The 58,874-nt window shown below is 53.3% G+C and overlaps 3 protein-coding genes across 11 annotated transcripts; all 3 read right to left on the reverse strand.

Annotated features, from left to right (window-relative positions):
- Positions 1-7,026: 7,026 nt before the first annotated feature.
- C5AR1 (complement C5a receptor 1) lies at positions 7,027-17,456 on the reverse strand. Its single transcript, XM_059666014.1, has 2 exons — positions 17,324-17,456; positions 7,027-8,766 (listed from the first exon to the last, which is right to left on the reverse strand). The coding sequence occupies exons 1-2, from the start codon at positions 17,324-17,326 to the stop codon at positions 7,711-7,713; spliced, it is 1,059 nt and encodes a 352-aa protein (XP_059521997.1). The 5' UTR covers positions 17,327-17,456; the 3' UTR covers positions 7,027-7,710.
- A 21,467-nt stretch (positions 17,457-38,923) lies between these two features.
- INAFM1 (InaF motif containing 1) lies at positions 38,924-40,583 on the reverse strand. The gene has a single exon (XM_059666025.1). It carries the CDS (start codon positions 40,367-40,369, stop codon positions 39,932-39,934), a length of 438 nt encoding a protein of 145 aa, XP_059522008.1. The 5' UTR covers positions 40,370-40,583; the 3' UTR covers positions 38,924-39,931.
- Positions 40,584-40,726: 143 nt separating this feature from the next.
- On the reverse strand, positions 40,727-54,696 carry CCDC9 (coiled-coil domain containing 9). Of its 9 annotated transcripts, XM_059666018.1 has the most exons (15): positions 54,552-54,695; positions 52,836-52,909; positions 52,613-52,717; positions 50,695-50,796; positions 50,247-50,516; positions 48,702-48,785; positions 48,448-48,621; positions 47,137-47,318; positions 44,796-44,842; positions 44,555-44,687; positions 44,050-44,140; positions 43,565-43,964; positions 43,101-43,193; positions 42,093-42,142; positions 40,727-41,559 (listed from the first exon to the last, which is right to left on the reverse strand). In XM_059666018.1, the coding sequence occupies exons 2-15, from the start codon at positions 52,836-52,838 to the stop codon at positions 41,542-41,544; spliced, it is 1,752 nt and encodes a 583-aa protein (XP_059522001.1). In that variant the 5' UTR covers positions 52,839-52,909; positions 54,552-54,695; the 3' UTR covers positions 40,727-41,541. The 9 variants fall into 9 exon arrangements, with proteins under 9 accessions (XP_059522001.1, XP_059522003.1, XP_059521998.1 ...); XM_059666020.1 differs by lacking the exon at positions 43,101-43,193; XM_059666015.1 differs by having other exon boundaries at positions 41,541-42,142; positions 54,552-54,696.
- Positions 54,697-58,874: the final 4,178 nt, after the last annotated feature.

Consider the following 58,874-nt stretch of genomic DNA (forward strand, 5'->3'; position numbering starts at 1 on the left):
AGGGTCAGTCCATTTTTTCAGTAAAGGAACAGAGAGTAAATAGCTTACTATTTCCTGGTCAGGAGATCACGCCTGGTGTCCATCACAACTACCCAATCTTCCCGGTAGAATAAAGCAGCCACAGAGGGCATGGGGCGTGGCTGTGTTCTAATAAAACTTTATTTATAAGAGCAAACAGCTTGCGGGCTGGAGTTTGCTGACCCCTCACCTAGGTTGAGGACTCTGTCTCTGAAGGCTAGGGCGTTAGAATCGCAGACGCTTCGGGCGTTGGAATCCTAGGTCATTGGACCCAAAGGATCCTGCCACGTTAGTCAAAGGCTATTGGGATCAGAGGATTCTAGAACATCACACCAGAACCTCAGCGTCCTAGAGGCATGGGCCTCCAGCTGGTCCATGTCAGAATCTGGAGATGGTCTAAGTTAGACCCTAACCCAGTGGTTCTCAGCCTCGGCTGCACATGAGAATCACCTGGGAATCTTTTTTATTTTTTTTTATTTTTTTTTAAAATATATTTTATTGATTTTTTACAGAGAGGAAGGGAGAGGGATAGAGAGTTAGAAACATCGATGAGAGAGAAACATCGATCAGCTGCCTCCTGCACACCTCCTACTGGGGATGTGCCCGCAACCCAGGTACATGCCTTTACCGGAATCGAACCTGGGACCTTTCAGTCTGCAGGCCGACGCTCTATCCACTGAGCCACACCGGTCAGAGCTGAACTTATTTTATATTGATCCCATATTTAGATGATAATATTTGAGGTATATTTGAGTCAATAAAATGTATCGCCAAAATTAATTTTACCTCGTTTTTTCTGTTCCTCGTTGCTGGTCTCTCGCCTGGCTGTTGGAAAATGGGAAAGCGTGCGTGTGGCTCACGTGACATTCTGCCACACGGAGCTCATCTGGAGTGACGCCCCCCGGAGGTGCCAGGTGTGGCACAGAGGCAGGGAGCGGGCCCTGAGCAGGCCTGGGAACAGCGGGTGTTAGGGTCGCCGCAGGAGGAACACACGGGGCCAAAAGGGGTGAAGAATTACGAATTGATTAGGTATCTGGATACCAGATGGGCTGAGCCCCCATATGGCGCCAGCACCCACAGGCGGGGAGCTGGAGGTTTTTAAAGGGCCCCAGGCGGGCTTTTTCTGGGCGGAGGATTCTCTGTGCAGGTCCGGATCCTGGGAAGCTCCGGAGGGGAGAGAGGAGTGGAATTCGGTGAAAGCAAGTGGAATGTCCGTTGTGGAGTTGCCTGAAGGCCAGTCCCAGGGGAGGGGGAATCGATCTGATGGTTTGATCAGACCTAACAGTGGGCGGGTGGCAGGGGACTTGGTGGAGGAAACAGCTGATTCAGCCAAAACCCTCATCCACTTCCTTCCCCCACCACTTCTTCTTCCGACTGGTTGAGCCAGCAGATTCCTAAACCCCAAGTTTGGCAATTGCCTCTATGTCAAACCACTTCCTCCTGGGCAGGGCTGGGCAGCACCAGGCACGGGCTGACAAGAAGCCACCTAAATCTCACCCATTGACCTCCAAATGTTTCTAGAAAACTGTTATGGGGCACAGCTCCTGGGACAGCAATTCCTTCCCGAATCGGGATGAGGGAAAGACCTCCCTGCCTACAGCTCACTCCCCCAACCGGGAAAGCTGAGGGATGGCCAGGAACAGAGATGGGGCGTGAGAGAGGGGAGGCAGAGGGAGAAGTCAGGGAGGACTTCCCGGAGGAGGCTGCATCCTGAAGGAAGGTAGAATAGGGACCGGGATGGTTTTTTATAAACAGTCCGGGCAGCTGGAAGACCAGGCAGGAGGAGAGGCAGGGACACAAGTGGGAGAGGATGCAAGGGGAGGGGGAGGTTTAGGAGAAGAGGCCAAGTCAGTGTGGGCGAGGTGAGTGGTTGTGGCGTCCACACCCTGAAGAAAGCTGTTCATGGTGAAATCGGAAAGGTGAGAAGCGTGTTGCAGAGACAACTCCAGAAGGCCAACATGTGAGGGCAGAGGGAGAAACGGCAGGGGAAGCAGGGAAGGACCACGCAGAGAGAGAGAGACAGACAGAAGGAGGAGACAGAGAGACAGAGAGAGAAAACTAGCCAGGCCTGGAGCCAGCCTGGGCAGAGGGCAGAGGAGGGATGTTGGCAGTCGAGGTAGAAGGGACACCCAGGATCTTCCTTCCGGGGCCCCCGCCCAGGTGTCTGGGCTCAGGTCTTCCCCTCCACAACCTTGCTGCCCAGCAGCCAACGCTTCCTATCAAAAGCCAGGCAGCCCGGCGGGGCCCTGTCCTCCTAGGGCTCAGACGGCACCTTTACGTAAAGGCTGTCCCCAAGCAGACACGGCTGCGTGGAACCTGCAAAACCCGGGCCAGCGCCGCATGACGACGGGCGTCCCCTGCACTCCACCTCCTCTTGCAAACAGGGAAGGGGAGTCAGGCCTGGGCCATCCAACGGGGTGGCCACCAGTCCTGGGGGCGCCTGGGCACTTGAAACGGGCCAGTCCGCACTGAGACGCGCTGTGAGTGTGACACACATGCACACAGGGTTTTGAAGACTTGGCCCAAAACAAAACAAAACAAAACACAAGTAAGAGATCTCCTTAATGATTGTTCACACCGGTTACATGTTGAAATAAAAATATGTTGGCCCGGCTGGTGTGGCGCAGTGGTTAAGCATCCACACATGAACCGGGAGGTCACGGTTCTATTCCCAGTCTAGGCACACGCCCAGGTTTCAGGCTGGATCCTCAGTAGGGGGCCTGCAGGAGGCAGCTGATCAATGATTCTCTCTCATCATTGATGTTTCTGTCTCTCCCTCTCTCTGAAATCAATAAAAACATATTTTTTTAAAAGTATTTTGGATATTTTGAGTTAAGCAAAATAATTATTGACTATATTATTATTTGATATATTAAATATCATTATATATAGCACTATAATAGAATCATATCATTAATATTACTCTACTGTATCAATACGTATACATTACATACATGCATATAGTATTAACGTTAGATAGTGTCTATCTACACTAATAAAAGAGAAACATGGTAATTGGCGTACGACCGCTACCCTTTTCATTGGCTAATCAGCGAGATATGCAAATTAACTGTCAGCCAAGATGGCGGCCGGCAGCCAGGCAGCTTGAAACTACCATGAGGCTTGCTTGCCTCAGTGACGGAGGAAACCAACGTTCCCCGCCTGCCGCTGCCTCTGAGCGGGCAGTTTAAGAAACTCTGTAACAAATACCTCCGGACTTCAGCCAGCAGATTCGAAACATTGTAAGCAAAGGCCAGAAACCTACTTTCAGCCACGGAGGCCTAAGAGCTGGAGCCAAGCCTCAAGGTAAAGCTGGCCCAGAATAAATTAAAAAAAAAGAAAAAAAGGAGCGGTTGGGAACTTCAGTCACTCCCAGCCTGAAAACAGCCCTCAGCCCCTCACCCAGACTGGCCAGGCACCCCAGTGGGGACCCCCACCCTGACCCAGGACACCCTTCAGGGCAAACCAGCCGGCCCCACCCACGCACCAGGCCTCTACCCTATATAGTAAAAGGGTAATATGCCTCCCAGCACCGGGATCAGCGTGACAGGGGGCAGCGCCCAAACCCCCTGATCGCCCTGCGGCTCTGTGTGTGACAGGGGGCGGGGCCCCAACCCCCTGAGCAGCCCTGCTCTGTGCCTGATAGGGGGGAGCTCCCCAAACCCCCCCCCCACGGGCCCTGCTCTGTGTGTGACAGGGGACGGTGCCCCAACCCCCCAATCGGCCCTACCCTGAGTGTGACTGGGGGTGGCATCGCAACCTCCCAATCTGTCCTGCTCTGTGCATGACAGGGGGCGGCGCCCCAACTCCCCAATCGGCCCTGCTCTGAGCCCGACCAGGGGCTGCACCTAGGGATTGGGCCTGCCCTCTGCCACCCGGGAGCAGGCCTAAGCCAGCAGGTCGTTATCTCCCGAGGGGTCCCAGACTGCGAGAAGGCACAGGCCGGGCTGAGGGACCCCCCCCTCCCCGCCGAGTGCACAAATTTTTGTGCACTGGGCCTCTAGTATTATATAATATAGTTATACATTTTATATTATATAATTATATGTAATTATATTTTATTGTATAATTATAAGTATATTTAATTATTAAACTAATAAATAGCAATGAATATATTTAATATTTAATAAATACAACTGTGTACGATATTGCTGTTCATATAACAGGCAATCATCTAATCTAATAAAAGAGAAACATGGTAATTGGTATACGACCGCTACCCTTCCCATTGGCTAATCAGTGAGATATGCAAATTAACTGCCAGCCAAGATGGCAGCCGGCAGCCAGGCAGCTCGAAGCGAACATGAGGCTTGCTTGCTTCAGTGACGGAGGAAACCAACGTTCCCCGCCTGCCTTGCAGGCCTCTGAGCCTGCAGTTTGAAACATTTTAACAAATATAGAAGCTAAAAAAAACACACCCAGAAACCAGCTTTCAGCGAGCTGGGATCTCAGAGCTGGAGTCAGAGCTGGAGTTATACATTGTTTCGATTACCTACTTTCAGCAGCGGAGGCCTAAGAGCTGGAGCCTCAGAGCTAAAGCTGGCCCAGAATTAAAAAGAAAAAAAGGAGCGGTTGGGAGCTTCTGTCACTCGCCAGCCTGAAAATAGCCCTCAGCCCCTCACCCAGACTGGCCAGGCACCCCAGTGGGGACCCCCACCCTGAAGGGTGTGTGACCAGCTGCAAACAGCCCTCAGCCCCTCACCCAGGCTGGCCAGGCACCCCAGTGGGGACCCCCACCCTGATCCAAGACACCCTTCAGGGCAAACCAGCCAGCCCCACCCATGCACAAGGCCTCTATTCTATATAGTAAAAGGGTAATATGCCTCCCAGCACCGGGATCAGCGGAGCCGAGAGGCCTCCCGGCACCGGGATCAGCGTGACAAGGGGCAGTGCCCAAACCCCCTGATCGCCCTGCGGCTCTGGGTGTGACAGGGGGCGGGGCCACAACCTCCCTATCCGCCCTGCTCTGTTCAGGACAGGGGAAGGCGCCCCAACCCCCTGATCGGCCCTGCTCTGTGCCTGATAGGGAGGAGCTCCCCAACCCCCTGATCGGCCCTACTCTGTGTGTGACGGGGTAGAGCCATAACCTCCCCATCGGCTCTGCCCTGAGTGTGAGAGTGGTGGCATCCCAACCCCCTGATCCACCCTGCTCTGTGTGTGACAGGGGGCGGTGCCCCAACTCCCCTATCAGCCCTACTTTCTGAGTGACAGGGGGGAGCTCCTCAACCCCCTGATAGGCCCTGCTCTGTGCGTGACAGGGGGCAGCGCCCCAACCCCTGGATTGGCCCTGCTCTGTGCGTGACAGGGGGTGGCGCCGCAACCTCCCCATCGACCCTGCCTTGAGTGTGACAGGGTACGGTGCCCCAACCCCCCGATCGGCCCTACCCTGAGTGTGACTGGGGGTGGCATCGCAACCTCCCAATCTGCCCTGCTCTGTGCATGACACGGGGCAGCGCCCCAACTCCCCAATCGGCCCTGCTCTGAGCCTGACCAGGGGCTGCACCTAGGGATTGGGCCTGCCCTCTGCCACCCGGGAGCAGGCCTAAGCCAGCAGGGCGTTATCTCCCGAGGGGTCCCAGACTGCGAGAGGGCACAGGCCGGGCTGAGGGACCGCCCCCCCTGCCCCCCGAGTGCACAAATTTTTGTGCACCGGGCCTCTAGTGTACTACATAATATTTATCCTATGTAATAAAAGCCTAATATGCAAATTGATCGAACAGCAGAATGACCGGTAGCTATGATGCGCACTGACCACCAGGGGGAGGGGGAGGGGAAGGGGGGGAGGTGCAGGTGGAGGGGGAGGTGCAGGTGCAGGTGGAGAGGGAGGTGCAGGTGGAGGGGAAGAGGAAGGGGGAGGGGAGGTGCAGGGGGAGGGGCAGGGGAGGGGGAGGGGGTGGGGGAGTCGGAGGGGGAGGTGCTGGTGCAGGTGCAGGTGCAGTTGCTGGTGGTTGCCAGGGGTTGGGGACAAGGCTGAGGAGAGTGGAGGGAAGTGGGGGTGGCAGGAAAAAGGGGTCACGAGGGAGCCTGGTGACGAAAGTGTCCTCTACCTGCGCGGCGTCAGTGTCAACATCCCGGCAGTGATGTCGCAACTTCGTTTTGCAAGATGTTCCCACTGAGGGAAACAATCAAGGGGGCACAGACCCCCGGGTCTGATCACGGACGACGGCACCGCAGTCTGCAACGTGTCCAAATAAAACGTTTAATTGCAAGTGGACAGTCGTTTACACAATAAAAAGGCAAATTCCTCCGTGAGCACGTGGCCGGGCGGTGCCTGATCAGGGGCTCCCACCCTCCGCCTTCCTTGCGGGGTTCTCTCCATAACCACGCGCCATCTTTTCACTCAAAACTGTTTTAAAGCCCATTTAAGCAACATTTTCACTTCTTTTTTTCTTGAAATCAACTCACTTCCAGAAGCTTAGTCGGTCCGTGTACTTTTTTTTAATATATATTTTTATTAATTTCAGGGATGAAGGGAGAGGGAGAGAGAGAGAGAGAGAAATACATCAACAATGAGAGAGAATCATTGATCGGCTGCCTCCTGCACACCCCCTACTGAGGATTGAGCCTGCAACCCAGGCATGTGCCCTTGACTGGAATCGAACCCAGGACCCTTGAGTCCACAGGTCAATGCCCTATCCACTGAGCCAAACTAGCTAGGGCTTTAATATGTTTTTATTGATTTCAGAGAGAGGAAGAGAGAGGGAGAGAGAGATAGAAACATTAATGATGAGAGAGAATCATCACTTGGCTGCCTCCTGCACGCCCCACCCTGGGGATTGAGCCCACAACCTGGGCATGTGCCCTGACCGGGAATCGAACCGTGACCTCCTGGTTCCTAGGTCGATGCTCAACCACGGAGCCATGCTGGCCGGGCGTAGGTCCGTGTAATTTGCTTTGTCCTAAACAAGGATAACCTTGGAGACACCAGTTACATATGTTTTCCAACTCCCCATAAAATAAATACAGAACCATTTTTGAAAGATTGGAATGTTTCCATGCCTCTGTATTCTATGGTTTTACTGTATTTTCTTTCTTTTAATAAATACATTTTTTACTTGATTTCAGAGGAAGGGAGAGAGAGAAACATAGATCGGTTGCCTCCCTTAGGTGCCCAGACTGGGGATCAAACCCACAACCTGGGTTTGTGCCCTGACCAGGAATCGAACCCACCACCTCTTGGCATATGAGACGCCACTCCCATCCACTGAGTCACCTGGCCAAGGCTTGACTGTATTTTCTTTGCACCCTCTCTCCTGGTGCAAACAAGTGCCTGGTATATATATATATATATATATATTATTGATTTCTGAGAGGAAGGGAAAGGGAGAGAGAGATAGAAACATCAATGATGGGAGAGAATCATTGATTGACTGCCTCCTGCACACCCCCTACTGAGGATCGGGCAGGTGCCCTGACTGGGAATCGAACCTGGGACCCTTCAGTCCGCAGGCCGACGCTCTGTCCACTGAGCCAAGCCGACCAGGGCAACTCCTGGCATATCGGTGTCTGTGTTTCTACGTCCTTAGGTGAAGAGAAAGGTTGTGTGGCCCCAGCAGGCAGTCTTCGTGGGTCGTGGAAATGAGGACGGACGGAGGAGAGCTCAGTGAAACACCACCAGCTCACCCAGAGCTGAGCTGAAAGAAGCAGAAGAGAATGGAGCGGAAGGAAGGCAGAGTGGCGGGCGGGCGTCCCCTACACCGCCTGGCTCTTCTGGGCTGAGCTGTCCAGCGTGGAGAGCGTGAAGGACTTGGACGTGAAGGACTTGGACTCCCTGAGCGCGGACTCCTCGGCCAGCACGTTCCGCAGCCTGGCAGGGAGGGACTTGAGGAGCCGGGCGTGGAAGCCCTGGGCGGCGACCACGTAGATGACGGGGTTGATGCAGCTGTTGACGTAGGCGATGGACACGCACAGGGCGTCGAACCGGGACGCGGCTTTGAAGTGGTGGTGTTCCCTGGGAAAGAACGCCAGCAGCATGCCGGACACCTGGTAGGGCAGCCAGAGGACGAAGAAGCTGGCCACCACCGCCACCACCACCTTGAGCGTCTTGGTGGAGCGCGTGGCGCTGCGGCTCCAGGCCCGGATCAGGAGGAAGGTGTAGCAGACGGTGAGGATCACCAGCGGACACAGAAAGCCCACCGACAGCCGGAGGGTGGCCACGGCCCTCTCCTGGGTACTGTTGCGGCCGTAGCTAACCACACACTCCGTCTTGGGGGGGAAGTCTTCTTTGTACACCTTCCGGAACATGAAGGTGGGGATGGTCAGCAGCAGGGCCAGGCCCCAGGCCACGGCACAGGCCACCCAGGCCAGCGTTGCCCCTCGGTAGTTCTGACACCAGATGGGGTTGGACACCAGCAGGAAGCGGTCGGCGCTGATGGCGGCCAGGAGCAAGATGCTGGCGTACAGGTTGAGCAGGAGGAGGGCAGGGAGGATGTGGCAGGCGGCGCCCCCGAAATACCAGTGATTGTGATGCAGGACCGTCACGAACATGATGGGCAGCGCCAGACAGGAGAGCAGGTCCGCCACGGCCAGGTTGAGGAACCAGATGGCATTGATGGCTCGGCGGACCTCGATCCCCGTCACCCAGAGCACCATGACGTTGCCGGGCACTCCCACCAGGAAGACCACCGCAAAGATCACCAGGGCGAGTATGTCCGGGGTGCTCAGCCTCACGGTGTAGGAAGAGTTATCCACTGACGTGTTGGGGTCCCAGGTGTAAGGGTAGTCATAGTCGTCGTTTTCCAGGGAGTCCTGGGTGGAAGCAGAGAGGCAGGGAGAAGGTGAGTCTGCAGACAGGTGCCAGGGGGTCCACCAGAGCCACGTGGCTTTGAGCCCACCACCCCAGGTTTCTCTAGGAAATGGGGGCCTGCTGAGAGTCAGCAGGGGTGTCGCATCACTTATTAAAATACTAGAGGCCCGATGCACAAAATTCATGCAAGAGTAGGCCTTCCTTCCCCAGGCGGCCAGCACTGGCTTCCCTCCCGCCGCCGGCAGGCACCTGGGACCCGGGCTTCCCTTGCAGCCCCAGCTTTGTCCAGAAGGTCATCCTGAAGGATGTCCGGTCTGATTAGCATATTACGCTTTTATTATTATAGACTACAGGCCCGATGCACGAAGATTTGTGGAAGAATGGGCCTTCCTTCCCCTGGCTGCCAGCACCGCCTTCACTCCAGCCGGAGCCGCCTTTCCGCCTTCCCACAGTCGCCAGAGGTCCAGAGCCGCTGGGGCGGTGTGGAATGCCTGCATCATCACCATGGCGACAACACAAGCATCTTGCCCCACCCACGACCGCTGGGCTCCTGCATATGCAAATTAACCCACCATCTTGGTTGGGTTAATTTGCATAGTCGCTCCTGGTTGGCTGGTGGGCGTTGCGAAGGTACGGCCAATTTGCATCTTTCTCTTTTATTAGTGTAGATGGAAAATTCTTCCTTGCTGATTGGGCTCTCGGGCCCCTGCCTCCCCACCACCTCCCCGTGAAGTCCCTGGAGGTCCCCACAATTCAGCAATCAAATGATTAACGCCTAGGCTTGCTGCAAGCTGTGGTCACAACCCATGACACGCTGCTTGTCAGACATGCTTAATATCACCCACACACTGCGATGCTGTAACTATAACCAGGGTCCCGGTTACCCCTCACCACCACATCACCCCCTTTTGCTGCCTGGCACCCACGGGGGCAGCTCTGTGTTCTGTCTGGAGATGGCATCCTGGAGCAGTCAGCTGTTCCCCAAGGCCCCACAAACTCAGGCACAACCTTTAAGGCAGCGGGGAGAGGCGGTCACCGAAAGATCGAGTCACCAAGACAAATAATATCGTAATGTAATATTTTAGAGAATCAAAAGCACTTATTGCACTAGATGTACGTGCCCCTATGTTCATGTACAATAGCCAGAATGTGGAAAGAACACGTGCCACCCTAACCGGTTTGGCTCAGTGGATAGAGCATCGGCATGCAGACCAAAAGGTCCCGGGTTCGACTGCGGTCAAGCACACGTGCCTTGGTTGCAGGCTCCTCCCCTGCCCAGTCCTGGCCAGGACTCCTGCAGGAGGCAACCAATTGATGTGTTTCTCTCACAGCGATGTTTCTCTCTCTTTCCCTCTCTCTTCCACTCTCCCTAAAAATCAGTGGAAAAATATCCTTGGGTGAGGATTAACCAAAAAAAAAAATCAGTTTTAAAAAAGAACAAAGATTATCGTCTCTAATTACCATTTGCCATTCAAACAAGCCAGGACTCCTTGGAGAAGGGTTGATTCCTGTTCTGGGACAGGAAATAGATATGATGACCCCAGAACCTCTCAGAAAGTAAGGAAATTTTTAACGGGGACATGTCAAAGGGATACAAAAGACAGTCTGAAAAGGCTCCCACTAGTCAAAGATGGGAAAATTTGGATACCTGATAATAAGAGGAACTGTGAGGGAATGACACATATCCTATATAATAATCCTATATAATAAGAGCCTAATATGCTAAGTGTCTGACCGTTCAACCAGTCGCTATGATGCGCACTGACCACCAGGGGGCAGATGCTCTGACAGGTAGGTTAGCTTGCTGCTGGGGTCCAGCCAATCAGGACTGGGCGAGACAGCTGGACACACCCTGGAGCCCTCCCGCGGCCCCTCCCAGGCCCCAGTCGTGCACCGGTGGGGTCCCTCGGCCTGGCCTGCAGGGATCAGGACAAAACTGACTCTGACATCCCCTGAGAGGCCCTGAATTGCTAGAGGACGCAGGCCAGGCCGAGGGCCCCCACCGGTGCATGTATCCAGGCACCGGGCCTCTAGTTTATATATAAAGATCTGAGTTCACATCGATACTAAAAACAAGCAAACCCACTAGTCACCTTCACGTTCTGGAACGGGAAGGAATCGAGCATTTATCCTTCCATTTGTGTGTAGAGTAAGAGTCAGGGTGGGAAAGGGGCGCTTAATTTTTGTTAGTTTGTCAGTCCTCACCTGCGGATATTTTCTCGTTGATTTTTATTTATTTTTTATTTTTTAATTTTTTTTTATTGATTTTTTACAGAGAGGAAGGGAGAGAGATAGAGAGTTAGAAACATCGATGAGAGAGAAACATCGACCAGCTGCCTCCTGCACATCTCCCACTGGGGATGCGCCCGCAACCCAGGCACATGCCCTTGACCGGAATCGAACCCGGGACCCTTCAGTCCGCAGGCCGACGCTCTATCCACTGAGCCAAACCGGTTTCGGCTATTTTTTAATTTTTTTAATATATTTTTGTTGATTTCAGAGAGGAAGGGAGAGGGAGAGAGAGAGAGAGAAGCATCAATGATGAAAGAGAATCATTGGTTGGCTGCCTCCTGCTCGCGCCCTACTGGGGATGGAGCCCACAACCCAGGCATGTGCCCTTGACTGGAATCGAACGTGGGACCCTTCAGTCCACAGGCTCTATCCACTGAGCCAAACCAGCTAGGGCTTCATTGATTTTTAGAGAGAGTGGAAGGGAGGAGAAGAGAGAGAGAGAGAGAGAAACATTGGTGTGAGAGAGACACATAGGCTGGTTGCCTCTTGCACAGGCTCTGAACAGCACTGGGGATAGAGCCTGCGATAGCGGTGTGTGCCCTTGGCCAGAATCGAACCCGGGATCCTTCAGTCCGCGGGCCTACAGTTTACGCACTGAGCCAAACCAGCCAGGGCGGAAAGTGGTTCCTTAGAGGAGAATCAAAGAATAACAGCTATGGGAGGAATGATGGAATTAAGGAAATAACGGATCTGGGTGGTGATCATTGACATCTGATTAAAACCACCAGGTGCAAGATTGACAGGAACTTGACCGTCGATAAGGTAGGGCTGGCACCCCGAGCCCAGCAATCAGCCCAGCACCCCAAGAAGAACGAGACTTCCTGTACTCTCTGGCGTGAGGCAATAGAAGGGACCCGGCACCACCTATGAAGTAATTTTTGCCAAAAAAAATAAAAAATAAAAATTAACATGAATCTAATCAAGGTTCTAAATCTAAAGCTAGGAGTTTACAGGAAAGGCAGGGCCGAGAGGAACACGATAAATAATACCACAGGGACGAAACCAACCCGATCAGACAGTAGGAGACTCTACAGGACAAATGGTCGGGTTTCTCCCCCTCATAAATAGCATTTTTTTAAAAAAAGAAAGAAAGAAAGGAAGGGAAGTGTCATGGATTAAAAGTGATTTAGGAGGCATATCAACCAAAGGCAACATGGAGACCTCGTTTGGATCCTGGTTGGAGTAATCGACTGGGAAACAAGACAGTTTGAGACACTGTGGGAAATTTAAAAGTGCCCTGGCTAGCCCGGCCGGCGTGGCTCAGGGGTTGAGCATCGACCTCTGAACCAGGAGGTCACGGTTCGACTCCCGGTCGGGGCACATGGGCACGTGCCCGGGGTGCGGGCTCGATCCTCAGTGTGAGGCGCACAGGAGGCAGCCTCTCTCATCATGGATGTCTCTCTCTCTCTCTCTCCCTCTCCCTTTCTCTCTGAAAACAATAAAAAAATTTTTTTCAAGTGGATATTTGACAATAAGAAGGAATCGATGCTACTTTTAGTGAGGGTAACAAGTATTGTGTTTATGCTTTTACTATGTTTCTCTCTCTCTCTCTCTCTCTCTCTCTCTCTCTCTCTCTCTCTCAAAATCTATTTTTTTAAACTAAAAATTAGCCTGGCTGGTGTGGCTCAGTGATTGAGCATCAACCCCATGAACCAAGAGTTCACTGGTTCTATTCCCGGTCAGGGCACATGCCTCATCTTTGATGTTTCTGTCTCTCTCCCTCTCCCTTCCTCTTTGAAATCAGGGAAGGAGGGAGGAGGAAGGAAGGGGGAGGGCAGAGGGAGGAGGGGGAAAGGGGGAGGAAGAGGGGGGAGGGGAAGGGGGAGAGGGAGGGAGGGGGAAGGGGAGGAAGAGGGGGGAGGGGAAGGGAGGAGAGGGAGGGAGGGGGGATGGGGGAGGGAGGAGGGAGAGGGGGAGGGGAGAGGGAGGGGGAGGAGGGAGGGGGAGGGGGAGGGGAGGGAGGAGGGGGGAGCGGGGAGGGAGGAGCAAGGCTCTGGATGACTGAGAATGGCAAAGTGTTGGTAACTGCCCCCACCCGCAGGCCCCAGGCCAGCCAAGGCGGGTGCCAGCAGGGGGCCCCCAATTGGCCCACCGGTTGCCCCACAGATGGGCCCTGATCGCCGGCCAGGCCCAGGGACCCTACCCATGCCCGAATTTCGTGCAGCGGGCCTCTAGTTTTTCTATATAAAGTGTGAAAATATTTCAAAGTAGAAAGCTAAAATCATCGCCATGTTTCCACTGGTGAACAGACCTGCCCTGAGCTCTCCCCACCCTGACCTGCCTTCCCCTTTTGCTTCTCTGGGTCCCTCCCCTTCCCGGCCCCCAGGCTCCAGTCAAGAAAGGTTAATGCCAGGCACTGCAGGAGGCCCCATTCCCTGGCTTTTTGGGGGGGAGGGGGGCGTGTGCAGGTTGTTAAATATTGTGAATGTCCCCCCCTCAGTCTACCCCTTCCCCTGCTGATTGCACAAGCGATCTGCCTTTCTTGGCTGCAGAATGAGTCAGACCCCAAAAAGGGAGCATCCCCTCCCCCCCCCCTCGTGCCCACAGCGTCATCCCTCCTCTCATCAGCTGACAGAGCTCCCTGGGCTCTGACCTCTCAGGATGATGCGGACAAAAGACGCTGATTCAAACGCTGCGGTTTCCAGCCGGGGCCTTGCAAACGGCTCCCCGCCGATCGGACATAACCGTGGTGCCCAGCCGCAGGGGGCCCGGCCCGTCCGGGCAGCAGAATACTATGCAACCACCAAAAAGGAGGAAGTGAGGCCCTGATGGGGAAAGAGCTCCAAGATCGAGGTGAAAGAACAAAGCACGGACCCAGGAGTGCGTAAGGCTACCAACGAAAGAGGACAGAACTGTCCCCCCCTCTCTCTCTCCCTGCCTCTCCCCTCCCACTCTGTCATTCTCTCCTACTGTGTGTGTGTGTGTATGTGTGTATGTGTGTATATGTGTGTGTGTGTGTGTGTGCGCGCGCGCCCGCGCTCGCGTGAGGCACGCGCCTGTGTTCAGTCTGGTTCCAGAAGCAGAAAGAGGCCCTAGCTGGTGTGGCTCAGTGGATAGGGCATCAGCTTGCAGACTGAAGGGTCCAGGGTTTGATTCCGGTCAAGGGCACATGCCCGGGCTGCAGGCTTGATCCCCAGTAGGAGGCGGCGTGCAGGAGGCAGCCGATCCATGATTCTCTCTCATCATTGATGTTTCCCTCTCTCTCTCTCTCCCTGTCCCTTCCTGTCTGAAATCAATAAAAATATATTGAAAAAGAAAAGAAAGGAGCAGACAGAGGGCCCCTGGCAGGGTGGTGCCCAGGCGAGGGCAGTGGGCGGGCGGACGCAGGCCCCTAGCAGTGAGTGCACGCCCACCCCGCACTGCCGGTCTTAGGGAGAATCTGGGCCTTTCAGAAAGGCCTTAAGGGTACCTCTTCCTCGCACGCACAGTCACCGGCCGGAGGAAAACTTCCCTGGCAGGAAGTCAGGGTCTGGGAGGAGAGAGGAACTGAGCCGGGAGTGTGCAGAAGGGAGGCCGTCCCGGAGAAGTAAAACCACAGCACCATCCGCAGGGCTTTCTGCGCCAGGGAAACGCTCTCACGGGCTCCGTCCAAGGTGGTCCTGACCGTGGAGGCCGTGAACTGTGGCCGCTGCATCCGAGAAACTGACCTGGTGGTGTGTCATGTGAACTGAATTCCAGCGGCCGCACATGGCCACGGGGGGCCAAGGCATTCCTACCCGCCCCCGGCACTGTTCTAAGCACTTGCCAGGTGTCCGGCCATTCATTCGCTAATGACCGCCTTTATGTCACAGCCACCAGGAGGGCAAGGTGCTACCATTGTCCCTGAGTTCCCAGGCCCGTGGCAAGAGCCCTAGTCTGCTGCATGGACAAAGGGCTCCAGAACAGAAGCCGGAAGGAGAGGAGATTGGAACCGTCCCGTGAGGTGAGGGACAGCGGTGGCTGGCACTAGGGTGGCGGCACTGAGGTGACATGAATGAATGGACCGGAGGACAGGGTGAAGGAGGAGACACGGCACTTCTTATAAAATAGAAATCATAATCACCAAGCTCTGTTCTCAGCCCTTTTTCGTGTATTATCTCATCTAATCCACAGAACAACCCTATGGGGGTTGCTGCTCTCGCAACACCCATTTCCCAGATGAGAAAACTGAGGCGGCCGGGAATGTCAGAGACCTGAGTCCTCACGGTTAGCAGGTGGCAGAGAACTTCTGCGAGTTGAACTCCAGAGCCTCCCCTGAGAAGCTTAAAGTGCCGTGAGAGTAGGGGGGGCGGGGGGGCCTTTCAAGGCAGGAAGCCACGTGGTGAGAGGCAGGGACTGTGCTACCCACCAAAACACGAAAGGTAGGCGTGGCTGGCAGGTGGCCAAGAGGAGGCTGGAAGATCCAGAGATGCCACGGTAAAGAATTTGTACTTTATCCTGGGGTAATGGGGAGCCATGGATGGTCTTTGAGCTGCAGAGGGGCTGGGTTAGCATTCAGCGTAGAAAGATGGCTCTGGCCACTGTGAGTAGAGAGGTGGCCAGAGAGGAGGCTGGAGCAGGGATCCAGGCCAGTGAAGACGGGAGCTTGGATTAGGGGTGACGACCAAGAAGAGAAAGAGAAGTGGGAGGACTTAAGAGCGCAGAGAAGGCGGGACTTGGCCTCCGTCCTTGAGCACCGGTGGGATGTTTGTGACCTGGTGTCCACGGTTGCCTCAGAGGAGCAGTGACAAGGAGCCTGAGGCTCTGAGGAGGGCCGGAGAGTGGCTCTTCAGTTCACACCCTCCGGCACTGGGAACTAGTCTACAGAAAGAAGCAGAAGTCGAAGCTAACCGGGACCCTGTTCTGAAGTCCCCTCCGCACGCGCAGGGTCTAAAAGGTGAAGTGAGGGGATGAAGCAACTCCGCGCCACCCCCCTCCTGCTTCCCTTCCCCCGATGAAGCAAGACGAGAGCTCTGAGCGAGCACAGCAGGTGCTCAATCACAGCCGGCCTCACCCCCTCACCCCGGTCTCCCGAGGGCACTCACGGAATCCGTGGACCAGCCTTGGCTTTCCCACCAACCAACCGCCAGGGACCCGGCTCTCCAATCAGACAAGGATCTCACACTCTGAGCGGCTCTTACTAAACGCTATTCCTTTTTTTCCCCCCAACATATTTGTATTGGGTTTTTTTTACAGAGAGGAAGGGAGAGGGATAGAGAGTTAGAAACATCGATCAGCTGCCTCCTGCACACCCCCCACTGGGGATGTGCCCGCAGCCCAGGTACATGCCCTTGACCGGAATCGAACCCGGGACCCTTCAGTCCGCAAGCCGGCGCTCTATCCGCTGAGCCAAACCGGCCAGGGCTAAACCCTATTCTTGCTCCACGTTAAAATACAGCCCGGGATTTTGCAGACAGGCTGTGGGCAGAAGGCGCTTGAGAGGGACCCAGCCTGTGAAGTGTAGCCAAAGGCGCAGAAGAAATCAACTTGTAACGGACGGAACAGCAGGGCTCAGCCGCGGCTGAGCCTCCCTCCCCCGGGCAGAGCTCTGGATGGGACCCCGTCTCCTTTCCTTGTTGCAACGAGATCCACCTGCCTGGCAGCCACCGCGCCCGGTTCTGGAACCCGGCCCCCCAGGCGGCGGAGCCCGGCCGTTCAGTAACGGGGTCCTCTCCGCTCCTGCCTCAGTTTCCCTGCCTCTACAGCTCAGAACACCCACCGTCCCGGTCAGTGCCTTCAGCGTCCTTCCGCACGGCTCTCGGCAGCCTCGCCACCTGCGCTCCTGCCCTGCGGCCGCCCGGCGGCCTTGCCTGGACCCTCCCCTTGAGGGAGAAAGCCTTGTACTTGGGAGACCCGAGGCGCAACGCCCTGCCCGGGGGGACGCAAGGCCCCCCCTCCCGCCCCCCCCCCACCCCCGGCCTCGCGCTGACTCCTGGGCGGGCTGACTCCTCGCAGCGGCTCTCAACCTGTGGGTCGCGACCCCTGAAAATATATCCTGCCTATCAGATATTTACATGACGATCCATAACAGTCGCAACATCACAGTGATGAAGTAGCCACGAAAATAATGTTATGGTTGGGGCTCCCCACCACATGAGGAGCTGTATGAAAGGGTCGCGGCCTCAGGAAGGTTGAGAACCGCTGCACGTGTCCCAGCGCAGGAGTGAGAGTCTGAGCTGGGGGCCAGGGGCGAAGGGGAGAAATGGACGACGGGGGGGGGGGGGGGGGGGAGTAGGGGGAGGGAGTGGAAGAGGGGGTGCCAGAAAGAGAGAGCAAAGGCCCCGGCACCCACCCCGCTTCTAGACTCACCATATTGGGTCTCCCTAGTTCTCCGCGGACCGGCGCCCTCCTGCCCGAGGTCTGTGGTTTTTATGGCCCTGAGGGAGGTGCAGATGGGGAGGAAGGAAATGACCCGTCCCCCGGCCCTCGCCCCGAGGTCCTCATTGGTCTGCACTCGGGGTCCGAGGCTGGGCTCCTGTGGGGCAGCCAGGGGAGCAGAGATCAGGGCTCGGAGCGCTGAGAAACTTCCCTCCCGCCCAAGGAGGGAGGAGGCCAGAGGGAAGAGATGCCTGCGGTATCCGCGCGGCCCCTCTCCGGGCTGTGGTTTCCCCATTTGAGACCATCTCTCTCTCTCTCTCTCTCTCTCTCTCTCTCTCTCTCTCTCTCTCTCTCTCTCTCTCTCTTTCCCTCCTCCTCCGAGGGCCCCTGCGCCAAAAAGCTTAGAGTCTGTGCCCTAAACCAGTGATGGCGAACCTTTTGAGCTCGGCGTGTCAGCATTTTGAAAAAGCCTCACTTAACTCTGGTGCCGTGTCACACATAGAAATTTTTTGATATTTGCCACCATAGTAAAACAAAGATTTATATTTTTGATATTTATTTTATATATTTCAATGCCATTTAACAAAGGAAAATCAACCAAAAAAATGAGTTCGCGTGTCACCTCGGACACGCGTGTCATAGGTTCGCCATCACTGCCCTGACCGGTTTGGCTCAGTGGATGGAGCGTCGGCCTGAGGACTGAAGGGTCCCAGGTTCGATTCCGGTCAAGGGCATGTACCTTGGTTGCGGGCACATCCCCAGTGGGGGGCGTGCAGGAGGCAGCTGATTGATGTTTCTATCCCTCGCTCTTCTTCTCTGCAAAAAATCAATAAAATATATATTTTTAAAAAGCTTAGAGTCCAACCTGCCTGAACACCCCTGAGGTCCTGGGCAGGGGGGAGGGCGAGCCCAGCCTCCCAAGCAGGTTGCTTCGAGGCCCGAATGAAACCGGACAATCATTGGGTCCGGGCTGCCTGCCACGGCTTGAGCCAATTCTGCAGACGGGGTTGAATCGTATGTGAGCATTTATTTCAATCCTGCGGGCAGTAAGGGAGAGCAGCAGGCCATCCACAAAAATCTGCTCTGCAGCCCCCCATAAGCCAGCTGCTCACGCTGGGTAGAAGGATGAAGATGACTTGGAGAGGCAGGCGAAAGAGATAAGAATGGGGGTATGCAAGATGGGCGCTTGGCAGGTAACGCTGGCTCAGGGTTCGCAAAGGGCTGGTGCCCCTGGTTTCTGCAGCAAGGCTGTTATCTTTCCAGGATGATAAGCAGCTCCCGGATGTGAGGGATGAGCCAGATTTCCAGGTGAGCTCCCAAGGTCCCCCATGCAGCTCCCAGCCGGGTTAGAATGTGCCTTCACATTTAATCAGAACAAAACAATCGCAGTTCACAGAGCATGGTTAATTTTTTTATTTATTTATTGGTTTGAGAGAGAGGCATCCATTTGTTTTTTGTTTCTTTGTTTGTTTGCTAATCCTCACCAGAGGGTATTGTTCCATTGATTTTTAGAGAGAGTGGAAAGGAGGGGGAGAGGCAGAGAGAGAAACACTGATGGAGACACATCGATTGATTGCCTCCCATAAGCAGCTGGGGATTGAGCCTGCAACCAGAGCACGTGCCCCTGACTGAAATCGAACCCGGGACCCTTCAGTCAGCAGGTTAATGCTCTATCCACTGAGCCAAACCAGCTAGGGCAACAGAGCATGATTAATATTTCTTACTAGAGGCCCGGTGCACGAATTCGTGCACCAGTGGGGTCCCTCAGCCTGGCCTGTGGGATTGGGCCAAAACCAGCTCTCTGACATCCCCTGAGGGGCCCCAGGTTGCAAGAGGGCACAGGCCAGGCCGAGGGACCCCACCAATGCACAATTGGGGCCAGGGAGGAACGCAGGAGGTTGGCCAGCTGGGGAGGGACCGTAGGAGGGCTCCAGGGCATGTCTGGCCTGTCTTGCTCAGTTCCGATCAGACAGACCCAGCAGGAAGCTAACCTACCGGTTGGCGCGTCTTCCCCCTGGTGGTCAGTGCACATCAGAGCAACTGGTTGACTGGTTGATGTTCTGCCCCCTAGTGGTCAGTGCATGTCATAGTGAGCGGTTGAGCGGCCTTAGCATATCATTAGCATATTACACTTTGATTGGTTGAATGGCTGACCAGACGATTGGACACTTAGCATATTAGGCTTTTATTATATAGGACTAGGGGCCCGGTGCACAAAATTCATGCACTGGGTGTGTGTGGGGGGGGGGTGTCCCTCAGCCCAGCCTGCCCCCTCTCACATACTGGGAGCCCTCAGGCGTTGACCCCCATCACCCTCCAATCGCAGGATCGGCCCCTTGCCCAGGCCTGACGCCTCTGAGAGAGGCGTCAGGCCTGGGCAGGGGACCCTCATTTCCCCCCATCACTGGTTCTGCCCCCAGCCCAGGCCTGATGCCTCTGGCCCAGGCGTCAGGCCGGGGCAGGGGACCCCCAGACCCCTCCGATTGCTGGCTCTGCCCCTTGCCCAGGGCTGATGCCTCTGCCAGAGGCATAGACCCCCATCACCCTCCGATCTCCTAATCGGCCCCTTGCCCAGGCCTGACGCCTCCGCCAGAGGTGTCAGGTTTGGACAGGGGACCCCCATCTCCCCCCAATCACTGGCTCTGACCCCCGCCCAGGCCTGAGGCCTCTGGCCCAGGAATCATTCCTGGGCAGGGGACCCCCATCTCCCTCTGATCGCTTGCTCCACCCCCCACCCAAGCCTGACGCCTCTGACCCAGGCTTCAGGCCTGGGCAAGGGGACCATCATATCCCCCCAATCCCCGGCTCCGCCCCCAACCCAGGCCTGATGCCTCGCCAGAGGAGTTGACCCTCATCACCCTCCGATCACCAATCACCGGATCGGCCCCTTGACCAGGCCTGAGGCCTCCGGCAGAGGTGTCAGGCCTGGGCAGGGGACCCCCAGCTCCCCGCAGTTGCAGGCTCCGCCCCTGCCCAGGCCTAACGCCTCTGGCTGAGGCGTCCGGCTCGGGCAGCGGGGACCCGCAGCTGCAGCGGCCCCGCGATCGTGGGCTCCGCTTTAGGCCCAGGCAAGGGACCCCTAGCTCCTGGGACTGCCAGCTTCGACCGTGCCCAGCTCCCATCCATGGCTCCACCCCTACTTCCTGCTATCACTGGCCAGGGCGGCAAAAGCACCTGATTCTCCGATCATGGCTGGGGGGGCAGCTCTTAGCTCCCCCCTGGGTTTCCGAACACTGTCAGTGGCAGGGGGTTTCTTCCTGCTTTCCCTTTTGCCTCCCTGCATTGTGCCTACATATGCAAATGTTTAACCACCATCTTGTTAGTTGGCAGTTAATTTGCATATAGCCCTGATTAGCCAATGAAAAGGGTATCGTCGTACGCCAATTACCATTTTTCTCTTTTATTAGTGTAGATAATAATAGCTAGTCCCCAATATTCTATTTCTGCACTAACATTTCCCCACTGCTATTTCTATCATCTCATATCTATGAGATTAGTTTTAGATGAAAAATCTCATCTTTTCATCTGGACTACATCTGCTTCTGCCTTGAAAGCAGCTCTTGGGGATGGAATACAGCAAATGCAGGGTCTAAAAAGGGAGACATTGCATACAGCAGCAAGCTATCAGACCACAAAATATAAACAGGAGAAAAACTAAAAGGAATTCCCGCAGCCCAGACAGGTTGGGTAGCCAGGATAAATCAAATCCAAAAAAACCCTTCTCCATCCACTGAGCCAAACCAGTTTCGGCTAAGACCACTTTTTTTAAGTAATTAAGTACCTGATTAAAATAACACAATATATAATTATTTCAATAATTTATAGAACGTTTGCTTCCTGGGCAAATACAGGAAAAACTTTTTTTCTTTTAACAGACTGGAAAAGGACCAACCAAATTCTAAATTAGCTTACTTTAGATTCATTTATTTAATTAAATTTATCATTCAGATTACCTATAATGTCCTTTAAGATTTCTTTTTACAATTCTTCTATAACTTTCACAGACTTTCTTAACCACTCAGCTTTAGAAAAACGGACTTTCTTTTTCCCTTCAAAATGCATCTCTATACCACATGCCTTCTACTACCAAAACCATACAATTTCTTTCCAATTAGTTGGAATTTTTCCTTAAATTTTAGGTGGCAAGTAAATACTTAGCATTCCTCATATTAGCAATATATTCACATTTGAAGAGATATATTTCAAGTAAAATATAAGACATATTTATTAACAGATTCAAATCTATCCTCTAGATTCTCTGTAGTAAAAATCCAAAAGTAGGCAAACTCGGAGAACCAAGATGGCGGCATAGGTTACCGCCGGAGTTTGCTGCTTTGAACAACTACTTCAAAAGTGAAACCAAAAAACGGAAGGGACATCACCCAGAACCACAGGAACGCTGGCTGAGTGGAAGTCCTACAACTAGGAAGAAAGAGAAACGCATACGGACACTCAGAGGAGGCGCAGTGCTGAAGTCAAATTCTGAGGTGCGGAGTGCGCGGAGCGGGCTGGCGGCGGAGGGCGCGGTTGTTGTTTTCAATCGGGAGGGAGTCGCAGACTCTGAGCACCAGATCCGGGCGAGTCTTTAGGGACCCAGACTCAAACGGCAGAAGCGGGACTGTCTGGCTTCGGTCAGAGCGAGTGCAGCTTTCTCTCCGAGCTTTGCAGCGGGTGCTGGGACTCAGAGAGGCAGAGCCCCTGGGGACAGGACTGAGAGCCGCCATAACTGCTCTCTCCGGCCCACCCTGTTGATCCTGTGCGACCCGCCCCGCCCAAGCCCTGCACAGAGGCATTTACCGGATAGCCTCAGGCAAAGGCTAGATTAGCACCTCCCTAGAGGACAGAAGTTCTCTCACTGCTGACACAGCTGATTCTCATAGCCACTTGGCCTGGAGGTCAAACCCTCCCTGGAATTAGCTACAACAATCAAGATTTATCTACAAGACTGCGAACAAAGACCACTAGGGGGTGCACCAAGGAAGCATAACAAAATGCGGAGACAAAGAAACAGGACAAAATTGTCAATGGAAGAAATAGAGTTCAGAACCACACTTTTAAGGTCTCTCAAGAACTGTTTAGAAGCTGCCGATAAACTTAATGAGATCTACACGAAAACTAATAAGACCCTCGATCTTATATTGGGGAACCAACTAGAAATTAAGCACACACAGACTGAAATAACGAATATTATACAGACGCCCGACAGCAGACCAGAGGAGCGCAAGAATCAAGTCAATGATTTGAAATGCGAGGAAGCAAAAAACATCCAACCGGAAAAGCAAAATGAAAAAAGAATCCAAAAATGCGAGGATAGTGTAAGGAGCCTCTGGGACAGCTTCAAGCGTACCAACATCAGAATTATAGGGGTGCCAGAAGATGAGAGAGAGCAAGATATTGAAAACCTATTTGAAGAAATAATGACAGAAAACTTCCCCCACCTGGTGAAAGAAATGGACTTACAGGTCCAAGAAGCTCGGAGAACCCCAAACAAAAGGAATCCAAAGAGGACCACACCAAGACACATCATAATTAAAATGCCAAGAGCAAAAGATAAAGAGAGAATCTTAAAAACAGCAAGAGAAAGAAACTCAGTTACCTACAAGGGAATACCCATATGACTGTCAGCTGATTTCTCAACAGAAACTTTGCAGGCCAGAAGGGAGTGGCAAGAAATATTCAAAGTGATGAATACCAAGAACCTACAACCAAGATTACTTTATCCAGCAAAGCTATCATTCAGAATTGAAGGTCAGATAAAGAGCTTCACAGATAAGGAAAAGCTAAAGGAGTTCATCACCACCAAACCAGGATTATATGAAATGCTGAAAGGTATCCTTTAAGAAGAGGAAGAGGAAGAAAAAGGTAAAGATACAAATTATGAACAACAAATATGCATCTATCAACAAGTGAATCTAAGAATCAAGTGAATAAATAATCTGATGAACAGAATGAACTGTTGATTATAATAGAATCAGGGACATAGAAAGGGAATGGACTGACTATTCTTGGGGGGGAAAGGGGTGTGGGAGATGTGGGAAGAGACTGGACAAAAATGGTGCACCTATGGATGAGGACAGTGGGTGGGGAGTGAGGGCGGAGGGTGGGGCGGGAACTGGGAGGAGGGGAGTTATGGGGGGAAAAAAAAGGAACAAATGTAATAATCTGAACAATAAAGATTTAATTAAAAAAAAAATAAAGCTAAAAAAAAAAAAAGTAGGCAAACTCAAATTAATTAATATTTTAGTATCCTGTTATTCTAAAATACCTAGATATTTAATTGTTTTTACTTTGCTATGGGGTGGGGGTGGGGGGCCACAACATTAGTAACAAAGAAACAGAATTTCCGGAGGACGAGGCCCAGAAATCAGGTTTTCTAAAAAAAGATTCCCAGGTGATTCTCATGTGCAGCCGAGGCTGAGAACCACTGGGCTAAGGGTTTGGAGACCAGGCAAGGACCGCTGAGGGTCTCCAGCCACTCAGAGCTGAGCAGGCTCGCCCAGACCCCAGACGAGAGGCAGTACCGTCTCCCCCAAGCCGCACACAGTAAGTGCTTCCTGTGCCTTACAGACACGCTGGATTCCTCCTCCCGTCACACAAAAACGCTGGATTCACCTTAGATCTTAGGTAAGACCGTGAGGATTGCGGAGGCGGCGGCTGGGACTCAACACAGGAAAATTCCTGGCAGCCCTTGGACTAAGAGTCCAGGCCTCAGCCCCAGGAACCTCCAGTCCAAGAAGCAGGTGGGGTCCCGGTGATCGCCCCAGGGGAGTCCCTTGCTTGCATCCCTTCGTGCTTGCCAGAATGTGTACCCGGACAATGAATGGGTCCGGGCTGCCCGCCGCCGCTTGAGCCAGTTCAGCAGAGACAGGGTTGAATCATAGGTGAGCGTTTATTCCAGTCCTGCCCGCAGCGTGGGAGGGCAGCGGGCCGTCCACAAAAATCTGCTCCCCAGAAGCCAGCCCCCCCCCCGAAGCCAGCTGCTCCTATCGGGCAGAAGGATGAAGATGACATGGGGAAGCTGGCAAAAGGAATAAAAACGGGTGTGCTGACTGGGGGTTGGCAAAGGGCTGGCGCCTCTGGTTTCTGCAGACAGGGTTGCTGGCTGTCAGGGTCCCGGAAGGCGGAAGCCCGAGGCCAAAGGGCTGAGGGCTTGTAAACGTATGAGCTCATCTGGATACCCGATGGGCTGCGCCCCAAAATGGCACCAGCACCCACAGACGGGGAAGCAGGGGTTTAAAGGGCTCTAGGCGGGCTTTTCCTGGGCGGAGCGTTCTCTGTGCAGGTCCGGATTCCGGGAAACTCCGGGGGGAGGACAGGATGGTCGCAGCAAGCGGAACGTGGTCTGAGCAGGTGGAATGTCCGTTGCGAAGTGGCCTGAAGGCCAGTTCCCGGGGGAGGGGGGATCGATTCGATGATTTGATCAGACCTAACACTCATCTTTTCAGGAAAATGGGCCGCTCCAGGAGGCAGAGGAAGGGCCGCATTTCGCCCCCCACCCCCCGTTAGCAGAGCATGATTAATATTTCTTTTCCTTTTTTTTTTTATTAATGTTTCTTTTTTAAAATATTTTTATTGGTTTCAGAGAGGAAAGGAGAGGGAGAGAGAGATAGAAACCTCAATGATGAGAGAGAATCACTGATCAGCTGCCTCCTGCACGCCCCCCATTGGGGATCGAGCCCGCAACCCGGGCATGTGCCCTTGACCGGAATCGAACCGGAGACCCTTTAGTCCGCAGGCCGAGCTCTAGCCACTGAGCCAAACCAGCCAGGGCTTGCTTAATATTTCTTATGGTTGTTGCGAGTCCCCCCATATTCCATTTCTGCCCCTAACAGAAACATGCAGGTCCTGGGTAGAGGAAGGAGCCTCAATGAGGGTCCTATTGCTGCTGACACAAAGGGCCACGAACTGAGCGGTTTAAAACAACAGAAATGTGTGGACCCTCTCACAGTCCGGAGGCAGCAGCCCCAAAATCAAGCCGGCAGGACACACCCCCTCTGCAGGCTCCAGGTGGGGAGGTCAGCACCTCAGCTGGTGGCCCCCACTCCCATCTCTGCCTCCCGTGGTCTCATCACCTTCCACTCCTGCTGGGCCTCAGGTCTCCCTCTCACCCAGTGGTTCCTAACCTTCCTAATGCCGCGACCCTTTAATACAGTTCCTCATGCGGTGACCCCCAACCAGAAAATTATTTTCGTTGCCACTTCATAACTGTAATGTTGCTACTGTTATGAATCCTAAGGTAAATATCTGATAGGCAGGATGTATTTTCATTGTTACAAATTGAACATAATTAAAGCATAGTGATTAATCACAAAAACAATATGTAATTATATATGTGTTTCCCAATGGTTTAGGGCCTAAGACTTAGGCGACCCCTGTGAAAGGGTCGTTCGACCCCCAAAGGGGTCGCGACCCACAGGTTGAGAACTGCTGCTCTAACCCCGCTCACGGAAGAAGCCCTGTGATTGCGTTTAGGGTCCCCCTGGATGATGGCTTCCCATCTGGGATCCTCCATGTATCTGCAGAGTCCCTTTCGCTGTGTAGGTTCACGCCACGGGCTCCAGGAAGCAGGCTGTGGGTAACTGGGAATTTCTCTTCCGCCACCACAGTGCGCGTGGTCATGAGGACAGACGGACGCAGGCTCGGGTCCCCCCCACACCCTTCTGCAACTCAGCAGCCGGTCACCCCATCTTTCCTCCACAAACAGGATTTTTTTCTACAGCAACCTCCGATTTCTAAAGATCTAGCTTTCTCACCAATCAGAAAGGATATATGCACCCCTGTGTTCCCAGCGGCACAATTCACCATAGCTAAGCTTTGAAAACAGCCTAAGTGCCCGTCAGCAGATGAGTGGATTAAAAAACTGTGGTGCAGCTACACAATGGAATACTACGCTGCTATAAAAAAAGAAGGAACTTTTGAGATCAACCAAAGGACTTGTCTGCATGCATATAAGCCAAACCAATGGACATGGACAACAGGGGGATGAGAACATGAGTCGGGGGAGAGGTTGGGGGTTAATCGGGGGATGAGGACACATTTGTAATACCTTAACCAATAAAGAAATTAAAAAAAAAAAAAGAAGGAACTTTTACTATTTGCAACAGCATGGATGGAACTGGAGAGCATTATGCTAAGAGAAATAAGCCAGTCGGAGAAAGAGAAATAGCACATGATCTCACTCATATGTGGGATATAATGATCAACATAATTTGATGAACAAGAATAGATCAATCTAGAGCAGCCGTGGGCAAACTATGGCCCGCGGGCCGGATCCAGCCCGTTTGAAATCAATAAAACTAAAACTAAAAAAAAAAAAAAGACCGTACCCTTTTATGTAATGATGTTTACTTTGAATTTATATTAGTTCACACAAACCCTCCATCCATGCTTTTGTTCCGGCCCTCCAGTCCAGTTTAAGAACCCATTGTGGCCCTCGAGTCACACCTGATCTAGAGACAAATTGCAGGGGAGGGGGGGTGAGAGAGCAACCAAAGGACGTGTATGCATGCCTATTAGCGTAACCAATGGACACAGACCTGGGGGCTTGCCCGGGGTGGGAATGGCTGAGGGAGGGGCGTCAATTGGGGAAAAAGGAGACATATGTAAAACTTTAGACAATAAAAGAAAAAAGAAAAATAATAAATAAATAAGTGGCAGAATAAAAGATCTAGCTTTCTTTTCATTGCAAAGGGTGGACAAAAAGGGGCCGCACACTAACCTGATTAACTCGGGGGAGGCCTGCGGGCGGTCTTGCAAACTCAGAGACCTAACATAACCACAAAAGGACGTCCGACATGAGAACCCTTTCATTAAAAAGCAGTTTACAGTGGGTCGTCATGACCTAGGCCAGCATCTTCCCTGACAAAGATCAACTTCGATCTCGACGGAGCCTGTTGTCTCTTTGCCCCGTGGGAGGTCAGGGTAACTTGTAACTTCCATTTTTCCGGACCCCTCGGGCCACAGCCCGTGGCCCCGGGCTGCAGACCAGGGATTCCCTCATAGTTGTTGTTATTGTGATCATTGTCGACCTTTAGCTATCCTGTACCCGCCTACGTAAAAGAGGCATCTGTCTGTCATTTCACTTTTTATCCAATCCCAGAGGTCCCCTCTCCCCCACTGTGCTTTCTCCCGCCTCCCTAATCCATTTCAAGGCTCCTCCTTTGGTGGGAATTTATAAAACTCAGTGAAAAGCCTCCGTTCTTGGGAGCATCGGCCTGCGGACTGAAAGGTCCCAGGTTTGATTCCGGTCAAGGGCATGTACCTTGGGTTGTGAGCACATCCCTAGTAAGGGGTGTGCAGGAGGCAGCCGATCCATGTTTCTCTCTCATTGATGTTTCTATCTCTCTATCCCTCTCCCTTCCTCTCTGTTAGAAATCAATAAAATATATTTAAAAACATAAATAAAATAAAAGGTCATCTATGCACCTTGCACACATTCGAACAACACACAAAACCTTCTGAAACGCTTCCTACTAGCAGTTTGGAGTGTATTCAGCCAGACTTTCTGAAATGTGGTGTTGGTTTGCCCGGTTGGTGTGGCTCAGCGGTTGAGTGTTGACCTATGAACCCGTGACGAGGTCACGATTCGATTCCCGGTAAAGGGCACCTGCCCGGGTTGCGGGCTCGATCCCCAGTAGGGCCCAAGCAGGAGGCGGCCGATCAGTGATTCTCTCTCATCACTGATGTTTCTACCTCTCTCTCCTCCTTCCCCTTTCTCTCTGAAATCAATAAAAATATATTTTAAGAAGTAAAATGAAAAAGATGCAATGGAGTAACTTCCTGCCTGTGACGATAAATTACAGGCCTGAAGAACCAGATGGAGGATTAGTTAACGGGAGGGTGATATTCAAAAACTCAGAAAATGCGCCTTCTATAGACACACTTTGGAAGAACTTGAGGCGTATGAGAAGAGGAATTAATTCGGGAGGAAGTGATAAGTCGTTGGAAACAAGTAGTGACCACAAAAAGAAGTGCTTGTCCGTACAGATCTATCACGATAAAAGCGTAATATGCTGATTAGTCCGGACAGCCAAACGACCTTCCGGGTGTCCTTCCAGATGACCTTCTGGACGAAGCCAGGGCTGCGAGGGCTGAGCCCCTTGCATAAATTTTGTGCATCGGGCCTCTAGTTTGTATATGAAGCTCAGTGATATTAAACCAGGAGTTGCAAAATGTAGGTGTGGTGGGGGGAGGAAGGTGAAGGCATGCTGAGGTTCTTGCCTTGTGGAAGATGCACAGAGCCCTGGCCCGTATGGCTCAGTAGGTGGAGCATTGCCCCATGCTGAGAGGTCACTGGTTGGATACCTGGTCAGGGCACATTCCCTGGGTTTCAGCCTCGATCCCCAGGAGGGGATGTGCAGGAGGCAGCCGATCCATGATTCTCATCCTATATAATAAAGAGCTAATATGCTAATTAGACTGAACAGCAGAACGGCCGTCCGGACGAAGCTGGGGCTGCGAGGGCCAAGCCCCTTGCATGAATTTTGTGCGTTGGGCCTCTAGTCATTGATGTTTCTATCTCTCTCTCTCCCTCTCCCTTTCTCTCTGAAATCAATAAAAATATTTTTTTTAAATAAGAGAGAGAGAGCCCTAGCCAGTTTGGCTCAGTGGATAGAGCATCAGCCTGTGGACTGAAGGGTCCCAGGTTCGATTCCGGTCAAGGGCATGTACCTTGGTTGCGGGCACATACCCAGTGAGGGGTGTGCAGGAGGCAGCTGATCGATGTTTCTCTCTCATGGATGTTTCTAACTCTCTATCCCTCTCCCTTCCTCTCTGTAAAAAAAAAAAAAAAAAAAAAAAAGCAATAAAATATATTTAAAGAGAGAGAGAGAGAAACATTGATGTGAGAAAGAAAAAACATACATCTACTGCCTCCAGCACATCCCCCTCTGGGGATGGAGCCCAAAACCCGAGCATGTGCCCTGACCGGGGAAGCAAACTGGTGAGCTCTTGGTGCATGGAGTGATGCTCAATCCACTGAGCACTGAGCCACAGCAGCCGGACTCCTCCCCGTCCTCCTCCTCCTTCCCCCCTTCTCCATCATCATCATCATCATCATCATCATCATCATCACTGTCTTGGCTTGAATTTCCTCAAAAGCAGACTCAAAACAAGAACTTGAGGGCAGGTAGTTTATCTAGGAGGTGATTCCAGAAATCACGACTGAGGAACGTGAAACAAGAGAGGGAAGAACCCTAACAAAGGGGGTGCTCGAGCAGATTGCTGCTGAGAGCTGGTGGGGTTCCATCCCAGGGGCCGCCTGAGGACCCAGGCTGCTGTGCCTCACAATGGTCTCCTCGGAGGACGGAGACGCTGGGTCATTTATCCGCCCACTCCCACCACCCACGGGCAGAGGGCTGCCTCACGAACATGGTTATTGTTTTTAATATTCATATTTTTATTGACTTCAGAGAGGAAGGGAGAGGGGGAATAGAGATAGAAACATCAATGATGAGAATCATTGATTGGCTGCCTCCTACACACCCTCCCCCACTGGGGATGGAGCCTGCAACCCGGGCATGTGCCCCGACCGGGAATCGCACCGTGACCTCCTGGTTCCTAGGTTGATGCTCAACCATTGAGCCACCCGGCCTGGCAGGAACACGGTTTTATTGGTATATTGCTGCATAGCAAGTCTCAGACAAAGGAGCTTTAAATGTTTTATATTGTCTCTCACGGCTCTGTGGCTGGACGGCTGGGCAGCTCTCACCCAGGGCCTCTCAATTGCGGTCAGATGCTGGCTGGGGCTGTACTCACTCGAAGGCTCGACTGGGCTGGGTGTCCCAGGCGGCTCGCGCACATGGCCGGGGGTTGGTTCTGGCTGTCACGTGGGAGCACAGCTGGCATTTTCAACAGAGTGCGTACACGTGGGCTTTCTGTACGGTTTGGGCCGAGAAGCAAAATGAGGAGGGAAATGGGTACAGTTTGGGTCCGATGGCCTGGGTTTTCATCTTTCCACCCACCTACCCACCTCCCAACACACACACTTATTTCAGGTTTGGGCACAACATCCAGGTTCTCCCATCCTCCCACCCCCACCCCACCTGTGACAGATTAGATTACTCTTCAAAATAAATAGATTTTGTAAAAATATTTTAAGTCTTCACTCTATCCACCTCATCTCCTAGGAAGGAATGTACTTCTGCACCTTTATACTGGACTTGGCCATGTGACTTGATTGGCCAATAGGACGACGGCACATAGAACACATACAGAGATGTGAAAGGTACCTGTGCACTGAGGCTCACTGCCACCACCATGAGAAGAATATTCCTGGGATAGCCCTCTGGTCCCAGCTACTGGATGCACTTGCCAAGGCCAGCCAAGATCAGCCCACCCACAAACACTTGAGGGAGCCCATTCAAGATCATTGGGCCACCCATCCATGGCCAGACCCAGTCAAGCCCCAGATGACCTCAGACACGTGGGAGAGCCCAGCCAAGATCAGCAGAGCCACCCAGCCACAATCAGCTGACCCTCAGCCAAACCCCTAGATGCATGTGCTAAAAAAATGTCCATATGTGTACATCACACAGGTTTTGGTTGTTTGTTACCCAAAGATGATGATTAACTGATACATTATCAGCAGTATATCCACAGACATCGTTGTACTGTGAGTATGTGATGACTGTCAGGTTATTTTTTATTTTATTTATGATCCAGGGATTAGATAGCAAGATGGTGCTGGCAGAATGGTAAAAAAAAAAATTATACCCAGAAGCAGATGTTAAGTACAGATGACCTGGAAGGCTCAAGACAGTTTTGCAACTACATGAGTTTCGGGGTGATGTGGTCGGGGGATTAACCGGCTTGAAAAGTCCATGCTCATGACTTGGCTGGCTCTCCCCCAGATTTTCCCAGGGGCTAGATAGTGTGTGACATTGCAACACAGCGAATGCAGAAGCCACTCTGAGAATCCACTTGTTGTCTATTGAGCAGATGGTAAGTATTCTCAAAAATGTAAAATAATGCCACTTAAATTTTTTTTTTTTATTCATTGGTGTAGAGAGAGAAACTTTAAGGTGTTGCACTACTTACTTGTGCATTCATTGGTTGATTCTTGCAGATGCCCTGACTGGGCATCGAACCCACAACTTTGGGTGTATCAGGGCGAAGCTCTAATCAACCAGGGACATAATGCCACTTTTCTTATCAGATTTTTCACTTTGGAAAACATAACATTTCTCTATGTTATTTGTGTTAAAATACAATAAGTTAAAGAAAATCAATAGATGAGCCCTAGCTGGTTTGGTTCAGTGGGTAGAGCGTCGGCCTGCGGACTGAAGGGTCCCAGGTTCGATTCCAGTCAAGGTCACATGACCAGGTTGCAGTCTTGATCCCCAGTAGGGGTTGTGCAGGAAGCAGCCGATCAATGATTCTCTGTCATCATTGATGTTTCTCTCTCTCTCCCTCTTTCTTTCTCTGAAATCAATAAAAAAATATATATATATATTTTTTGAAATCTTGCAACAAAAAGATATATAACCCTTAAAACCCCAATGGGCTCTGACCAGTTTGGCTCAGTGGATAGAGCGTCGGCCTGCAGACTGAAGGGTCCCAGGTTCGATTCTGGTCAAGGGCATGTGCCTTGGTTGCGGGCACATCCCAGTGGGAGGTGTGCAGGAGGCAGCTGATTGATGTTTCGCTCTCATCGATGTTTCTAACTCTCTATCCCTCTCCCTTCCTCTCTGTAAAAAAATCAATAAAATATATTTTTTAAAAATCAATATAATATATGTATTTTTTAAAAAGAGTACAGGTCTTTAAAAAAACAGTGGGTGGGGTGCTCAGACTAGCTGAGTTGCCCACTTGTGCTTTATGCCAAGTGTATTCTAATAAAGTCACCTGCTTTGCTTCCACACCACTGTCGCTTGTCTGAAATCTTTCTTACCGGTGTGACAAGAGCCAAGGAGGGGGGACCCCCTAGCAACGAGGGAGGCTCTCCGGTAACAATGCTACCACGTGGATGAACCGTGAAAACATTACGCTGAGTGAAATGAGGCAGATGCAAAAAGACAAATATTGCGTGATTCCATTTGCAGTAAGCAAACAGAATAGGCAAATTCGTTGAGACAGAAATAGAACAGAGATCGCCAAGGACTGGGAGGCGGGAAGACAGGGAGTTATTGTTTCATGGGTAGAGTTTTCGCTTGGACAGATGAAAACGTTCCTGAGTCAAATGGCAGTGATGGTTGTACAACAATGTGAATTTACTTACTGCCCCTGAACTGTGCATTTAAAAAATAGTTAAGCCGAAACCGGTTTGGCTCAGTGGATAGAGCATTGGCCTGCGGACTGAAGGGTCCCGGGTTCGATTCCGGTCGGGGGCATGTGCCTGGGTTGCGGGCACATCCCCAGTAGGAGATGTGCAGGAGGCGGCTGATCGATGTTTCTCTCTCATCGATGTTTCTGACTCTCTATCTCTCTCCCTTCCTCTCTGTAAAAAATCAATAAAATATATTTTTTTAAAAAAATAGTTAAGAGACAGAACCAAGATGGCGGCATAGGTTAACGCCGGAGTTTGCTGCTTTGAACAACTACTTCAAAAGTGAAACTAAAACACGGAACGGACATCACCCAGAACCACAGGAACGCTGGCTGAGTGGAAGTCCTACAACTAGGAGGAAAGAGAAACGCATACGGACACTCAGAGGAGGCGCAGTGCTGAAGTCAAATTCTGAGGTGCGGAGTGCGCGGAGCGGGCTGGCGGTGGAGGGCGCAGTTGTTGTTTTCAATCGGGAGGGAGTCGCAGACTCTGAGCTCCAGATACAGGCGAGTCTTTAGGGACCCAGGCTCAAACGGGAGAAGCGGACTGTCTGGCTTCGGTCAGAGCGAGTGCAGCTTTCTCTCCGAGCCTTGCAGCGGGTGCTGGGACTCAGAGAGGCAGAGCCCCTGGGGACAGGACTGAGAGCCGCCATAACTGCTCTCTCCGGCCCACCCTGTTGATCCTGTGCGACCCGCCCAGCCCAAGCCCTGCACAGAGGCATTTACCGGATAGCCTCAGGCAAAGGCTAGATTAGCACCTCCCTAGAGGACAGAAGTTCTCTCACTGCTGACACAGCTGATTCTCATAGCCACTTGGCCTGGAGGTCAAACCCTCCCTGGAATTAGCTACAACAATCAAGATTTATCTACAAGACTGCGAACAAAGACCACTAGGGGGTGCACCAAAGAAGCATAACAAAATGCGGAGACAAAGAAACAGGACAAAATTGTCAATGGAAGAAATAGAGTTCAGAACCACACTTTTAAGGTCTCTCAAGAACTGTTTAGAAGCTGCCGATAGACTTAATGAGATCTACACGAAAACTAATAAGACCCTCGATCTTATATTGGGGAACCAATTAGAAATTAAGCACACACGGTCTGAAATAACGAATTTTAAACAGACGCCCGACAGCAGACCAGAGGAGCGCAAGAATCAAGTCAATGATTTGAATTGTGAGGAAGCAAAAAACATCCAACCGGAAAAGCAAAATGAAAAAAGAATCCAAAAATGCGAGGATAGTGTAAGGAGCCTCTGGGACAGCTTCAAGCGCACCAACATCAGAATTATAGGGGTGCCAGAAGAAGAGAGAGAGCAAGATATTGAAAACCTATTTGAAGAAATAATGACAGAAAACTTCCCCTACCTGGTGAAAGAAATGGACTTACAGGTCCAAGAAGCGCGGAGAACCCCAAACAAAAGGAATCCAAAGAGGACCACACCAAGACACATCATAATTAAAATGCCAAGAGCAAAAGATAAAGAGAGAATCTTAAAAACAGCAAGAGAAAGTAACTCAGTTACCTACAAGGGAATACCCATACGACTGTCAGCTGATTTCTCAACAGAAACTTTGCAGGCCAGAAGGGAGTGGCAAGAAATATTCAAAGTGATGAATACCAAGAACCTACAACCAAGATTACTTTATCCAGCAAAGCTATCATTCAGAATTGAAGGTCAGATAAAGAGCTTCACAGATAAGGAAAAGCTAAAGGAGTTCATCACCACCAAACCAGGATTATATGAAATGCTGAAAGGTATCCTTTAAGAAGAGGAAGAGGAAGAAAAAGGTAAAGATACAAATTATGAACAACAAATATGCATCTATCAACAAGTGAATCTAAGAATCAAGTGAATAAATAATCTGATGAACAGAATGAACTGTTGATTATAATAGAATCAGGGACATAGAAAGGGAATGGACTGACTATTCTTGGGGGGGAAAGGGGTGTGGGAGATGTGGGAAGAGACTGGACAAAAATCGTGCACCTATGGATGAGGACAGTGGGTGGGGAGTGAGGGCGGAGGGTGGGGCGGGAACTGGGAGGAGGGGAGTTATGGGGGGGGGGGGAAGGAACAAATGTAAGAATCTGAACAATAAAGATTTAATTAAAAAAATATATATATAGTTAAAATGGGCCCTCGCCAGTTTGGCTCAGTGGATGGAGCATTCTATCCAAACGGTCCAGGGTTCGATTCTGGTCAAGGGCACCTACCTGAGTTGGAGGCTCCTCCCCAGCCCAGGCCCTAGTCAGGGCCTGTGCAGGAGGCAACCAATCGATGTGTTTCTCTCACATCTATATTTTTCTCTGTCTTTCCCTCTCTCTTCCACTCTCTCTAAAAATCAATGGAAAAATATCCTCGGGTGAGGATTAAAAATAAATAAAAATAAGTAAATAAATAAATAGTTAAAAAGGTAAATTTTTATGTTATGTATATTTTACCACAATAAAAGAATTGCCAAAAGTGCAATTAATTTTATGGTTATTTTGAAATAAATTAATGAATAATTTTCTAACTTCTCAATCTTAATTGAACACTTAAATATTGATAGATACAGCTCACCAGCACAAACACTTTTGGGGGTCTTCAATAATTTTTTAAGAGTGTAGCCGAAACCGGTTTGGCTCAGCGGATAGAGCATCAGCCTGCAGACTGAGGGGTCCCGGGTTCGATTCCGGTCAAGGGGATTGTACCTCGGTTGCGGGCACATCCCCAGTAGGAGGTGTGCAAGAGGCAGCTAGTTGATGTTTCTCTCCCATCGATGTTTCTAACTCTCTATCCCTCTCTCTTCCTCTCTGTAAAAAAATCAATAAAATATATATTTTTTAAAAATCAATAAAATATATTTTTTTTAAAAAGTGTAAAAGAATCCTGAGGCCAACAAGTTTGACAACCACTGCTCTGTGTAAAGGTGAGGTGAGCCTAAGCTAGCTGCCACTGGTATTTGTCTGCAAGGTTCTGCGAACTCCCAGGAATTAAATGGCAAAAAAAAAAAAAAAAATGTAGTTTAAAAATTTTTCTGGCCAAAGTAGACAGGCGACCTCTAGTGGAAATATAAGGTATTGCTTGACAGTGAAAATTTTCTAGGCTTGAGTAATTTACACTGTACAGTCCACTAAGATTCTAAAACGGAGGCAGAGATAGTCGCCTAAAATGAGGTCTTTATTTCAGGATTTTTTGTTGTTGTTGTTGTTGTTAATCCTCACCCAAGGATACTTTTTACCCATTGATTTTTAGAGAGAGTGGAAGGGACGGGGAGAGACAGAGAGAGAGAAACATCAAAGTTTGAGAAAGACCACATCAATTGGTTGCCTCCCTCACATGGCCCAGGGCCGGGGATCAAGCTTGCAACCCAGGTACGTGCTCTTGACTGGACTCGAACCCGGGACCCTTCATTCCATGGCCTGACGCTCCCTCCACCGGCTAGGGCTCAGCATATTAAACTTAACCCTGAGCCATGCCTCCTTTCACACACAGAGACCCACCCTCACACGCACACAATTACACACAGACACATAGACATGATCAAACACACACCCAGTCTCTCACACAGACCCACAGATACACACACACACAGAGAGAAATATTGCACACCCACAAAGACACACAGCCTCACACATGGACACACTCATACAGTCGCATATAGACACACTTTCAAATACACAGACACACAACAGTAAAGATCGCACAGCATTAACAAAGGGGGCTGAGTAAAAGAGCTTCATGCTCTATTTTTAAAATATCGTAATGAAAAATGAGTTTCGGCCCAAAGCCATTAAATAAATGTGGAGCGAATAATTAAGATGAATCTAGGTTTGGCAGCATGCCCAAGTGGGCGTCCATAATCTCTTAGCTGAAGTCCTTGGAGACAGATGCCTCTCAGAACTCAGAGTTGTTCCAATTTTAGGAAGGTAATTCTGCGCCCACGCCGTATATTATGTAACGCCCCCAAGGGCTAACGTAGCCTCCTTCCCATCAGATATGTTGATATATTTGCAGCAAAATGTGTGAAAATTCACACCAGAGAAGATAAATAAAGAGTGTAAATAACTCATATTAGTAGATTTGCCACCATATGAAACGGGGCCAAAATTACCCCCCCAAAAAAATATCTTTTGGTTGTCAGAGCTTTGGGGAAGTTGGAATTGCAGACAAAGGATGCGGGATTCTGTTAGCAGGCTCCTCACAGGTGCAACTACGTCTATTTCTGCTGTAATTGTAAATCTTCGATCCCAGGGGTGGGCGCGGGAGGGAGAGCCCGCAGGGTCCAGGGGCACGGCGGCTCTGCATCGCCCCCTCCTGGCAGTCCCAGCCCTGCGGTTGGGCTGCAGAGTTAGGACGCCTCCTAGCTTTGGTCAGATCCAACGACGGGTCCTGATTGGTCTAAACCTTCAGAGTCATCCCGCCTTCCCAAGTCTTAACCAACCAGCTGGCACAGGCGTTGGTTCTGGGTTGTTATGTGACCCAGGTTGAGCCAACCAGAGTGAAGGAAAGCCACTGGGCTCATCAGTCGGGGCAAAGCCGCCTCATATTTGCTGGATGGGAATGAGGGGTTCACAGGGGCCTCAGCTTCTCTTCTGGTCACTATGTTTTTTAAATTATATTTTGATTGATTTCAGAGAGGAAGGGAGGGGGAGAGAGAGAGAGAGAAACATCAATGATGAGAGAGAATCATTGATCAACTGCCTGCTGCACGCCCCACACTGGGGATCGAGCCTGCAACCAGGGCATGTGCCCTGACCGGGAATCAAACCATGACCTCCTGGTTCATAGGTCAACACTCAATCACTGAGCAACACTGGCTGGGCAGGTAGGTTGCTGTGTTTTAATATTTTACTTAACCAACTGGAGGCCCGAGGCATGAAATTCATGCAAGAGTAGGCCTTCCGAACTCTTACCATTTGCAACGTCATGGATGGAACTGGAGAGCATTATGCTAAGTGAAATAAGCCAGTCAATAAAGGAAAAGTACCACATGATCTCACTCATTCGTGGACAATAGAGACCATTATAAACTTTTGAACAATAATAGATACAGAGGCAGAGCTGCCTCAAACAGATTGTCGAGCTGCAGCGGGAAGGCCGGGGAGGGTTGGGGGGCAGGAGGTAGGGGGGTAAGAGATCAACGAAAGGACTTGTATGCATGCATATAAGCATAACCAATGGACGTAAGACACTGGGTGATAGGGGAGGCTAGGGGACTGTCTAGGGCGGGGGGATAAAATGGATACATATGTAATACCCTTTGTAATACTTTAAGCAATAAAAAAAAAAAAAAAAAGAGTAGGCCTTCCTTCTGGAAGGTCATCCAGAAGGACGTCTGGTCTAATTAGCATATTACACTTTTATGATTATAGATATTTATGGAGTGTTTACTATGTGCCAGGCCTTATTTTAAGCACTGGGGACACAGCAGTGAACAAAACAGGAAAAACTTCCTGCTCTCAATGGAGCTGACAGATGAGTGGGGGTCACGGACGAGAAATATGATGAATATCTTTTTTAAAATATATTTTTTTATTGATTTCAGAGAGGAAGGGGGAGGGAGATAGAAATATCAATGATGATAGGGAATTATGGAATGGCTGCCTCCTGCATTCCCTCAACTGGGGATCGAGCCCGCAACCTGGGAATGTGCCCTTGACCTGAATAGAACCCGGGACCCTTCAGTCCACAAGCTAGCCGACGCTCTCTCCACTGAGCCAAACCGGCGACGGCCAAGCTTTGGTTTTTAAAGCCCCGGGGACAGAGGTGAATGCAGAGAAAGACTGTGATGCTGTTCTAAGCTCACTAGCTTATTTAATCCTCAGAGAAATTATGATAAATATTAGCATCATCTTCACTTTACAAGGCCAAAGAGGCTGAGAGACCTGCCCGTCGTCACACGGCTCATGAGAGGAAGAGCTGGGATTTCAATCTGGACATCAACGCCCCTAACCACCACTTATGCTAACGGGACATGGCTGCTGGCTTCCTGAGTCCCCCTTCCTTCCGGAGACACGCTCGGGGAAATGGTACTGGAGGGGCCGAGGGGAGCTGAAGGTAGAGAGAATGAATGACTGACATTCCCAGCACAGAATCCACAGACGCCCCAGCCTGAGGGAGGAGGCTGAGCTTCACTCTGCGGGGAGTCTCCCGTTCAGTGGTTCTCAACCTTGGCTGCCCATTAGAATCACCTGGGAATCTTTTTAAAATCCTGATTTCTGGGCCTCGTCCTCCGGAAATTCTGTTTCTTTGTTATGGGGTGGGGCCGCAACATTAGTCACAAAGAAACAGAATTTGCGGAGGGTGAGGCCCAGAAATCAGGATTTTAAGAAGATTCCCAGGTGATTCTAATGGGCAGCCAAGGTTGCGAACCACTGCTCCAGTTCAAAGGAGGAGGCTAGATGGGAAAACTGTTTCTGCCTTCGAGGCCCAGTGCCCTGCCCAGAGCCAGGCCTCGGGCTTCTAGGGAGGACAATGTACTCAACTACCTCTCTCAGCAGGACCAGTGTCTCTGCCTCGGTTTGCCAGCCGCCGCTGCCCAGGGAGGTGGTATAGTCTTCAAAGGCCGCCCGGTGCTTTGAGAACTTCCTCCGTGGTTCCCAGGGCGGCAGAGCAGCCCACCACCTTCGCTGCCCGCGCTCAGTCTCAGGCCCCAGGAAGAAGGCATCCCCTCCCAGCAGCATCCTGGCACCTCAGAGCGGCGAAGCCTCTGTCCCCGACCTTGTAATTACACTGAGCACAAACCCCCGAACCCCGGTTCTTGCTTGAAATCATCCCACCTCTCCGCCCGTCCCCTGTGCTGTGACAGGAGGGCGGGCCCTCGGCTTGGCGCCCAAGGCATGCAAAAGCCTGTGAAGTTCTGCTCACTGTCTGACCTTCAACTGCCCTGCTGCAGATAAGCCTGTTTCCCATCCCCATCCCACCCCGAGAACTGCATGATGGGGGTGCAAGAAAAGGGGCCCCGAAGGAAGGGAAGCACACACCGGCCCCTCCGAGCAAGACAGACAAAGACCAGACGCCAGGAAAGGCTTCCCTCACAAACTTGAGCAGACAAGACAGACAGCACCAGACAGGCGGGTCTGGAGTTTATTGCAGGTGGACGGAAAGACACCGAGGCCGGAGAGGAGGGGGGTGGGCGCTGTGCTCAGATCCTATGGAGGCGGGTCAGGAGGTGGTCTGCCAGGTGGTGGCCGCCCCGAGCCAGCTCCCCCGTACCCCCATTCTTCAGGATGACAGCTCCAGAAACACTGCTATTCCAATGAAGACGGAGTCCTGGCCCAGACGGGCACGGGCATCCTCGGTGGGGCGCGGGCTCTCGAGGGCCTGCGGTCCGGTGGAAGGGGTGGTTACCCTGGTCCTCGCCCCCCCGCGGCCTCCTGTGTCTCTCCGGGCATCTGGTGGCTCAGGTGGCGGCTGGGGTCGCTGTGGCTGTGGCGGCGGCGGCGGCGGCTGCGCGGCAGCTCGAGTTGGGGTCGCGGCCCGCCGGCGGCTCCCAGGAGGCAGGAGACGGAGGCAGCGGCGGGCGCCGGGGCAGGCGGCGCGCCCGGGTGGGCAGCGCATGGAGGGGACGGCGCGCTCGGCGGCGGGCGGGCGGGGGCCGCGGGGGGCCGCGCGGGAACCCAGATGAGCCCGTAGTAGACGGCGAGCAGCACCGCGGCCAACGAGACGCAGAGGAAGTAGGCGCAGACGGGAGCCAGGCGCAGCCACCGACCGCGCGGGCCTTCGCTCAGCCCCGCGCCCCCCGGGCTCTCGCCGCCGCCGCCCACGCAGCTCGTCCCCCGCATCTCCGCAGCCCACTCGGCCGGCGCCGCTGCCCGCACAGGCCCCGCCCCCGCGCCCTAGGCCCCGCCCCTTCGGAGGCCAACCCCGCGCCCTAAAGCTCCCAGGTCCAACCGCGCCCCCGCCAGCATGGTCACGCCCCCTCGCAGTACGGCCTCCTAGACCCGCCCCCCTCAGCTTCCGGCCAACCATGATCAAGCTAAGATTGAACCACGGCGTCCTAGCCCCGCCCACTAGCCTCTGGCCCCGCCCCAGAATTGTAATACCTGGTGTTTTTCCCAAATACAGGTCTAGCCCAGGCGACTCTTGTCAGGCTTCGGGGTTATACCCATGGCTCTTATTTTTTAGAAAAACTCCCCTACTTTACTTATTTATCTTTATTGACTTTTAGAGGAGAGGGAGAAACATGTGAGAATGAAATATGATCGGCTGCCTCCTGCACGCCCCCTGCTGGGGGACAGAGCCCAACCCGGGCAGGTGCCCTGACGGGGAAGGGTGCACGGGAGGACGCCCACCAGCCAGGGCTACCCACGCGCGAGGCCGCCCCCGCGCTTAGCTCCTCCCGCGCCCTAACCCTCTCCCCTCTAAGGGGCTCAGACTTCTTCCTGGCATCTAGCCTCGCCCCGAGCCTCGCCCCCTTGCCTGGCTCAGGCGTCGAAAGCCCCCGTTCCAGCTTAATTTCCTCTGAATCAGACTACACTCCAGCATTCGATTCTGTCCTCTTCTGGCCCTGGCTTCACCTCTCTAGTCCAGGCTCCATCGCTTTTCTCTCCGCACTCCACTCGTTCCAGCACCGAATTCTAACCACTGCCTCCCCGAGGTGGCTGCGCCCCCCACCAGTTAGGAACTCCCATCTAAACCGGCCCTGGGGGCCCCTCGCATCCTAACGCGTTCCCGTTCTCAGCCCGCCCACCGGGACTCTGGCCCTCCCGGAAAGCCGAACCAGGCCCCACACAGACCAACCTCCTCCACACGTGTGTCCCAGGTTGCAGCTCAACCCCACCCCCCACTCACGCCCCTTCCCCAGCTCCTCTCCCACCACCTTCCATCTCTCCCTCTCCCTAAGCCAGGGGTCCACAGTGGCTCCAGGGGGGCGCACAGCCAGGTCAGCCAGACCAACCCCTCCTGCCGCCCCACCCATCAAGGCAGGGAAGCTTCGGCCCACCCAGCCGCGTCTTCAGGAATTCGGGGAGGCCTGTGGGCGGGGGAGGGAAGAGGTGTCAGGGGGTGGAGAAAGCAAGACCCCTTCCTCCCGCCACAGAAAAGCCTGCCAAGCACAGCAAGCCAGTGGCCCCCGCCAGAAACACGGTGCAAAGGTTAGCGAAAGCGCTGCGTTTAATAGACAAGTGGTGGCCGAGTAGTCGGAGTCCTTCGGAAGAGTGGCCGGCTGGCAGCCAGGCCTTAGATGTCAGCTCCTGGCGGCGGGAACCGCGTCCCGGAGACTAGCACCCACCCGCCGAGACCTCCGCAGCTGGGTCCCTCGGAGACCTCTCGGCCATGCAGGTCCCCGGCGGCCCCCCACTTGTGAAACCGGACTGATGCCCGGCCCCACGCCGGTCGCGGTCTCAGGCTCCGCCCCCCACATTTAACCCTCTCCTGGCTGGAGTGCGGCAGAAGCAAAAGGCAGAGGAGCGAGGCTGCGGGAAGTTAGTGCAGAGTCGGCGGGCGGCGCGGTCAGCGGGCGGCCCCCGGGGGTGGGGCGGCCGCCACCACCTTGCAGAAACGCACCCTCTGGAAGTCGGTGATCTCCGCCGTCTCCTGGCCCTCGGGGCCTCCCTCTGGGGAGAGAAGGGGCGGTCAGCGGAGGGGCACAGTCCCAACACAACCCGCCCGGCCCTGCCCCTCATCTCCATTGAGCTGGGCTACAGACACCCCCGTTCTCAGTGGTTTAGGGGCCTCAGACTCTAATCCTCGCCGTGGACCCACGAAGCAGCAGAACCCTCTTTACAGTAAAATCGAGAGAATAAACTGGAATAACGACATCACGGTCACTTGGCCAACACGTGTCTCAAAGACAAAGCGCTAGGACACCTGGCCTCACCCACCACCCTGAACTCTGTCCTCAGACCCCAGCCCACCCACCTCATGGCCTTAAACCTACCTCAGTAAGGTGACTGCCCTCCTGCACCTGCTCGCCCTTGCCCTTGCCCGCCTCCTGAGTTCTAACCAGACCTTCCCCGGCTCTGCCCCCAAATCCTAATCCCACTCCTGCGGGGAGGTGCCTGCTTCACAACCTGGCTTCCACACAGTGGAGGTGGAGAAATGGGGTTCAGTCTCCCTCCTACTCCGTTGGACCCAACATTCTAACAGGGTCCGCATTTCTATTCTAATTTACCCCACTCGGTTACACATCAAAAATCTAATCCGGCTCACAGCTAAACCCATTAGACTGCCCTTCCCACTCTTTTTTTTAAAATCTATTTAAATTTCTAATCCTGCCCTTAGCCCCACCCCTTTGTTTTCCAAACCCCTGAGGTCCTCCTCTAAATCCCAATCCCATCAGGGCTCCTCCTGCTCATCCCCAGGGCCCTACACTGGGTTCCTAGTAACTGGGCCCCAGGAATCCTTCCCTTAGCCCCACCCCCTGACCTTCTCACTTCACCCCAGGTCCAGCTGCTACCCCACACACTGATGGGGCCCAGCTCCCCTCCATCCTACCCCCCACCAAGCCCTCCTCCCCTCGGCCCCAGAGGAAGAGGAAGGAAGCAGCCGCGTCCAGGGCCCACGCTCCCCCACCTGGAGCCGCCTGGGACCCCTCCTCTTCAGCTTTCTGGGTTCCCGGGAGGCTGGGCCGGCTCTCCAAGGAGGCAGGGGCTGGCTGGTCACCTCCTGGAGAAGGAGGAGGCCCGGTCAAGCCCCTCCCCATCCAAGTAGCCCCCCAAGACAGAAGGGCCCGAGGGAAAGGGGGTTCAAGGACACACCTTGGGAATGTCATCTGAATGGGAATGTCACTGATCGTGAACTCTTTATTAGAGAGGGCGCTCTGGCAGGACCCAGAGCAGGGGCAGTATCTGGGGATGGGCATTTCGGAGATCAGTAAGGACAGCACACACGTGGGCATGGACTGTCCTCCCTAGCCGCCAGGGCCGTGGGGCACACGGGATCCCGGGGCCCAGCCCTGAGGGTCCCCCCGCCCATGCACCCTTTGAACACACACACAAGCAGCCAGCTTCATGCATTTCCAAAAGGCCAGGCCTCACCCGGAGAGAGGGCATCAGCCGGGTGGGCGGTCCGGGGAGAATTCAGCTCCATCTCTTCACCCCAGTCAGACACAGGCTGGTGGCCCCCAGGGGGTGAGAAGGGGCTGGACGGTGTGGCAGGGGACTGGGGACGTGGCTCCTCAGGGCTGGCGGGCTCTTTGTTGGCCTGCTCACTGCCGGCGCTCCCAGTGGGCTCAGATTCTTGGGCTGGTTCTTCCTCCTCCTCCTCTTCCTCCTCGTCATCAGCCTCTTCTTCCTCTTCAATCTCCTCCTCGCCCTCACTCACATCTTCCCATTCCTCATCCTCCCCTTCGTCCTCCTCCTCCTCATCTTCCTCCCCCCTGTCCTCCTCCCCCTGGTCCTCAGGAGGCCGGTGGGCAGGGGCTGGGGTCTCGGGCAGCTGTGGGGAACACAAGGCAAGTCAAAGGGAGGGTGGGGGCCCTGAGCACCCCCACACCTCCTGCCCAGAAATGAGCCCGCCTTACCTGTGTGGGCGTCTCCTCGGGGGGAGTGGGCTGTGGGGCCCCGGGGGCTGGGGGCTCTGCCTCCTTGGTCTCCCAGCGGTCATCGTGGTCACTGGGGAGGTCAGAGGGAAGGGTTGTGAGGCTGCGGGGCACGGGGGGAAGGGGCTTCCCCCTCCCGCTCCTCCCCAGAGAAGAGGCTCCAAATTCAACTTGGGGGAGAAAGGGGTTGCAGGATTTCCAGAGGAGGCTTGGCGTGTTGGAGGCTCAGGAGGAAATGGGGGGGTGTCCTCAGGTGTCAGGGACAGACAGTGGAGGGAGGACCAGGTGGCAGGAGCAGAGATGGGCGGAGGAGGGGACAGAGGGGCAACAAGTGGAGAGACAGGCCCCACCCCCCCAAACGAAGGGCCTGACCCACAGAGAGACAAGTCTGAGAGACACACCAACCACAAATAAACAAGACAGAGGACAGGGTATAGGGCCAGCCAGCCCCACTGGGTGTACACATGCCCAGGGAAGGGGTGCCCACCTGTAGGCACGGGCGACTGCCTTGGCCTGGGGTCGGCTGCTCTTCCTCTTCCTGCGGCTGACCTCAGCTTTGTGCTGGGACAGGAACTCCCTGAAAGTGGGGGGCTTGGGGGGCCGGGCCCAGGCCTGGTCATCTGCAACAGAACCCAGGAGTCGTCGGGGGTGGGGGACACAGCACAAACCACCCACCCCCACACCTGGCCCAGCCAGCTGCCTCACCCCACCCAGGGACACCCACTCACCATAGCGGTGAGATGGTTCATGGGCAGCGGCTGGGCCATCCTTGAACCTGGGGAAAGAGAAAAGGGGTGAGCAGGAAGCTGGGGGAACAGTGGAGGCAAGAGGGGTGGGAAGAGATAAGAGGGAGAGATGGGCCGTGGCCGGTGGCTCAGTGGTTAGCGTGTCGGCTTGAGCACCAAAGGGTCATGGGTTCGAGTCCTGGTCAAAGACAAATACCGGGGTTGCAGGTTCAACCCCAGGCACTGGTCGGGGCACATGCAGGAGGCAACCAAGGGGTGTGTGTGCGTGTGTGTGTGTGTGTGTGTGTGTGTCTCTGCCCCCGCTCCCTCCCTTCCACTCTCTAAATATCAGTGGAGAAAATGTCCTCCAGATGAGGTTTAACAAAACAGAAACAAAGAGGGAGATGGGGGCCAGGGTCAGAAATCAAGGTCATAGAAGGAGACATGGTCAACCAGAGGGGTGTTACTGATCAGCAGGGGGACAGGATCAGGTGACGAACAAGAGGCAAATTTGACATCATATGCCAAAACCGGTTTGGCTCAGTGGATAGAGCGTCAGCCTGCGGACTGAAGGGTCCTGGGTTCGATTCCGGTCAAGGGCATGTACCTGGGTTGCGGGCACATCCCCAGTAAGAGGTGTCCAGGAGGCGGCTGATGGATGTTTCTCTCTCATCGATGTTTCTAACTCTCTATCTCTCTCCCTTCCTCTCTGTAAAAAATAAATAAAATATATTTTAAAAATAAAAAATTAAAATAAAATAATCATATCTTATTACATATTATCTAATCTAAAACAACAGCCTCCATCCCTCTGTGCACTCTGCTCAATTATTCTGCTCGACCTAATATTAGATCTAGTCATGACCCATCTTTCTCACAGGACTCTAAATTCCAGGAAGCCAGAAGCGTTTTGTTCCCTGTTGTATCCCCATCACCTAGAACCTTCCATGACACATAGGAGGGACTCAAAAAACATCTGCTGACAAAGTCAACTCACACATGGTTAATGAGACTTGTTGCAGGTTGCTTTGGGGACATAAGAGAAAAAAAAATTACTTTCTCATTCTTAACCCCTGAGGACATCTCCCCAAAGCCCAGCTGCCTACACTTCAGAAAGATCAGAGACAATATCTGTACTAAATACTATTTCTCGCGCTCACACAACCTTAGCACCCGATCCAAAAATAAATGCTCTGACCACCAGGCCCACAGATAAGGTCCCCTTTTTTCTCAAGCCAGCATCGACAATGAAACTTCTAGGTGTGGCCTGGCTGGTGTGGTTCAGTGGTTGCGCATTGGCCCAAAACATCACTGATCAGCTGCCTCCTGCACGCCCCCTACTGGGGATCGAGCCCGCAACCCGGGCATGTGCCCTTGACCGGAATCAAACCTGGGACCCTTCAGTCCGCAGGCCGACCCTATCCACTGAACCAAACCGGCTAGGCTAAGGCTAAAAACATTTTTTTTTTTAAAAAAAAGGTGCGGTTTAGATCCCCAGTCAAGGGGATCTCTTTCTTCCTTCCTCTCTCTCTAAAATCAATTTAAAAAATATATACTCAGGTGAGGATTGAAAACAAAACGAAACAAAAAAACTTCTAGGTGTGAAATCTTCCACCGCAGCAAAGGACAGAGAACGGGGTAAAAACAACTGCTGACCTTAAGACTTGTCAGCTCTTTCAGAAACCCCGCCATCTTTGATATGGAATTGGTCCTCCTGTCCATGATGCAAAGGTGCCTTCGCTTTAAGTTTGACTAACGGGGTTCTTCCCGGGCCCGGAAGGGGGCAAACTCAGACCTGAGGATGATGATGCCACTGGGTAAGGGGTTTGGGTTGGGGATTGAATCAGAGGGATGAAGGGAGGATGCACTGTTAGCAGTTCTTCCTGCCCTCCCTGCGTGAGAATTCACATCCACGCCTTCACCATGGAGTCACGGCCGTACCGGCCACTGGAGTGGGCAGTTTAAGTTCCCGCCCCGGAGATGCTGGGTCTGTTGGCTAATAAAACGGGGAGGTTTATCCACGCTCCCTCTTGCACATCTGCCAGTCACGCTCCCCTCAGCCTGACCCCCAGCATGAACACACATGGAGCGGAACTGAGTTCAACCTGCTTCAAGAAGCCACGGCCTGTCATCAGCTGAACGCAGCGGACCCGGGAACACATGAGAAAGGAGTGCTTTTACACGCCCCTGGGAGATGATGGTTACACACACTGCCATGGCGATTACGAACTGATACAGGGCGAGAAACCAGAGCCAGTCAAAGGAGTGCCAACGCTCAACCACTGAGCACACCAGTCAGGCCCGGGTCAAGGAGCCAAGCAGGGGCAAGCAGGGACGAACTCACATCCCCTCGGTCTTCTCAGCATCCCACTCCCGCCGCCACTGGCCGGTGGGCTTGCGGTGTCTCTGCAGCCGCTCCTGGTCGATCTTCTCCCTCTCCTGCTTCCAGCGCAGGTACTCTGACCGCTCCCGGCCCGTCATGGAGAGTGTCATGTCACTGGCACCGCCCAGGCCAGCCCGGCGGCCCTGCCCACAGCAGACAGCAGTCAGGGCCCTGTTCTGCCACCCAACCCACTCTACCCCACGTCCCCCACCTCAGAGGTAGAGCCACCTGCTCCAAGTCACACAGGAGGCGGCAGGGCAGAGATTAGAACCAGGTCTGCTCCGGTGGCACCTCCTCAGAGACCATCCCAGATCCATCCCCTCACCCTGCTGGCTTCTTCCTCGTGACATTTGCGTTACCCAACATCTCATTACACAGGGTGTCCCAAAAACATGTACGCACACTTTAACAGCTGGTAGCTCGATGGAGGTTCTTTCCTCCCAGCCAGACTAAGCTTTGAGCAAAGGAAATGCATCCTAAAATGCTACTGGAAGTTTGAAAACGCAGTTGCAGTACAAACACCGCCTTTATAATTATTCAAAGTGTGTGTACACACTTTAGCAGCTGATAACTCACTTAATTTTCACTCCTTTTCAGGTTTAACTGATTTGAAATAATGGGTGAAGCCAGACTAAGCTTTGAACAAAGACAATGTATCCACTAGACTTTTTTACGGTGATATAAAAGATAAAGTTTACAGTACAACACCAGCAACAGTTGACGAACTGAGGGCACATAAGTACCGAACAAAATTATTCTTTATATTTGCGATTCTGCTGCTTCGAGTTATCAGCAGTGCCTGGACCAGAATGGTCACCAGTTTGAAAACAGGCATTGACAAAAAAGTATTATTCATTTCTGTAGATTCTTTTAAATTTTGAAAGTGAACTGTGTGTGAACAAACACTAACTTTATCATCATTCAAAGTGTGTGCGGTTTTGTGAGACACCCTATATGCCCATTCATTCCGCTCCCACCAGAATAAACGTCTTTAGGGCAGGGCCTTTGCCTTGTTTAAAACCCTTGGCTGCAGCACCTAGGACAGTGCCTGGCACTCAGGAATGAGAAAGAGAGCAGAGCGTCCCGGCACAGAACCAGCAGGTCACTTGGGGTGAGAGCCAGCCAGTCGCTGCCTCTCCCTGCTCTGCCTTCCTGCTCTGCCTCCTCCCTGCTGTGCCTGGCGCTCAGCACACGTCCAGGACCATTTGCTGAGGTGAGATTCTGGCCGCAGAACGGTGTCTGGCCCGGCGTGCCCCCGCTGCCAGCACCCACCTGCCGCTCCTGCTCCAGGCCGCAGCGCACGCGCTCAAAGTCCGAGCCCCCCCAGTTGCGCCCGTGCCGGCGGCTGCCCTCCCGGCGGTCCCGCTCCGGCTCCTCCAGGGGCCCGCCGCGCCGCCGGGGGTCGTCCAGAAAGTTCCGCACCGGGTTGGGCTCCAGCACGCCTTCCTGCGGGCACAGGGATCGGGGTTGGCAGGTCCACCCAGGCCTGGCGGCCGTGCCTCACACCGGGGACACCTGGCACTGACCCGCTGGTTGCGCTCATACTCCGCAATCTTCTCCATCTCTTCGTTCATCTTCTCGATGTTCTGCTTGCGCCGCTCCTCCCACTCCTGGGGGCGAGGGGGGCAGGTTACAGAGACACCCGGTGTCAGGAAGAACCAACCGCTCAACCCTTTGTGCTGAAGAGCTAACATGACAGGCCTGAGTGTCTCCTCAGGACGGGCCTGCTTTAAGGCCAGCCCTTGGCCGGGGAATTTGACTCCAGTGTGTTCCGGGTTAACATTCATTGATAAGGACTCGCTGTGCCTTTTGTGCCATCAATACGGTGTAAGCTGAACGCCATATTGGGGTCAGGAATCTGGATATAGACCAAGCAGAGGGGACCTACATGGCTAGCCCCCAACAAAAACCCTGGCCCTAGCCGGTTTGGCTCAGTGGATAGAGCGTCGGCCCGCAAAATAAAGGCTCCCAGGTTCGATTCCGGCCAGGGGAACGTGCCTGGGTTGCGGGCTCAATCCCCCCCGAGTAGGGGAGGTACAGGAGGAAGCCAATCAATGATTCTCTCTCATCATTGATGTTTCAGTAATATATATATATGAAGGGGGGGGGGGGGGGAAATGCCCTGACCGGTTTGGCTCAGTGGATAGAGCATCGGCCTGCGGACTGAAGGGTGCCAGGTTTGATTCCGGTCAAGGGCATGTACCTGGGTTGCAGGCACATCCCCAGTGGCGGGTGTGCAGGAGGCAGCTGATCGATGTTTCTCTCTCACTGATGTTTCTCTATCTCTGTGAAAAATCAATATAATATTTTTCCCAGTTAAGAACGAGAACCCAGAAGCTTCTAGAGGGAAGTGAGCTGCCCCAGGACAGGGAACAAATACAACGAGGGTGACCCCAAGTCCATGGCGGGCTCTGAGCCACTATGCTAGACAGCCTCCCGCCCCGCTAACCTGAGTGTCAGGGCAGTGCAGTAGTCACAATAAGAATGTCACTGTTCCCCACAAACAAATCTAGAGAAAGAGAGGAAGCACGTGCACTGGACAGAGCCTGCCAGACACACAGAGTTTATCAGAGACAGACAGACAGACAGAGCCAGTAAGAGAAGAAAGAGCCCTAGTTGGTTTGGCTCAGTGGATAGAGCGTCGACCTGCGGACTGAAAGGTCCCAGGTTTGATTCTGGTCAAGGGCACATACCCAGGTTGCGGGCTCAATCCCCATTGTGGAGTTCACAGGAGGCAGCTGATCGATAGTTCTCTCTCATCATTGATGTTTCTCTCGCTCTCTCCCTCTCCCTTCCCCTCTGAAATCAATAAAAATATATTTTTTAAAAAGAGAAGAAAGAGACAGGTGAAGGAAATCAGATGGCGAGCACACACCTAACAGCAAAAAAAAAAATGAAGAAGGAAAGCAGAGACAGGGAGCGAACAAACAGGCACTGGTCAAGAGGGGGGGAGAGAGAAAGAGCCGGACGGAGGAGCTGAAAAGAGAGAGACGCCAGAAAGATGGACAAACAGGCAAACGGTGCACCTGAGAGAGGAAGAGAAACAATGGGGGCCCCTTCCCAGCTCCTACCTTGGATTTGCGGTCGGCAGCGGAGGTATCTCCAGCTCCAGAGAGATGAGGGGACCCTCTGCCCCGGCCCCTCCGGCCGCGGCCACCAGCTCCTCCTCGAGGCTGCTCCCCAGGACTGTCCTCCCAGGTGCGGGAGGCCCGGCCCATGCCTGCCCGGCCTCCCTGCTGGGGGGGAGTCCGGCCTCCTCCCCTGCTGGTCCCCGGGGGCCGAGGGGTCCCCTGGGGGCGAGGGGTCCCAGGAGCCCTCCGGAAAGGACCCTGGTTCTTCTCCTGGAAGAGAGGGGAGGAGGGAGGAAAATTCCAGTCACTGGAGCAAGGGGACCAGGACGGCCCAGGGCAGCTGCCAGGATGAAGGCACCCACAGATCTGGGGCAGGGGGGAGGGCTCTCAGGTCTCAGCTCTCCCCACCCCCGTCCTCTGGTGCCCCCCACACCACTGTGGGGCTCACCACGTCAACTGCCACATTCTCCTTCTCCAGCGAGCGGCCCTTCCGGGGAGCTGTCACGGCGACGCCCTCCAGTTCAGCTTTTTTACGATCCTCCTCGATCTCCTGGGAGCAAACATCAGAGGTGAGTGTCGGGGTGAGTGCCTGGCTGACTCCCAAAGCCCCCGGCGTTTCTCCCGAGTCTGGCCGCAGTCCAGGCCTCTCTCCTGAGCTCCAGGCCAGAAAGCTGGTGACCTCGGCATCCTCCCCCAAACTGCAGCCAAGTGCTCGCGGCTCAGAGCCGTCCTGTGGTGCCGTCTCTGCGTCAGGGAAACATCTGAGCGGAGCCTGAAGGAGGTGAGGGACGGAGGGCCTCTGGGGGAAGAGTGTTTCCAGGGGAGGAAAGAGCTCCAAGCTGCTCTGGCCCTCTCTCCCCCTCCTGACCAGAGCGTGTGTGTACCCTCCCTGTCTCTTCCTGTTTTCCTTTTATACTTTGCCATTGAGTGTGTGCTTGTCCACCTGCCTTCCCTCTGCTGTCTCTTTCTTCTCCTGGCACTGTCTGTCTGTCTGTCTGTCTCTGATGGACTCTGTATGTCTGGCAGGCTCATCTCCCACCCTCTCCCCCTCACTCACTCCGGCCTCCTCACTGCTCCTAGAACATGGCAGGCTCAGACCTGATTCAGGGCCTTTGCACCTGCTGTTTCCTCTGCCAAAAACACTCTTCCCCCAGAGATCCTTCAGTCCTTCAGTCCTTCACTCCTTCAGGCCTCCGCTCAAATGTTCCCCTTCACAGGCAGGCCTTCCCTGACCAGCGCCCAGCCATTCTCCCGCCTCTCCCTCTTCATCCCTGGTCTTCATCCCTGGCATCATGTATATTTCGCCTATTGTCTGCCTCCTCCTGCAACAGAATCTGCCTGAGGGCAGGGGCATCTGTCGGTTTTGTTTGCTAATGTATCCCAGAGTCTAGAACACTGCCTGGCACACAACAGAAACGCAATATGCTTTTTTTTTTAATGAATGAATGAAGAATGAATACATGAAACCCCATCCTCCTTCCAGGCCCCGTCTCTGGGACAGCCCCACCACCTACTGTCACCTTTGGCAGGGACCCGGACCTTGTCCTGGACTCTCCCCACTCCTCTCCATCTCACACCACTGCCCATCAGTCACTGAGTCCCTCTCCATTGCTCTGTCCCAAGCCAAGCACCTCCTCTCTCCCAGATCCCTGCCTCAGCTTCCTCCTTGGCCTCTGGTCTCCGACACTGCCTTCCCCCATCCACCACCGCACACAGCAGCCAGAGGGGGTCTTCATAAAAAGCTATTCTGACCTGGCCCCACTCCTCTCAAAGCCCTCCCTGGCTCCCCAGTGCCCTCAAGAAGTCCAAACTCTTAGTCTGACCCCTGCTGACCTCTCCAGGTCAATATTCCCCACTGGCCCTCTAATTTTACGCTCCAAGTTTTTACACAAACTGTTTCCTCTGCTTGAAACATGCTCTGCTCTACTTTTCAACTGGCTAATGTCTACTCACCCTTCAGGTCTCAGAATCCCCTCCTCCAGGAAGCCCTCCATAATATCCTCCAGGCTGGGCTCCCAAAGACCCCCAAAGATCCCAGCCTGCCTACTCAGGGTCATCACTGACTGAAGACAGCTCTGTGCCCCCAGTGACTGTCACCCCTGGAAGGGCAGGTCCCGGGCTGTCTCAGTCACAGCTGTTTCCCCAGCACCACTCAGCACGGGGCCTGGTACAGCAAAGACCTCGGTGAATATTTATGAATGAACGATGGAATGATGGCATGGAGGAAGGAATGCCAGGCTAAGGCCTTTGGCTTTTATCCTGAGAGTGAAGGGAAACCATGAAAAGGTTTTAAGAAAAGGAGAGGTGAGGGAAACTCACTGCAGGGAGGAGAGGGGATGGGGTCTCCCAGGGCAGGGCTAGGGCACCTGGTAGCGCCGGATGAGGGCCTCATTCTTCCGGCGAAGAGCCTCGATCCTCTTGTCCAATTCAGCATCCTTCTCCTCCTTCGATTTCAGATCCAGCGTGGCTGACTGAGACAGGGAGACAGTTGAGAGACAGTAAGAAAAACCAAGTTCTGAGTCTGGCACCTGGACCCCCTCCTCCCAAGCCCGCTGCTGCAAAGCTCAGATCCAGAACCTGCCATCTCACCATTCTGCTGACTGGGTGGGGCCAGGGTCCCAGCAAACCTTCCCTACAAAATGTGGATACAGCACTGGGGGTTCCTGAGAGCAGAAGAAACAACAGAACTAAGGCCAATGCCCCGCCCCAACCTGCTTCCTCTCCCCCATCATCGTGTACACACACACCTGCACCCCAAAAGAATTCTGGCCCTCACAAGTGCTCCACTTGAAATACCAGCCCGCCCCTTACCTGGAAAATTTTAAGCTCCGCCCCCTGTGAACATCTGGACCCACCCATTTCCCTGTAAACACTAGCGTCACACCCGCCTTAGGAAAGCTCTGCCCCACTCCACAGCTTAAGAAACCAGCTAACGCGGCTTCCCTCCAAACGAAGTTCCCCAGTCCAGCCTCCACACCCTGTGCTGAGAGTTTTAACCGCGCGTCCATCTCAGGAGAGCTTTAGCTACATCCTCCCCGCCCCCCAACCTGTACAACGAAGTTCTAGACCCACCACCCTGAGCCCACTGTATTGCCGCTCACATTCCAGTGAACATTCTAAGTTGACTTCTTTCCCAGGAAAGTTTCAGAAACATCCCATAACTGCACACTCTAAAAGAGCTCGAACCCCACTCCTACCGGCTGCCCCGACGCCCAGGGAACATCCTAAACCCACGCCTCCCTCAGGGTGGTCCCAGCCGCGTTTCCACCATCGCGAAAAAAATGCAGCTGCCTCCCTGCAAAGATTCCGAAAACAGGCCCGGTACCCACTGGCGAGGCTTCCTGCGCCTGGCCCGACCTCCCCAGTGATGCTCTCCCCGCCCGGACGCGGAGTTTCCCCGACCCGCCCGTGGCTTAACAGGAAAGAGAGCCAACGTCCACTCCGTCGGGAACGCTATGGCCCCGCCCCCCCGCCGGGGCAAACTTTCTGGCCCCGCCCACACTTGGTGTCATTGATCTGGCCCGGCTTCCGACTTCCCCCACCAACCTTCTGGCCCCACCCCCCGTCCCTAAGCAACAGCTGGAACCCGCCCCCTCCTTCTCGCGTTATTACGCCGGGCCCGCCCCCGGCTCGCCAGCTCTCACCGGCCACGCCTCCGGCTTAACCAACCGACCTTCTAGCCACGCCCCCTGGCTCCCGCCCCTTCCAGGTCAGTCAGTATTTGGCCCCACCCCCGGCACCCCCAGCCACCGGGCTGCCGGCTTCCCCGCCAAAGCTCTGAACTTGCCCCCCAAAACTTTCTGGCTCCACCCCAGCACTTCCCCGGCCAGGACCCTGGCCCCGCCCCTTAGTCCCCCGGCAACTTTTGGATCCCGCCCTCGCCTTCGCGTCAGCCTCTAGACCCGCCCCTGACTCCCCCGCCAGGGACCTGGACCCACTTCCAGATCAGGCAAAACTTTCTGGCCCCGCCTCCAGCGTTTTCCAGCCAGCGCCCCGGCCCCGCCCTCTAGCTCTCGGGGCTACATCTTGGCCCCGCCCCCCAGCGCGGGCATAACTTTTCGGTCTCACCCCCTCCCGCTGCCCGTCCACGCTCCGGGCCCGCCGGGGCCCTGCCCACTCGCCATCGTCCCGCCCCGCCAGCGCCCCACTAGCTTCCCATGTGGGCGTCCAGTCCCCGCCCCCCGCAGAGTACTCCGATCCCGCCCCCGCGGGCTGCTGGCTCCCCTGCCCGCGCTCACTTGCCTCCACGTGGGGCGTCAGGCCCCGCCCTCTCCGGGCGCGCTCCCGGCCCCCTCTCCCGGTCACCTGTCCCGGAGACCCCGCGGCGTCCGCGACTCCCGCTCCGTCGGCCTCCGCGTCCGCAGCTCCCGGGGCCCCGCGCGTCACTTCCCGCCTGCACCACGTGAAGAGGGGAAATAAAGAGGGTCACTTCCGGTCCGGCGGCCCGTTTCCGGAATCCTTAAAGGCGCCGCGGCCTCACGAGTGGACGTGGGAGTGGGCGGAGCTGATCCGCCAGGGTGTTCTGCAAGTTTGTCCGACTTCCTTCTGCCTGGATTGCCCTCTTCTACGGAAGGAGACACCCTCCCCTCCCTCTGGCCTTGACATGCTCCCTGACTTCCTGGTTGCAATAAGCAGGCGCGTGCCAGGCCCTGGGCAGTGTCTCCCGGAAGCCTGACCTGCCCGGCTTGTGCCCGGGGAAGTAAGGGGGGTCGGAGTGATGAAAGGCGTAGGCTCCATCCCTGCCCCCAGGAGGGGAGGCACAGGTCCATGTGAAACGGCGAACAGAAGTGTGGGAGCGGGCTTGGAGGAGGGGCGGGAGGAGAGGCCTGGGGGTGAGGGGGCGGCCGGGAGACCCACAGCCTGTGCAGAGGACCTGTGGCCGGTGAGCCGGCAGCCGCTCGGAAGGGGGGCACGGGATTGGCCAACGGACTCCGGGGGGCTGTGCATTCACCAGGACTTAGGCAGGAGCCCGGTATTCGAAGCGATGATGAATGCTGTGGAGCACCCTTCCCGGAGGTGGTGACAGTTATTAGTGGGCAGACCGGATTCCCCAATTTCATTTTGTGGTTTAAAACGTTGCAAGTGGCCCTAACCCACCGGTTCTCAACCTTGGGTCGCGACCCCTTTGGCGGTCCAACGACCCTTTCACAGGGGTCGCCTAAGACCATCCTGCATATCAGATATTTACATGACGATTCATCACAGTAGCAACATGACAGTTATGAAGTAGCAACAAAAATAATGTTATGGTTGGGGGTCACAACATGAGGAACTGTATTTAAAGGGCCAGAAGGTTGAGAACCACTGCAACGGGTTTGGCTCAGCGGATAGAGCGTCGGCCTGCAGACTGAAGGGTCCCGGGTTCGGTGCCTGTCAGGGGCATGTACCTTGGTTGGGGGCACATCCCCAGTGGGGGGCGGGGGGTGCAGGAGGCGGCTGATGGATGTTTCTAACTCTCTATCCCTCTCTCTTCCTTTCTGTAAAAAATAAAATATATTTTATAAACTAAAACATTGGAAGTGGACGTCCCTGGTAGTCCCTTGCCCTTCATGTGACTACTGCTTACAGCCTTCCAACTCTGACTTCAAATGTCAGCTCTTCACAGGGGCGTTCCTTGAAACCAGCCATTTAGAAATTGCAACGCATCCAATCCCGTATTTCTCTATTTACTGTTCATCTTCTAAACGACTGTATCTCTTTTTTTTAATATATTTTATTGATTTTTTACAGAGAGTAAGGGAGAGGGAGAGGGAGAGAGAGTTAGAAGCATCGATGAGAGAGAGACACATCGATCGGCTGCCTCCTGCACACTCCCTACTGGGGATGTGCCCGCAACCAAGGCACATGCCCTTGACCGGAATCGTACCTGGGACCCTTGAGTCCCCAGGCCAACGCTCTGTCCACTGAGCCAAACCGGTCAGGGCTGTATCTCTCTTTTTTTTTTTTTTTTTAATATTTTTATTGATTTCAGAGAGGAAGGGAGAGGGAGAGACAGATGGAAACATCAGTGATGAGAGAGAATCATTGATTGGCTGCTTCTTGCACGCCCCACACAGGGGATCGAGCCCACAGCCCAGGCAGGTGCCCTTGCCCGGAATCGAACCTGGGACCCTTTAGTCTGCAGGCCGATGTTCTATCCACTGAGCCAAACCGGCCAGGGCGACTGTATCTCTTACTTGTCTTGTCCACAGTCTGTCTCTGTACATCACCTGTCCACCGTGCTCTGTCCCAGTGCCTCCAACAGCGCCTTGTGCATTGCAGGCTCTCGACAAACGTTGGTTGAATGAGTAAATCTTTATTACTACTATTTTCTTGCCTCCTTAATAAAACAAAAGGTAGATATACTGCACTGAAATTCTGTATCTTTAACTTAACAAGGGGCGGTTAACCTTTTAAACGGCTGGGTAAAATTCTGTCCTGTCGATGGGCCATAATTTGCCCCACCTGGTCTCGTGGATGTTTGCGTAGTTCCCAGGTCGGGGAGGTTGCCCACAATGCTGCATTGAACTAGAAGCACATCTTTGTTTGCACGCAGTCTGTAACTTTGCTCAAAAAGAACTCATGCCGGGCTGGCGTGGCTCAGTGGCTGAGCATCGACCTATGAACCAGGAGGTCAGGGTTCGACTCCTGGTCAGGGCACATGCCTGGATTGTGGGCTGGGTCCCCAGTAGTGGGCCTGAAGGAGGCAATGTATCAATGATTCTCTCTCATCACTGATGTTTCTATCTCTCCCTCTTTCTTCCTCTCTGAAATCAATAAAAACATTTTTTTAAAAAAAAATAACTCATAATTCTATGATAAGACTGGACTCTGAAGCCAGAAGGCATGGGTTTGAATCCTGGCTCTGTCATTTACTGCTGTGTGACCTTGGGGAATATAGGAAAATTCTCTGGACTTTGGCGTTTTCATCTGTAAAATAGAGATTGTGACACCTCCCTCCCAGGTTTGTTGTGCAGAATTCAGTGGATCAGTGAATTAATACATATAAAGTGTTTGGCACGAGGCCTGAAATATTGTTAAGTTCTCGATAAATGGAGACCATTTATGACTTCTGAAAAGACAAATTGCTGGATCAAAGATTAATTTACTACCAAGAATGGACAGAGGTGGACCCAGGTTGTGTAGGGCTGAAGTTTACACAAGTAGGAAGCTCCCTTGAAAACGAATAAAAGGATGCAAGACTTAGCCCTAGCTGGTTCCGCTCAGTGGTTAGAGTGTTGCCCCAAGCAACAAAGGGATGTGGGTTCAATTCCCAATCAGGAGCATGTACCTGGGTTGCAGATTCAATCCCAGCCCCTGCTAAAGGCAACCAATCCAATTGTCTCTTCTCTCTCTCTCTCTCTCTCCTCCTTCCTCTCCCCCTCCCTCCCACTCTAAAAATCAATGGATTCTGGCCGGTGTGGCTCAGTGTTTGAGCATCAATTATGAACCAGACGGGCACAGTTCAGTTTCCCATCAGGGCACATGTCCGAGTTGGCAGGCTTGATCCCCAGTGGGGGATGTGCAGAAGGCAGCAGATCGAAGATTCCCTCTCATCATTGATGTTTCTCTCTCTCTCCTCCCTTCCTCTCTGAAATCAATTTAAAAAATCAAAATCAATGGGGAAAAATATCCTCGGGTGATGATTAACTACAACAAAAAGTAAGACTTCAAGGGCACCTCCAAGGGTGTTGGCAGAGCCATGGGAGTGAGGGGCCAGAAGCTTATACTTCGTCTGCCTCCCTGTACGGACGCCTCGGCAGACAGAAGAGGCTGCCCAGGCACAAGGAGCCGAGGTGAGAAACCCTCCTCTAGCTACATACCCAGCGTTTGGTTCCTTGAACACAACACATTTTCCCTCTTGTCTGCGCCTTGGCATAGGCTGTTCCTCCTGCTTGGAACACCCTTCCAAGCCTTTTCCTCTGGTTAAGTCCTCCTCATCCTCCAGGCTCAGCTCAGATACCACCTCTTCCAGGAAGCCCTCCCTGACCCCAGGCTAGGGCAGGTGGCCCTCTGGGCTGTCCTCCTCCCCCCAGATTCCTTCAGCCCAGCCCAGCCCATTCGGGGACCATCTATCCCGGAACAAGTCAGTATCTCCCCAGACTCTGAGCCCTGTAGGGGCAGGGCTGGGGTTGTCTCTGTCACCGCTGCGACCCCAGCATTGTCCAGACAGGGCCGTGCACACAGTAGTTCTCAGTACATACTGAACAAATAAAGCAGCCGATTCTCACGGAGCCTTTACAATCTCCCCCCAACCCATTAGGCCAGCAGGTCCCAACCCCACTCTATGAAATGAAATGCATAGATCGTGTATCCTACTGGCATACATCATTTTTAAAAATCAATATAATAACCTAACATAAAATAGAAGTGAAGTAATTTATAATAAAGTAAAACATGTAACAATGCATTAGGACAACTACACTGGAAAACATAAATAAATGGTCAAGTGCTTTCACCTACTTATAATGAATATATTGAAGTATAAGAGAATTAGAAAAATCGCCAATGGAATAGTGTCCGTCCGTTTTGTTATATTTGAGATGTTGAGAACGGGCTGAGAGAGAGAGAGAGAGAGAGAGAGAGAGAGAGAGAGAGAGAGAGAATGCAGCAGCTGGGAGAGCCGTCTGACACAGATGCTGTGGTGAA

The sequence above is a fragment of the Myotis daubentonii genome, chromosome 15, assembly GCF_963259705.1.
Source record: "Myotis daubentonii chromosome 15, mMyoDau2.1, whole genome shotgun sequence".
Taxonomy (NCBI): domain Eukaryota; kingdom Metazoa; phylum Chordata; class Mammalia; order Chiroptera; family Vespertilionidae; genus Myotis; species Myotis daubentonii.

Coding starts and splice junctions, on each gene's coding strand:
- INAFM1 (XM_059666025.1), bottom strand. CDS start 40,369: ATGCGGGGGACGAGCTGCGTGGGCGGCGGCGGCGAGAGCCCGGGGGGC.
- CCDC9 (XM_059666015.1), bottom strand. Junction 50,517..50,694: donor AGAATGTGGCAGTTGACGTG/GTGAGCCCCACA, acceptor CCTCTCTTCCAG/GAGAAGAACCAGGGTCCTTT. Junction 43,965..44,049: donor CCGAGGAGACGCCCACACAG/GTAAGGCGGGCT, acceptor TGTTCCCCACAG/CTGCCCGAGACCCCAGCCCC.